This window comes from Hylobates moloch, unplaced genomic scaffold (genome assembly GCF_009828535.3).
Source record: "Hylobates moloch isolate HMO894 unplaced genomic scaffold, HMol_V3 SCAFFOLD_16, whole genome shotgun sequence".
NCBI classification, from domain to species: Eukaryota; Metazoa; Chordata; class Mammalia; order Primates; family Hylobatidae; genus Hylobates; species Hylobates moloch.
The window spans coordinates 59,594,273-59,665,222 of record NW_026652291.1 but is presented as its reverse complement, the minus strand read 5'-3'; the positions used below and the strand labels follow the sequence as shown (position 1 = coordinate 59,665,222).

Genomic DNA, 70,950 nt, shown 5'->3' with positions numbered 1-70,950 from the left:
GCCTTAATCATTCCAATTTTATAAGTCTCGATATCTGCCAACACAAGCCCCTTCCCTGACTTTCTTCTTCAGCAATGTCTTCTCGGCTACTCCAGGACCTTTGCTAATTTATATCTCTCCCCCAAAATGGCATCACAATGTCATCACAAGTTTATAACTTGCTTTAAAAACACTTTTAAAACCTAATAATAATAAATACTTAAATAATGCTTAAAATAATGCTTTAAAACTTAATAATACATTTTGAATGTTTTGTCATTTATATGTTACTGTAAAATATAATTTTTAATGGCTACATAATGTGTTATTTCTTAAAGGTACCATAATTTGTTTCTTTCATCCCCCATTTCTGGATATTAAAGTTGTTGCCGAATTTTCATTATTGTAAAACATTCTGTGGTGAATATTCTTGTGGCAAAATCTTTTTAACATATCCATGACTGCTTCCTCAGGATGGAAGTACAATTTCTGAATCTAAGAATTTGCTTAATTTTAAGGTTTTTGATACACATCACTAAATTATCTTTTAGAAAGTTAATATGAACTATATGACAGTGTAGGTCTCAGGACACCCACCCTTGCTAACAATGTACATTATTATTTTCAAAAACCTTGTCCATTTTGATAGGCAACTAATTGAAAGCCAAGCTAAACTTGGATTACGTGTCTAGCTGGCAGTCATCATGTTCTATGTTCATATTTTTCTAGTGAGCAACCATGGGGTTTCATCCACTGAACACTCTCTTAAGTGTTATATCCCTTTGTTCTGTTAGAAGACTTGAGCCAGGCCCACCAGGCCCATGGGTAACTGGACTGCAGCAGTGACTGAGTTTCTTCTGCTGGGGTTTTCCCTGAGCAGGGAGGCGGAGCTGCTGCTCCTGGTGCTCCTGCTGCCCACGTTCCTGCTGACTCTTCTGGGGAACCTGCTCATCATCTCCACCGTGCTGTCCTGCTCCCGCCTCCACACCCCCATGTACTTCTTCTTGTGCAACCTCTCTATCCTGGACATCCTCTTCACCTCAGTCATCTTTCCAAAAGTGTTGGCCAACTTAGGATCTAGGGATAAAACCATCTCCTTTGCCGGATATATCACCCAGTGCTATTTCTACTTTTTCTTGGGCACAGTTGAGTTCCTCCTGCTGACAGTCATGTCCTATGACCGCTATGCCGCCATCTGCTGCCCCCTGCGTTACACCACCATCATGAGACCTCCTGTTTGCATTGGGACCGTTGTGTTCTCTTGGGTGAGAGGCTTCTTATCTGTGCTCTTTCCAACCATCCTCATCTCCCAGCTGCCTTTCTGTGGCTCCAATATCATTAACCACTTCTTCTGTGACAGTGGACCCTTGCTGGCCCTGTCCTGTGCAGACACCACTGCCATCGAGCTGATGGATTTTATGCTTTCTTCCATGGTCATCCTCTGCTGCATAGTCCTCGTGGCCTATTCCTATACATACATCATCTTGACAATAGTGCGCATTCCTTCTGCAAGTGGAAGGAAGAAGGCCTTTAATACCTGCGCTTCCCACCTGACCATAGTCATCATTTCTAGTGGCATCACTGTGTTTATCTATGTGACTCCCTCCCAGAAAGAATATCTGGAGATCAACAAGATCCCTTCGGTTCTGAGCAGTGTGGTGACTCCATTCCTCAACCCCTTTATATATACTCTGAGGAATGACACAGTGCAGGGAGTCCTCAGGGATGTGTGGGTCAGGGTTTGAGGAGTTTTAGAAAAGAGGATGAGGGCAGTGCTGAGAAGCAGATTGTCCTCCAACAAAGACCACCAAGGAAGGGCTTGCTCTTCTCCACCATGTATCTATTCTGTAAAGCTCCAGTGTTAGAAAGAGAGGAGCTGCCTTAGTGAAAGAGTGAGCTAGCTAAGGAATTCTGAATGGTCTATAGTGGAAAGACTGACTGTGGAGACCGAGACTTGAACTCTGGCCTTGGTTTTAACTTTAATCTGTGACCGCAGCTGTGTCACCAGCCATTCTGACTCTCAGTACTCTCAGCTGAAGTGCAACAGGGCTGGACTCTATGATCTCTAAGCCCCATCCACACTGAATATTGTAAGAATTGAAGGGCCATGCAGCCTATTTCCTCCTAAAGTCCTAACATGTTTGGCCCCATTTCTTTATGGATCCCGAACACAACTGTTCTATCAGCTTGACACGAAGTCCTTCCTGAACTTCTCTGCGTGGACCCTCTTTCTTTCCATACTCTGCAGGATCTTTTCAGAAATAGCCTTCATTATTCTGTAATCCACTATCATATCCTGTAATCCATTTTTTTTTCGGAGTGGGCATTTGCAATGATTGTGATGGGTGTATGTCATCTGTGTTATTTAATAATATTGCTTTCTGTAATAGAACATGTTCATAATATCCAATATGCTCATGTCCTTATGTAAGACATGGCCCTGTTCCCCTAGCCACTAATGATTGATCCGTGGATGGATAATCTGACTGAAGGCATAACCCATCACCTGCAGGGACACTTGCACACCTAAGAGACTGGCCAGTGACCTATGACCTGTGTAGCTTGGCTGGACCAGACGAGCTGTGCAAACAGATACCACTTTTTTGAGAAATTGAAGCAAAAAACATAGAGATTATTCCACACAAGGGCGATGCTTCCCCTGGAAGCAGAAGTAGGCTTGGTGGCTGGAGTGGCCACTTTGGGTACCAGGTGCAAGCTGATGAATAATTAGAGGAAACCAGTCTGCCCCTCAGAGAGAATGGAGTTGATATATAGAGAAAAACATAGAAGAGACAGATGACAGCCCACTCACAACACAAAGGCACAACACAAAGAGCCCTCTTCTCTCATGACTTTCTAGGCCGAGAGCTGGTAGAGTTTTGATTCCTATTTCTGGATTTGATGTGTTTTGCCTGTACCTGTAAATCAAATCCCTTTTTATTGAGCTATCTTGAGAAGCTCTTAGATTCTTGTGACCAAAAAGCAGCTTGACTACAAAGTTCATTACCTCTCCACAAGGCGTAGCTTCTCCCGTTTTCTGGCTCCATACACCTGGAAAGAATCTGTTTTGTTTTTGTTTTTGTTTTGAGACAGAGTCTCACTCTGTCACCCAGGTTGGAGTGCAGTGGTGCAATCTCAGCTCACTGCAATCTCCACCTCCTGGGTTCAAGTGATTCTCCCGCCTCAGCCTCCTGAGTAGCTGGGACCACAGGCGCGTGCCACCATGCCTGCTAATTTTTGTATTTTTAGTAGAGATTGGGTTTCACTGTGTTAACCAGGATGGTCTTGATCTCCTGACCTCGTGATCTGCCCACATTGGCCTCCCAAGGTGCTGGGATTACAGGCAGGAGCCACCGTGCCCAGCCAAGAATCTGTTTTTAACTGCACTCCTAGTCTGAATTCTTGGTGCCCAAACACTGTCTGGGATGCTTACCTGGCCCCACTCTGGGCCTATGGTTCAGCTCAGTGCAAACCAGCTTTTCAATGTCTTCAGAATCTCTGAGGTTTAATTTCTTGTCTTGCTTGGCCACCAGTGCTGCAGCATCCACTTTGCTAAATTAATCCCTATGCTCTGCATGGAACTGGTCAGAAGGACACATGCATTCCTAAGGAACTGCTGCAGAGTTCTGTGGACATAAATGAAGACCACTCAAATGAGCACAGATGCCACTTATTCAGAACTAGCTGTATCAGGGGAGTCAGCCACCATCACTTGCATTTGGCAGTCAAAGGCAGGCAGGGGAGTGGAAAGCTTCATAGTAGAAAAAAAGGGAAAGGCCCGGGTATCCCCTGACTGGAGGATTTTGGCATGGAGAAGCTGGAGGTGAGCTAACTAGTGTTGTGGGAAGTCAGGGACCCCAAACAGAGGGACCAGCTGAAGCCACAGCAGAAGAACGTGGATTGTGAAGATTGGACACTTATCACTTCCCCAATCAACACCCTTGTGATTTCCTATGCCTGTCTTTAATCTCTTAATCCTGTCAGCTGAGGAAGATGTATGTCACCTCAGGACCATGTGATAATTGCGTTAACTGCACAAATTGTAGAGCATGTGTGTTTGAACAAATATGAAATCTGGGAACCTTGAAAAAAGAACAGGATAACAGCAATATTCAGGGAATAAGAGAGATAACCTTAAATTCTGACCGCCGGTGAGCCAGGCGGAACAGAGCCATATTTCTCTTCTTTCAAAAGCAAATGGGAGAAATATAACTGAATTCTTTTTCCAGCAAGGAACATCCCTGGGAAAGAGAATACGCACCTGGGGGTATAGGCCTATAGACGGCCCCCCGGGCGTGTCCGTCTTTTATGGTCTATAGACTATAGGGGTGAAATAGACCCCAGTCTCCCATAGCGCTCCCAGGCTTATTAGGAAGTGGAAATTCCCACCTAATAAGTTTTGGTCAGACCAGTTGCTCTCAAAACCCTGTCTCCTGATAAGATGTTATCAGTGACAATGGTGCCTGAAACTTCATTAGCAATTTTAATTTCACCCCAGTCCTGTGGTCCTGTGATCTCACCCTGCCTCCATTTGCCTTGCGATATTCTATTACCTTGTAAAGTACGTGACCTCTGTGACCCACACCTATTCATACACTCCCTCCCCTTTTGAAAGTCCCTAATAAAAACTTGCTGGTTTTTGCAGCTTGTGGGGCATCACAGAACCTACTGACATGTGATGTGTCCCCCGGACACCCAGCTTTAAAATGTCTCTCTTTTGTACTCTGTCCCTTTATTTCTCAAACCAGCTGATGCTTAGGGAAAACAGAAAAGAACCTACGTGACTATTGGGGCAGGTTCCCCGATAAACTAGAAGCAGGACATCTTAGGGGATTGGTTTGGGAAGCATATTTGGCCTTCTGTGATTGGTCTTGAGTTTGAAAGAAGAGTGGAAGAGGAGGGAGGCTTCAGAAAACAGGAAAGTGGGCAATCACGAACAAGTCTTGGCCATTCTGGGCCAAGTGCTTCAGAGGTTTGGTTGTGGTTTGGCTTCCCTTGAGGGTCCCTTCGGAGTTTCTGAGTCAGAGTTCTGTTGTTATATATGATCTGGCTGTTGTCCACTTTTATATTCAGTCTCTCAGTTCTTACAAGCTTTAAATTTCATATAACATTTTTAAGTCTAAGCAGAAGGACAATCCTCCCAAAGTGGAAAACCAGATCCCATGAGAACAGATGATGAAAGGTGAGCTCAGGTAAACCGAGCGTTGTTGGGTATTTGCAGGCCAGGACTGGGAGCTGTAGAAACTGAGGATGTCTTGCATGTGCCAAAGACTCTGCTTCTTTGAGTGGACCCCAAGCCCCAAGATTTAAACTGTTTGGCTAGTAGGGCTTGTGAGGACACCTTGTGCCTCTAGAGGAAGTCCACTGTTACTGTACATCTGGCAAAGCAGTTAGGCTATGAGGCTCAGTCTTCTATGGAGATTTCTATGAGTCTCTAGGATCAGATTAGTGGAGAGGAAGAAGCTAGACCTCTGTGATTCCCTGTGTAAGACTCTGAGATGGCCTCAGAACCCATGCTCTCTCTACCAGAAATGTTTCACTTAAAACATTTGGGAACTCATAGACTCTCTCAGAAGTCTTTCAAACCACTGACCAAAAGCTTCTAAGTTTGGATTTAAAACCAGCAACATACATCCAAGTTTCCACTGGTGAACCCTTAGCCTAGCAGTTCCATTCTCAGCCCACAGCAAACACTTCCTTCTTATAGACCTTTTCAGGCTTTGTGGGGTTGATGTGTTTGTTTGTCTGTCTTTGTTAGGGGTGGCAAATATTTGAGTCTCACAGCACCAAATATGTTAGCAGTGGAAGGCATCTGAGCTAACAGAGGTGAATCCATATGGGTCTGCAGCAACCTCAATTCTTGTCTCCTCAGAAGAAAGAATTTGACTGAGGGGCATAAGATGGAAAAAGAGACCATGGGAAGTTTCAGAGCAGGGGTGGAAATTTATTTAAAAAGGCCTTAGAACAGCAAAGAAAGGAAAGTATGCTTGGAAGAGACCCAAGCAGGCACCAAGGTAAAGTGCAGTGTTTAACCGTGATCCTAGGACTTTATAGGCTGGCCCCTTTCCTGTGATTCTTCCCTTAGGGTGTGCTGCCTGCACATGCAGTGCCCCCCTTACCCTTGGGAAGTGAGCACACACAGTGTGTTTAGGAAGTTGTACCCATGCCCAACTGAGGCTTTCTTCCCTTTTCCGGTGGAGTGCCCCTGGAAGGTCATACTCCGCCATTTTGTCTCTTAATGTGCATGCCCAAAAAGTTGCTTCTTCCTGGCATCTGCATTCAATTAACACTTTAATGCAACAGGTGTGGACCCTCAGGATAATGGCCTCTCCCTGGCTGCCAACTTATCACTTTTAGAGAGGCAATGTGACAAATGCCGAACCATCACCTGACATTCCTAGTGGGTGGGGGATAGCCCTCTCCTGCCCTGCTCATGCTTGACTGCCTGTAACATCTTCCCCAAGAAATAGCAAATCCCTTTCAGTGCAGAAGATTGGTTGATATTAACTTGGGGATCTCCTACCCTTTCTCCCAGAAACCTACATTAGTGTTTCACATACCAGATATGCTCAGTAAGTATTTACCAAATAAAGTGAAAATATGTGCAGTTTAGCAAAAGTCCTTCTTGAAAATGTAAATTTTAGCTTGGATTTGGGTTGGGATATTCCCACTAAATAAAGCACTCCAGCCCCTTAGAAAGGAGGAAGAAGCCTGCAGGCACTAGGAGGACCCCCTGAGGGGCAGTGAACATCAGGAAATGGTAACGGGTTCAGATAGAGGGAAAGGGGTATGAGGGCAAAGTTCATCTGCTTGCACACTTTGCCTTAGCTGTCTGTACTTGCTCCCACTTCTACATTCATTCTAGTTCCAAGACCAAGTGGGAGGTAGCTTCTGCTGTAAACTCCTTAGAAAACAGAGCCTTAAAGATGGCCAGTGGTCCAGTCCCAGAAAGTCTGGGGATTGGGGGAGCATGTCAAAGTGTCACAGACCTCTCTAGTCTATGACGTGATTTTTATTCTTTAATGTATCTGTGGCCTCCACAGCCTGCATCTGCCTGTGGCCTCCATTTACTCTCCCAGTAGCTCCAGAGAGTTTCTCCAGGATGTAGCTGGGGGTGGCCTTGGCTTCTGAAGGTGTACAAGGCGGTCTGACACGCTGTAGCTGTTGGGAAACAGAATTAAAAACAAAATCTATTCCCAGCCCAGAAAACTGCCCCACAAAGGTAGAAAATAAATAAAACAGTTTTATTATTGAATAAGCATTAAACCAGAATATAATGCTCATCACAGGCAATTTTCTAAAAAGATTGCAAAGACAGAAAGAAATTTCACCCTTGTATAAAGACATTAACAAAATTAATTGCATACATTTTCTCAAGATAAACAACAACTAGTCCTCAAGTAAAAGGACTTGACAACCCCACTTGTCACACACAGTTTGTCCTCAGTTCATTTGGTAATTGGGGTGAATCATCTATCTGTTCTATCTAATTTGCTTTGTCAGAAGGAAAAATAAACTTTACATATCTTTATAACAGGAGGTAGTTTAGGAGCAAGAGGTTCCTCCCTCCCACCAGGACTGCGACACACAGGTGCTATCTTCCTTGATGATTTCAAAGAGATATTTCCCAGGTCCTTAAGAAAGACATTCCTGGGTTGTAATGCTGTTCAGAGGATTAGTTAACATTTAAAAAGTTTTATTTATAGTTCAAAGAGACAGAGAAAGAACTCATATATTTTTTGGGGTAAATGTGTAAGGAAAGGGAAGAGGGAGAAGTTTCTTCCCTTATTTTCAGCAGAGAGAAATAAGCCACTTATTTTGAATTTGCCCTTGCCATTACACAGCCCTGAGGCTTGGAGGAGGAGCGGGAGACATTCTGCCAATGCTCTTTGTGTTCGCCTGCTTTGCCAGTTTAGGTGTATGTTTGTTCAGGATCCCTACAAAACAAGGTGAGCAGACCTGATTCCCGTCTGAAGGGCCTCATTCCCGAAACTGACATCATAGGTGTAAACCAAAGTTACAATCAATTTTGGAAAACATTTTTGTTTTTAATATTTTTAATTATGAAAATCCGCATTCACTGTAAAATTTCAGCCAGTATAGAAGTGTATAAAGTAAAACATGAAAAGTCCTGCCAGCCAATTCCATTCTGTAGCAGTCAACATTGTTAGTTAAACATATATATATATATATATATTTGACAGAGTTTGTCTGTCACCAGGTTTGAGTGCAGTGGGCAATCTCGGTCTGAGAATCCGCCTCCGATTCCAGCCTTCTCCTGCCGTCTCACTCGGTCACCCAGGCTGGAGTGCAGTGGCATGATCTCGGCTCACTGCAATCTCTGCCTCCTTGGTTCAAACAATTCTCCTGTCTCAGCCTCCTGAGTAGCTGGGATTATAGGTGTGAGCCACCGTGCCCAGGCTAGTTAAACATATTTTATGCTTAGAGTATATATATATATATATTCATTCATATTCACACATATAACTTTTGTTTTACAAAAAAGAAGGCAACTTGATTTTTAAAATCTTTCCATGTCAATACTGTCAACAGAAAGAGTCAAACTGTAGAATAATTGAAGAGATTTATTCTGAGCCAAATATGAGTGACCACGGCCTGTGATGCAGACCCAGGAGATCCTGATGAAATATGCCCAAAGTGGTCGGGCTACGGCTTGTTTTTATACATTTTAAGGAGACATAAGACATCAACCAGTACATGTAAGATGTGCCTTGGTTTGATCTGGAGAGGCGGGACAACTCAAAGCAGGGAGGCGGTTGAGGGTGGAGGCATTGAGGAGGGTGGGGACGAAGAAGGGCTTCCGTGTCAAAGGTGAATTCAAAGATTTTCTGATTAGCAATTGGGCCGAGAGTTTATCTAAAGCCCTGGAATTAGTAAAAGGGGGTGTCTGGGTTCAGATGGGTTGTGGAGACTGAGGTTCTTATTATGCAGATGAAGTCTTCAGGTAGCAGGCTTCAGAGAGAACAGAACCTGTTTCTTATCAGACTTAAAGAGACAGCTTTGCAGGGCCATTTCAAAATATGTCAAAGCAATATATTTTGGAGCAAAATACTTTGGTTTCTTCCAGGGCCTGCTATCTTGGTCTGCATATTGTTATCTTATTGCTACCAAGAATCTGTGCTGTCTGTCTTAAGGTATAAGACTCTTTTAATGTTAATGCTGGTCAGCTGTGCCTGAATTCCAAAGGAAGGAAGGTTTAAGGAGGCATGTCTGACCACCCATTCTCATCATGGCCTGAACTAGTGTTTCAAGTTTACTTTAGAATGCCCTTGGTCGAGAGGAGGGGCCCATTTAGTTGGTTCGGGGTGCTTAGAATTTTATTTTTGGCTTACAGTACCCATAAAATTACATAATTCATTTTTAGATGTCACATTTATAACCAATGAACACACATTTCTTCTATTTTGTTACTGGTGCTAAATTTTTTTGGCATAAATTCCTATTAGGACTCATGGCTAATAGTGTATGACCATTTTAAATTTCAGTAATTATTTTGATAAATTCTGCCAAGTTGCCTCCACAAATGTGGTAACAATTTCCTCTCCCACCAACATTGTATAAAAATATCCGTCTTCTTCACTATTGCCATTACTAGCTATTGTCAATCTTTAAAATTTTTGTTAACCTGCATGTAAAAAATAGTATCTTATTGTTATGTATTTCTTCTATTGCTAGTGAGGTTGAGTATCTTCTCATATGTTCATTGGTCTTTTTTTTTTTTTTTTGAGACAGAGTTTTGCTCTTGTCACCCAGGCTGGAGTACAATGGCAGGATCTCGGCTCACTGCAACCTCTGCCTCCCCGGTTCAAGCAATTCTCCTGCCTTAGCCACCCGAGTAGCTGGGATTACAGGTGTGCACCACCATGCTCGGCTAATTTTTGTATTTTTAGTAGAGATGGGGTTTCTCCATGTTGGCCAGGCTGCTCTTGAACTCCTGACCTCAGGTGATCCACCCACCTTGGCCTCTCAAAGCGCTGGGATTACAGGCATGAGCCAACACACCTGGCCTCTTTTTTTTTTTTTTTTTGAGATGGAGTTTTGCTCTTGTCATCCAGGCTGGAATGCAATGGCACGATCTCGGCTCACTGCAACCTCTGCATCCCGGGTTCAAGCGATTCTTCTACCTCAGTTTCCCAAGTAGCTGGGATTACAGGCACCTGCTAACACTCTGGCTAATTTTTGTATTTTTAGTAGAGACCAGGTTTCACCATGTTGGCCAGGCTGGTCTCGAACTCCTGACCTCAGGTGATCCACCCACCTTGGCATCCCAAAGTGCTAGGATTACACACGTGAGCCACTGGGTCCGGCTTCATTGGTCATTTGTACACTTGATCTGAGCCAAAAGGCCGAGAAGCAATCATTCATTGGTCATTTGCATATCTTCTGTAAATTACTTATTCATATTTCTTGCCATGTACACAAAAATAAAACATTTATTTTTCTGCTGGGTTGCTTTTCCTTTTCTGATCACTTATTATAAACTATTCTCATTGCTTATCAAAAAGCTTTATTTTCCCGGGCGTGGTGGCTCATGCCTGTAATCCCAGCACTTTGGGAGGCCGAGGAGGGTGGATTGCCCGAGGTCAGGAGTTTGAGACCAGCGCCAATATGGCAAAACCCCGTCTCTACTAAAAATAGAAAAAAATTAGCCTTGCAGGGTGATGTGCGCCTGTAATCCCAGCTACTCAAGAGGCTGAGGCAAGATAATTGCTTGAACCTAGGAGGTGGAGGTTGCAGTGAGCAGAGATCGTGCCACTGCACTCCAGCCTGGGTGACAGAGTGAGAGCCTGTCTCAAAAAAAAAAAAAAAAAAAAACTCCATTTTGCATACCCTTCAATCCTGCAATCTTACCTCAAGGAAGGAAATAATTGGTCAAATATGCAAATATGTACATACAAGGGACTTAGCGCACATTGTTTATAACACATAAATATTTGGAAGCAATTTAAAATCCAAGAATAGATAAGCAGATAAATGAATTATAGTAAATCCACACAATGCAAGAAGATGCAACAATTAAAAATGATGATATATTTCTATGGATTCTATATTTATTGGTGTAGAAAGAGATTTATAACAATAAAGTTAAAAATTTTTATAAAGCACTTAGTATGCTCTCATTCTGGTAACTATACATTTATATATATAATAACATATATATCATCTGAAAGAATATATATTCCAATGTATTTAACATGGTTATTTGTGGGTAGTATAATTATAGATTTTTTAAAAAGTGATTTTAATTTTGTCTTATTTTCGTACAATTAAAAATTTTTGTTTACATTTAAAAAAAGGAAAAATGTGGGCCAGGCGCGGTGGCTCACGCTTGTAATCCCAGCACTTTGGGAGGCCGAGGTGGGCGGATCACGAGGTCAGGAGATCGAGACCACGGTGAAACCCCGTCTCTACTAAAAATACAAAAAAATTAGCCGGGCGTAGTGGCGGGCGCCTGTAGTCCCAGCTACTCGGAGAGGCTGAGGCAGGAGAATGGCGTGAACCCGGGAGGCGGGGCTTGCAGTGAGCCGAGACTGCGCCACTGCACTCCAGCCTGGGCGACAGAGCAAGACTCCGTCTCAAAAAAAAAAAAAAAAAAAAAAAAAAAAGGAAAAATGTTCTTAGAATTGAACCCAACACTCAAATCAGGTTACAGTGAAACCATTGAGTCCCCCAATCAATGCAGGGAATGAGACCTAGCTTTCCATTAGCTTTTGGGGCAGCTTCATTCCTTTACTGCCACAAACAGAGCTTCTAGCCCACTAAAACCTTCACATTGGTTTAATCTTTTCACATTAACTGCCATTGCTTTACTAGTTTGGTTCATTTTTTCTTTTTTTTTTTGGAGACAGGGTCTCACTGTGTTGCCCAGGCTGTGGTGCAGTGGCTATTCACAGGCACAGGCACAATCACAGAGCATTGCAGCCTTGAGCTCCTGGGCTCAAGGAATCCTCCTGCTTCAGCCTGCCAAGTAGCCGGGACTGAAAGTGCACTCCACCATGCTGGGCAAGGTTCTTTTTCTTTCTTTCTTTCTTTCTTTTTTTTTTGAGACGGAGTCTCGCTCTTTCACCCAGGCTGGAGTGCAGTGGCGCGATCTCGGCTCACTGCAGGCTCCGCCCTCCGGGGTTCACGCCGTTCTCCTGCCTCAGCCTCCCGCGTAGCTGGGACTACAGGCGCCCGCCACCTCGCCCGGCTAATTTTTTGTATTTTTAGTAGAGACGGGGTTTCACCGTGTTAGCCAGGATGGTCTCGATCTCCTGACCTCGTGATCCGCCCACGTCGGCCTCCCAAAGTGCTGGGATTACAGGCGTGAGCCACCGCGCCCGGCCCAAGGTTCTTTTCCTTTCTTTTTTTGTAGAGACAGGGTCTTACTCTGCTGCTCAGACTGGAGTGCAGTGGCATTCCATAGCTTCATAGCTCACCGCAGCCTTAAACTTCTGGGCTCAAGCAATCCTTCTGCCTCAGCCTCCCGAGTAGCTAGGACTACAGTCACATGCCACCATGCCCGGCTAATTAATTTTTTTTTTTTTTTTTTTTTTAGCTATGGAGTCTTGCCATATTGCCCAGGCTGGTCTTGAACTCCTGGGCTCAAGTGATCCTCCTGCCTCAGTCCCCTAAAGTGCTGGGATTATAGGCGTGAGCCACCACACTTGGTCAAGGTTCATTTTTTTCATGTGAAAGACTTGACATTCATCTCTGCCATCAGTTTGATCATATCAGAAAACAACCTGTGCAGTCGCTTTCTGATTGCTGAAGCCTCTTCATTCTTCCTCAGCAGGACCCTTTGAGAAACAATTGAAACTTCATGTTTGAGAATGCCCTGTCCCTTTTAAGCATTCTAGATAATTTTCCTTGGAATATTCTGAAATCTGACTTCCTGAAATCTGTAAAAATTACATCTGACAATCTTTTTCCAACATTCTAGTAAATGCAATTGTGAGTAGAGCAAGAATTTACTAGGTGCTCTGCTTCTGGCAGAAAGAGACTCACGTCGGTGTCCTGATTCTTGGAGACCTCTGGCACTACTGTAACTTGCTTTTGATGTTTTGCAGTCTGAACTAAGAAAGCAGCATCTGTGTCCTCCAATTATCTTAGTATCTATTCCTGTTTGTTTCTCCTTTTATCCCCATCCAAACATTTCCACCTTCAGTTCTGTGGTTTCCTTTTTGACATACACGCTATTTTTTTTTTTTTTTTTTGAGACGGAGTCTCGTTCTGTCGCCCAGGCTGGAGTGCAGTGGCGCGATCTCGGCTCACTGCAAGCTCCGCCTCCCAGGTTCACGCCATTCTCCTGCCTCAGCCTCTCCGAGTAGCTGCGACTACAGGCGCCCGCCACCACGCCCGGCTAATTTTTTAAATATTTTTAGTAGAGACGGGGTTTCACCGTGGTCTCGATCTCCTGACCTCGTGATCCGCCCGCCTCGGCCTCCCAAAGTGCTGGGATTACAAGCATGAGCCACCGCGCCCGGCCCATACACGCTACTGTTGAGTCCCTTCAATTAGATTCACTTCCTCTGAACAGCGTTATCTTTCCACGATCTCCTCCAGTCATGGGATCCACATGACTGACTTATTTATCTTCTCGTCATAAAATTCAAGTTCCTCTCCCACTCTGGTCTTCTGTAATACAGCCAGCACTCCCCAGACTTTAGGATTTTAATAATATTAATTACAAATACAGGAAAAAATTCTAAAATTGATATGTTTGGAAACAAAAATGACATTCCCTCTCACCCCCAAACAATCGTAGAATATCAGCATCTTTTTATAAACTAACAATAGTTTAATCCTGAAAAGGTTAGAAAGAATATAATTTCAGAATTTAAAAATACTAAGAAAAAAAGGCACTATTTTGTTATGAACCAGAAATACTTTATCATGGACCAGCTCCAGTCTGTAGATCTATGTAGGAAGCCACCGCTATAATATATGGTTTTGCAGTTACATTTGGACACTTTCCTTGAAAATTTTAGAAAGTACATGATGACCAGTTTTTGTGTCCTCATAATTTATCAGAGGCCCATAAATCTATCATAAGTTGTGAGCCCTCTCAAAAATTCTTTTCCCAGACACAACACATGTTGTCAGCTGGTCAAACTGACAAGATGAAAATATCACCTGTAACGCCATATCCTTCAGAATCCTTTTCAGCCACTAGCATGTCCCGGGTTTCTTCTGGTTATGTATGATTTGATCTCATATTGCTATAGTTTGGATATTTGACTCTTCAAATCTCATGTTGAAATTTGATCCCCAATGTTAGAGATGGGGCCTAATGGGAGGTGTCTGGTCATGGGGCAGATTCCTCATGAATGGCTTGGTGCTGTCTGTGTGGTTATGAGTGAGTTCTTGCTGTAGTAGTGCCTGGGAGAGATTGTTTAAACAAGCCTGGCACCTCACTTGTCTCTCTCTTGCCTGTGCTGTCTTGTCATGTGATCTCTGCACACTCCAGCTCCTCTCACCCTTCCAGCATGAGTGGAAGCTTCCTGAGGCCCTCACCAGAAGCAGATGCTGATGCCATGCTTCTTGTACAGCCTGCAGAACTGACAGGTTTTCTTTTCTTTATAAATTACCCAGCCTCAGGTATTCCTTTACGGTAAAACAAACAGACTAAGACACATATATACCAACTAAAATATGTGGTTGCTGAATTATCACAAACTCTCCATTAGGCCTCAGAATATTCCAGGAAGAAGAAGCATCAACCACCAGTAAGGTGAGGTCTGCAGATCTCCTAGGCCTTTAGCAGAGTCACCAACCAAGAGAATGGGGTCCTCGTGGGTTGGGGAACAGACTCTGTGCACCTGCTGACATCTGTTAATTCTCCTTAGTATTCTGTCCAGGAATGAGGATTGTCTTTCCTCCTTAACCCTAGTGAAGAGTGATACTTAGCGGGATGACGACAAAGATCTTTCTAGCGTAACACTGCTGAACTTATACTATGAAAAACAGTCAATATTATTATTATTATTGTTATTATTATTATTTTGAGACAGAGTCTTGCTCTGTCGCCCAGGCTGGAGTGCAGTGGTGCGATCTTGGCTCACTGCAGCCTCGGCCTCCCGGGTTCAAGTGATTCTCCTGCCTCAGCCTCCCGAGTAGCTGGGATTACAGGTGCCTGCCACCACACCCAGCTAATTTTTGTGTTTTTAGTAGTGATGGGGTTTCACCATGTTGGCTAGGCTGGTCTTGAACTCCTGACTTAGCGACCTGCCCACCTCGGCCTCCAAAAGTGTTGGGATTACAGGCGTGAGCCACCGTGCCCAGCAAAAAACAGTCAATATTATAATAGCAAGAGAGGAGATGGTTTATCTTGAGATATTTCACCAGCATAGGGTTGACCCCCAGAATCTCGTGTCTTTCTTGCTTCTGCAAGATAGACCAGGACCCTGAGGAAGGACAGAAAAGGAAGGGAGACTGAGAGAAAGGACCCTCCAGACCTCATCTGAGGACTCTGTATGAATTGAAAAGTCACAAAATGAGAAAAAATGTTGTGCACCATTCATTGGACATTGTGTTTATCAGTTAAGAGTAGGAGTCTTAGGCTGGGCGCGGTGGCTCACGTCTGTAATCCTAGCACTTTGGGAGGCCAAGGTGGGTGGATCGCCTGAGGTCAGGAGTTCGAGACCAGCCTGACCAATATGGTGAAACCCCGTCTCTACTAAAAATACAAAAATTAGCCGGGCATGGTGGTGTGTGCCTGTGGTCCCAGCTACTCAGAAGGCTGAGGCAGGAGAATTGCTTGAACCTGGGAGGCAGAGGTTGCAGTGAGCCGAGACTGCACCATTGCACTCCAGCCTGGGCAACAGAGTGAAAAAAAAAAAAAAAGATTAGGAGTCTTTTCTCTCTGGCCATGAACTGTACCTCAGGGTCATGGATCAGAATGGAAAGAGGTACTCATCAAGATTTCACCACCCTTTTGGAAATGAAACCAGACTACATTTTTAGCACACATACTTTGGTGTCTATACCGAGGAGGAAGTTAAATTTAGCACATTTGCTGCTAGTCACTGAACACTGCAGTACCTCCTGGGTCTTAAGTTGAGTCACAGTCCTTAGTGTCTATCTGTGGAATCTCTCCTTTTAAACTGCTAAGCATTTGAGGAGCCTGGATTTATGGTTTGAACTGTCACCATAAATCCTTAGTGCCCACCCAGAAACTGTGCTGACTGGGTAGAATGTTCGTAGTAATTTCTTAGTCCCACCTAGTGGAATGTTAGGAATGTTCCTGTCAGATGGGGTGTGTGTCTGCGTGCTGGCTTGTGTCCATGCGTGCAGACCGTGTAGTATAAACAGGGGACTCTGGGTGACCTTTCTCAGACTCTTCTTGCATCTGCTCCTGAATAATGTGTTTGCCTCGTGTTGAGCTGGAAAAAGCAGATCAGCAGGTTGTGCTGCCTCCAAAAAAAAGGTGATTCTGGAGCAAGCAGAATGAACTCTCAGGAGCACAGGCCCTACTCTACCCAGCCTTCTGGGTCAAATGTCAGAGACAGAGTCCCTTATACCAGTTCCTGCAGATACAGGGCACCAGAATCTCCTAGGAATGTGTTTAAATGCAGATTTCATGGTCGGACTCCATTCAGGTTAACCAAATCAAACTCTGGGGAATACAGTTCAGGAATCTATATTAAAAAAAAATACCCCCAGGTTGTTTTGTTATGTGACTCGGTTGGTAACCACTGCCTCACTTGGCCCATTCTTCAAGAGGGTGGTAGGGTCATGCAGTGTTGATATTAAGTCTTTTAGATTTTACCTCCTAAGCATCTTTTGCATTTTTCCCCTCTCTGTGTCCATTAGCCCCTAGCCAAGTCCAAACTACCAGCAACTCTGGCCTGGACCAGTGCAGCAGCCTCAAAGTTCTCATCCCCCTCTTATCTGAACTCCACAGAGCAGCCAGAATGGCTGTTTCAATCTCAGGCTGATTTTCTCACACTCCCTGCCCCATCCTGACCCTCATTCATTTCCTTCCATTGCTTTTTAGAATGAACACAACATTCTTCATGGGGCCAGAGGATCTGCTGAGCTGGTCCCTACTGATCTCACCAGACTTCTCTCCCAGCCACTTGCCTGTGCAGTCGCCTCTCTCTCCAGACATTCCTTCCCCTTTGCCTGGTCCTGCCTTCAGGCACAGCTGCCATCACTTCTGCAGGAGGTTTTCTCAATTCTCACGGGTAGCACTTTAGCGATTTTACATTGATTTACATAACATTTTGACTAGGTGCGTCTCTCTAAGTGAACTGGAATTTCTCACAAAGGCAGACACTATCTGTTTCTTCACTATTGTAGCCCTAGTGGTTGGCATGTAGTAAGCTCTAAATACCTGCCTTCTCCTCCCTGTAACAATCCTCAGAGAAGACACAGGGTCCTGAGATGGGTCAGAACTTTGTAATTATATTCAGGAGGAGTTCTGTCTATTCATTCATCATGACATTGCAGTATCATGTACTTTTTTTTAAATTTATTTTTAATACATTTTCAATCAGCCTATGCACATGGAATATGCGCCATTTAGAACCGTGGAATTCTGGGCCCAGCTGGACTTACCCAGCACAGAGCAAGCACTGTTAGCAATGTTTTGAACACTTTTTTGAATACTTGGTATATCTCACTTCCCATGGCTTAATGAAAACAAACATTTATTGAACATGAACTATGTGCTAGATGTGCCCTTTGTCTTTATATTGCTTATGGTCTGGGGAGGAGAGACATTAAACAAGTAACCACAAGTTTATAAGTTTTACAAAAGGGGCAGATGATATGCCACAGAGATGCAGAACAGAGGGGTCCGAGTCTAGTTTAGGGAATCAGGGGAAGGCGTCTCTGCATAAGGAATATTTGAGCTGAGATCCAGAGGATGAGAGGAAGTTAGAGCAGGATGCAGGGAGCAGTACATGTGTGGGCTTCCCTTGAACTTAGGAAGAAAGGGTGTTTAATGGGCAGCAGGAAGTACTAAGCTCCACCTCTCTACTGTGAACTGGGGCTTGCCCCATCCACACTGTGGATCTCGACTCCTCATTTGTCATGAGTGGTTGGCTGAGAGGGCCTGTGCTGACCTGGACTCTGGGCTGGGTCTAGCGGGCAAATGCCACACTAAAAGGAGAAGTAGTCATGGGTAGGCAGGGAACCCTCAGGACCCCCTTCTCTCAGGCATCACACAGGCTGTTGCGAATTCAGCACCACCAGCGCGCTTGTCAGAGCAATTTTAAACATCATCCCCACCGGTAATTTTTACTCATTTCTTTATTAATATAGAAAAGGAGCCCAGGGCAGCTGGACCAGTAGTACAAAGCACCAGGAGTTAATACCATTCTGGTGAAAGGGTTGGTTTTACAAAAGTGAAGGAGCAGGCAGGAGCCGCCAGGTTCTGAGGCCAGGCCCAGCCTACTGCCCAGAACCCCTGAAACGGCTCCCTGGGAGAGAGCTGACAGATGGGTCAGGAGTGGATTGAGCTGGAAACCATGGGGACAGATGGCAGAGATAGAGGGTCATGCAGTGGGAACCACCCAGTGGCTGATAAGGACAGGCAACTGGCGGCTGGAGGCTCCCCATTGGGCCATGGGCAGGGGCTTGCAGATGGCCTCAGCTCTGGGGGCAGGTAGAGAAACTGCAGAGACTGATGGGCATGGAGAACCCAGACATGGCACGGGGGCTGAAGGGCCTTTCCACCCTCTCTTCACCAGGAGCCACCTTTGCTCTATACTACATGTGGGGCTTCAGGGCCCAAGGCACAGGGGAGGCTCAGAGGCCTCCAGTTGGGAGGAAGATGGGGCAAAGAAGGAAGCACTTGAGTGTCCCTAGCTTAGGCAGCCAGGGATGAGACACAGGCAGGACAACAGCACCCCCACATAGTGGGGCTAGAATGTGGGGCAGGGACGGGCTTATCCTCGGCCAGTGACTAGGACCAGCCCCATGGCAATGGTGCCTGTCTCCAGCCTTAGCAAATCAAGTGTGCAACAAGCACAGGGTGTCGGCAGACCTGGGCTCTAGCCTTACAAGCTCTGCCAGAACTTGAATCACACAGAGCTGTATCGCCATGGTCCAGCCATGTCCTGTCTTGGCCTGTTTCCTCCTCTGTCAATGAGGGCTTTGAATAAGACCTTCTTGGTCATGAAAAGGACTCTGCAGGTGAAGGGAACTCCAGGATCTGCTCTTGGCAGTTAACCAGACCCTGGATGGAACTGGTATGGGATGGGGTGAAGTGGGGGATGGAGGAGGAAGGTGTTCTTGCATGGAACCTATCCCCACAAACACTGCAGAGCGAGGAAAGGCCACTGGAAACCCTTCTTTGCCCAGAGGAAGAAAGGCCGCAGAGAGAGTGAATGTGGCTTGGTGCAATCCCTTCACATCCTCCACCACCTGGGTAACACTTGGCAAGGAGTGGATGGGTGGCATTGTGCAACCCTTTATGTTCTTCCCCGGGGGTGGCACTCAAGGCCTCTTGTGGCCTTCAGCCTTCAGTGTGGGGTCAAGAGTGTTCTTTTCACTGTCGTCCTGTTCTGGGAAGAGCACAAGACTCTGCCTGGCTGGCACATGTTAGTTGGTGAGGAAAGGACAGAGTGGGTGACTAAGCAGACAGGGAGGCAAGAGTGACTCTCCGGCTTTCTCCTCTTCCTCTTCAGAGAGCGGCTCAATCAACTGAGTCACAGATCTCCTCCACCACAGCATTGAAGATGTGTGGCTGGTCAGCATAGACGTGGTGAGAGGCACCCTTAATCTCCTGTGGAGAGAGGACCCGCAGGGGCGGGATGGCCCTTTACTCCTGGTGCTATTTCTTTTCCCCTTAGACTTGCTTGCCTGCCACCCATGAGCTCTTATCGGAAATAATGCTCCATCTTTCTCGCTTGGATCTTGGTATTTTCCTTTGACAGCCAATGCTTTCCCATTCTACTTATTTGATGAACATTCACTATGTCTTTCCTTCCATGTTAGCCCCACCACTGATCTGCTCATTTAATCCAAAGGTCCAGTAAATCTGGGCCCATGGTTAGCACCCAGCCCATTAAGCACACTCATTGGCACATGGCAGAGAGGGGTAAGAAAAAAGGGGAGGAGGTGTGGTGGGGAGGCTTCATGGCAGCCTCTACTATTCACTCTACTGCCCATGGCCCTGGTTTTGGGGTAGGAACTACATGGGGGCTGGAGCCAGCAGGTACCTGGCTGCTAGACAACAACCAGCCTTTTAGCTGAACTGGGCTAAAAGTAGGAAGCCCCTAATGAAGATTTACAAAACCAGCACTTTGGGAGGCCAAGGCAGGCAGATCACCTGAGGTTGGGAGTTCGAGACCAGCCTGACCAACATGGAGAAACCTCGTCTCTACTAAAAATACAAAATTAGCTGGGCGTGGTGGTGCATGCCTATAATCCCAGCTACTCGGGAGGCTGAGGCAGGAGAATTGCTTGAACCCGGGAGGCGGAGGTTGCAGTGAGCCAAGATTGCACCATTGCACTCCAGCCTGGGCAACAAAAGCGAGACTCCATCTCAAAAAAAAAAAAAAAGATATTACAAAGAGAGTTTCCAAACTTCTCAAATCTACTGCTCTATCTCAGTCTGTCCATTCCTCTTTCTCCTTGATCACCCTTCTCTACCCCAAGGCTGAGAGCTGATTGACTCTCAGTCATCATTTCCACTCCTTGGGTGGTGCAACATACCATGTCTCGGACATAGGAATCTGGCCGCTGCATCTTCACCTTTTTTCCTGTACTGGTATCTATCCAGGTGTCAGACCCATAGATCATGGTGATGGGCACATCTTTTCGAATCAAGTGAATTCGCTCCAGCATAGGGCGCCGGGCCCAGCCAAAGGACTCCATCATGGCTTTGAATGCCGTCTCACCACTGTCAAAAGCAAAACAGCAATAAACTTCACAGCAGAATATGTCAACTTGTTGATCTCTTCAGAGACTGAGGCAGAATCTTAGTCATGTTTGTATTCCTGTCAAAGCCCCACACTGGGCTCATTAAATATTGGTAAGATTAGGGGATGACCAAAATTCCAGAGGCCTCCCATCACAGAAGAGTTTGGAGGAACACTTGTGAAAAACCCCACGGCAGTACGAACTGTCCAAGAATCTGAGAATGAAATGGGTTATTATTGACTCAACAAATATTCTCTGTCATGCCTTGGACTGGGAAAGGGGACATATGAACAAGAAAGGCAGGGTGCTGTCCCTCCTGGAGCTCACACACTTTCAGCTCATGTGTTAGGGAGGTAGGCATTAAGTAACTAATCATACGATTAATTGTTATTTAAAATTTCTTGGGCTGGGCACGGTGGCTCACACCTGTGATCCCAGCACTCTGGGAGGCCGAGGCGGGTGGATCATTTGAGGTCAGGGGTTTAAGACCAGCCTGGCCAACATGGTGAGACCCTGTCTCTACTAAAAGTACAAAAATTAGCGGGGTGTGATGGCGTGCTTCTGTAATCCCAGCTACTCAGGAGGCTGAGGCAGGAGAATTGCTTGAGCCTGGGAGACAGAGGTTGCAGTGAGCCAAGATCATGCCACTACACTCTAGCCTGGGCAACAGAGTGAGACTCTGTCTCAAAAAAACAAACAAACAGCCAGGCACGGAGGCTCATGCCTATAATCCCAGCACTTTGGGAGGCCGAGGTGGGCAGATCATCTGAGGTCGGGAGTTCGAGACCAGCCTGGCCAACATGGTGAAACCCATCTCTACTAAAAATACAAAATTAGCCAGGCATGGTGGCGCATGCCAGCAATCCCAGCTACTTGGGATGCTGAGGCAGGAGAATCGCCTGAACCCAGGAGGCAGAGGTTGCAGTGAGCCAAGATCGTGCCATTGCACTCCAGCCTGGGCAATGAGCAAAACTCCATCTCAAAAAACAAACAAACAAACAAACAAAAAACAACAACTTAAAATTTCCCAAGAAGGATGAAAAGGTGGTTGAGTGCTATGAAAACACACACTAGGGATTTAGCCTGTTGGGGGTCTAGAGACATGGTCAGAAGTTCATCTGAGGTGAACGCTTAAAAGTGAGTACTATAGTAGTAAAAAGGGCTTCCTGAGAAGACTCTGGAATTAAAAATCAGTCTTCCAAGGGCTGGGGGAGCAGCAGTTTCTGTTAAGCAAGAAACAACAAATGCCAATGTAATCTATTTCACTTCCCGGTCATTTGCTCAGGTAGAATGAATTGAGGCCATATCATGAGGTGTCCACAAGGCTGGGGCAGAGCCAGCTTTCTGGGCTGGTCTGCAGCTTCTGCTAGAGATAGGGCAGGCTGGGGACACTGCTGCCTCCTAGGCTTGGCCTGTTTAGTACCATCAGATCTCCATTCTCTTTTACATGTACAGATGAATGGGAACCTGAGTTCTGCCAGGCCATCAGAAATAGATAATTTTTCCTTAAGATACTGCAGCATGGCAGAAAAAGCATGGAATTTGGAGTCAAATGAATTCAAATCCTCAGCTGTGTTTTCTCAGCAAGTCATGTAACCAGAATATACTTTAATTTCCTCATCTATAAATGTAGAGTATTATACCTACTTCACTAGGACATCATTAGGAAAATAAAAATATATACAAAGCCCCTAAGTTTAGGTGAGGTGAAGTAGATACCGTCAAACATGTTGGTCAAATTTCATGTTTTCCAAGGAAATGATAAGAGTTACCATGAGCTTGTCAGGGTTACAAAGTCAAAAAACACAGGGAGTTAGAAAATTGAGTGATGGTGTTTGGGGGTGAGGGAGCTGGTTGTCACTGATGTCACCTTTGCTTCCTCTGGGACGCGAATGAATTATAAACTTACATACTCTGTGGCTTAGGTTGGGAGGACATTGTACAGAACTAGGTCTGGGGTGGGGAATGTTCTGGGGAAAGGGCTAGGGCTGGGCCTGTGGGCCTTCAGGTGGGTATGAGATGGGCACTGAGCCCATGGGGGCTGAGAGAAGGGCCAAGGGCAGGAAGACAGGGGAACCTGATTTGACTGCTGAGCTGGGAGTTTCTATACTATTGTTTGATCAGGGTTCTTCAATTAGCTAAGCTCATGTGGAGTGCTGGACAGACAGCTCATACACTGCCCAGCAGCTGTCGGGGTTGGAGGTTAATGTTCAGACAGTATTGCTGGAATGCAAATCTCTGCCTTTCTCATGGCTTTGGGCTCCCAACAAGTGACCTGGACAGCCCTAGAAAGGAGTAGGGCAGTAAGCTTGCCTTTGCTGAGATACCTCCCAGCAGCTGGAGGTGTCACCAACATGGCCTCGTGGTATTAGCCAGTCACAGGGCACTTCCACATAAGAGGATCACCTCCCTGACTGCCTTGCCATCCACGTTGCCCAAACTGCAGGTAGGTAGGCTTGTGGGGCCTGCTGTGTAAATAAGCAGCCCCAGATAGGAACTTTTCAAAGTTCTCGAGACACCCCCAAATCTCCCAAAGATGCAAATACATTTCTGTCTCAATGATAAGGCATTTCAAATGCACATAATTAAATTTTAAAACGCATGCTCTTTCATTGAGAAATTCTATTTGTAGTAATGTGTTCAACAGATACAGTCACATGTGTGTACAAAGGAATATGTACATGGAGGCCCTCTGAAGAAATGGCACATGTGCTATTTTAGACTGGAAATAATAAGGAAATGTAGGGACTACAGGCCCAGGACAGGAGAAGACTTCCTTTCCTTTTGAAAAATATCATGTTTTTGCTAATTATTTTTGACCTAAAAAAAGAAAAAAAAATACCATGTTTGTATCACTTTTTCGGTTAAAAAAATCTTTTAAAATATTAATATTTTCCAGACTCTTGCTCATCAGGCCAATTGCATACCTGTAGGGAACAGGGAGGGCCTTCCTCTAGAGATGGGCAGCATGTTTAATTAATCTATTATCTTCTATATTCCTTTGTGTCTATCCCTGGGGAACTCTCTGGAAATGATCAGGCTTGTTAGTGCCTGTGTTTCCCTAACTGAGTCAGAGCTTTGTTAAAGAAGAAATAAAGCCCAGAACTCTAGCAGCTAAGAGTTTTATCTCCTAACAACTGTCTGCCCCAAGCTGGCCTGGGGAGCGGCCCTCACCTGGGATTCTGTGCGTTGCAGTGGTAGATATACTCTGATATGGTATCATCTTCAAAGAAGTCTGCAAACTTGCGTTTGAAGTCTGGCCGGAATCGCTGCACCAGGCCAGGCCCTGGGAGAGGATAGAAAAACACAGAGAGGCCAGTTTGGGAGGTGGGGCAGGGAAGACTCCTGCCTGTGTATGTTTTAAGAACTTTAACCAAATCTTATTTCTCCTAAGGGTTTGTTTGCTTTATTCATTTAACACTACAGCGGCAGTAAGAGTGCAGGAATCTAATGGGAAGGTCCAGGTGACTTCAAATCACAAAGTCAGCTCATTACCAAAGAATTTAGAGACAGTCTAACAACACTGAGGAGCCAGGTTATTTTCAGCTCAATGAAGCCCCGAGATCTTTCCCTGCAAGAATCACAAGTCTTCCCCATTGGAATCCATGGCTGAGATGCTCTTCTCTTACAGCCTGAGCTATGTTCTCTTTCTCCCAGACACCCTTATGGCCTTTTAATCTTCTGATGGTAGCGGATGGAACTAGACCACCTCCCGAGAGCGCTCTCATTTTCAGGCCTGTATTAGCATATGTGGAGAGGTGAACTAAACACAATCGTGTCTCAGACTCAGGGCACTGTTTTACAACAATCTGTTTGTTTCACCTCATTATGGTATACATACATGCAACAACAGACTGTAAAAATGAGGCCTACTGATCAACTTCTGATCCCTGATCTCTCTCTTTCTCTCTGGTCTTCTCTCTGTTTATGAGAAGCAAGAGGGAGGTAAGAAGGGGTTGGGTTGGGGGTCCCATGAGGATCTGCATGGGCCTGGCCCTCCCTCCTGCACAGTCCTTCATGGCTGCTGGCCAACTTCCCCAACCATGATAGCTCTGATGCTCCTGCATGAGCCTGGTCACAGGTGAGAAGAGGGGAGAGTAGCTTGAGCAGACCTTCTTTTTGGCAAAGGACAATAGACTCTGTTGGAGACCACGGTGCTGGGAGCTTCTGCCCACTTACTCTCCTTTGGCACCCATGTCTTGGTACCCTTCCTCTCTCTCAGAACTCCTAAACTCCTATCTCCTAATCAAATGCTTTTTTTTCTTTATCTGGAATCATTCTGTTTTTCTTGAAGGACCTAGAGAGATAACTCTTAGCCATCAGCAATTAACTCATAATGATTGGCTATTGAATATTACTATGTAAGCACAACCATCAGTACAAGACAGGCATCACCAATCTTTTCCATAAAGGAATCTGCTTTTCACTTCATCAGAGTGAAAAGCTCCTCAGCGGAGAAGGGTGCTGGCAGTGTGAGGTCAGAAGGCTGGAGATATTGATACTATTCATTATGGCTAGCTCCCCATGGTCCTCTACCTCCTTTTCTCCCTTTTACCCACAGAATTTGCTGACAGCTACCAAGTGCTAGGCGACACGGAGCAGGTGAAGATGTGGTGCTTGCCTGGACAAATGCATGGTTCAGAGGGGCTTGCCGGCCACTGTGGGTTATGTTGGAGGCTTTGGTTCTGACCTCTCCCTGCTGCAGGTGTTGGGTGAACAACAGGGATGGGATCCAGTGGTTACCGGGCATGAATCACCAGCAGGTTTTCATAAAATTTCACACACATTGGGTGTGGTGGCTCATGCCTGTAATCCCAGCACTTTGGGAGGCTGATGTGGATGGATCACTAGAGGCCAGGAGTTCAAGACCAGCCTAGCCAACATGGTGAAACCCCGTCTCTACTAAAAATACAAAAATTAGCCAGGTGTGGTGGGGTACACCTGTAGTCCCAGATACTCAGGAGGCTCAGGCAGGGGAATGGCTTGAACCTGGGAGGCGGAGGTTGCAGTGAGCTGAGAACACACCACTGCACATCAGCCTGGGAGACAGAGTGAGACTCTGGTAGCTATTCTGCTCCACCTGTTCCTGGCAAAGGAAAAGCTTTTCCCATGCTGATGAAGGGAAAAAATACAAAAAACAAAAAACAGGCCAGGCGCGGTGGCTCACGCCTGTAATCCCGGCACTTTGGGAGGCCGAGGTGGGCGGATCACGAGGTCAGATCGAGACCAGCCTGGTTAACACAATGAAACCCCATCTCTACTAAAAATACAACAAATTAGCCGAGCATGGTGGTGGGTGCCTGTAGTCCCAGCTACTCCAGAGGCTGAGGCAGGAGAATGGCATGAACCCGGGAGGCGGAGCTTGCAGTGAGCCGAGATCGCACCACTGCACTCCAGCCTGGGTGACAAGAGCGAGACTCTGTCTCAAAAAAAACAAAACAAAGCAAAACAAAACAAAACCAAAAACCTTCTCAAACCTTGAACAAAGTGATCTGGTTCAGATTAACAGCTTTAAATAACAAAGCTAGGCCCATTTCTACTTTTTAGGAATAAGTGGGAAAGACACTATGGGCTTTCTAGGACGTTATAGCCTTCCTTTAAGGAGATACTACAGGCTACTCACCCCAGGGCCCAGCTACTCGAAGAACAGCCAATGGATTGGAACGTCCTAGGAGAGATGCCACGGCTTTGACCCAGGTTGGGGGTGCACGGATCTCACTGGGGTTAGTTGGTCGGAGGGGAAAGCCCCATGGGTCCACCAGGATGAGGTGTTTAACTCTATGTTAAAGGTGGAAAGAGGAGAAGACACATTATATTCTCTGGTAGTTGCCATAGCCCCTTAAATCGCCTGGGAATGAGAGAACTTTGGAAATGAATACTGGAAAGTTCCCAGTAAGGCCAGGAATTAGGTCACGGGGGTTGGAGGCATCTCCTTATTACCTATCAGGGTACTTGATTGAGTAAGAAGTGGCCAGGAATCCTCCCAAACTGTGCCCCAGGAGGATCATGCTGGGGATCCCCATGGTCTCCCGCCATGTCTCTATCGATGTCACAAACTCATCCTCAGCCCCCTCTGGGTCCCTTGGGAATGCTGGCCTTGAGCTTCGCCCGAAGCCAAGCAGATCGAAGGTGTGCAGTGTGCGGCGGGCACTCAGTGAGTCCATGTTGAGGATCCAGAGGCCCACACCGCCCCCAAAACCATGCACCATCACCAGGGGTGTGCGGTCCTTTTGCTCGGGGCTCACAGTCACCGTCCAGATCTTATTCTGGTTTGGGAGGGATACATATCTGGCCAGGAACTTATTCTGGAGACCTGGGGAGGAAAGAATCCCACGGTAAGTCGACAAGTGTTTCCTGATGGCATCATCATTTTGCCTGGACTACCATTCTTCACATTCTCTCCATTCCCCAACTTCCCTCAGCTCCTTCCTCTCACAACCCTCTGACCACTGAAAACAACTCTCTCCTTAACTAAACTTTAGGCAAGCCCTTCTGAGCCCTCTTCTTGACTAGGCTTTGACCTTGGCCCCTGGCCTGTCTTCCAAATGTCTAGCTCAGTCTTAGCAAGAATCCTGCTAAGTCAGGATGAGTAAGTCATACTACGTCAGTTAGTAAGAATTCCTTCATACCTGATCAAGTTCCTCATCCCTCACCTTTGACCTTCCTTCAGCAATGATCCTGTTAAACTGGTTTGAAAAGAACTCCCTTTATCTTTGATATCTCCTCAGTAATTTTCTATCCACTGACCCCCCTCACCCTGCTGCTTGGTTATAAATCCCCACTAGTCCTTACTGTATTCAAGAGTTGAGCCTGATCTCTCTCCCCTATTGCAAGAGTCTTGAATGATCTTTACCAATTTAATCTGTCAGAATCCCTTTTTCTTTAACACTACACACTCTAAAGAATTCAACTCCGATCACATTTACAGACCATGCAGTCTGTACATAATAAGCGGGACCGTCTTATCCCTTGAAACAGTGTGCCCAGCTCCCTTTAGGCCCAGGTGGCAGTGACACCACCAACCCCACAGAGCTCTTGCATCCATTGCTCTTGAACCTGTGTGCGCTTGGGGCTTGATGGGTGGACAGAACTGTGGTCCAGCCAGTTGGAGGGAGTGATGAATGCGGACAGCGCCTCGGGTGAGAGACTGAGGTGCGGCAGTGCTTGTTCTGCTGGTGTGACGGCAGTGTCCCGGGAAGAGCTGCCTGGGTGAAGCAGCCTGGATCCTGGACAGAGGCCTGAGAGCTCTGGCTGCTGTTTGTCTGTACTTACTCGGGCCCAGAAGAGAAAGGGTAGCTATGGCTGGGGCAGTAGGGGTGTGGTGAAGATCATATGGGAAATACGGGAAGAAGTGGCTTAAGGGGGTTGTTTGAGCGAGTGGCTGCTGCTGCTAGTGGGATGCCCTGCTGCAATATAACAGTGCCGATGACAGCTGGTCTGCAAATCACAAACTACTGTGGTAACTAGATAGATGAGGGGCCAAAACCAGGTAGAACGCAGGAATAGTAATATCAGAGAGAATGTAAGATTGCTGGCCGAGGGTCTGCAGGTGGTAAATCTAAGAAGTACTTGTGTGGTGAGAAGAGAGAAGGAGACAGGGAAGAGAGAAATGGGGGAGAAGGAAGGAGGAAGGGGAGAATGTACGTGTTTGTGTGTTAGCCGGCACTGGCATAGGGTTTGAGGTGAAGTTGCAGGAAGTGGCAGCAACTATCCACATGGCTAGGGAGATGGTGAGGAAGCACTATCATCGGATATGGTGCCATCTGTAAACCTCTTCCCTCACACAACTGACATCCTTTCCTCCCACCCTGTACACACTGTTAATTAGGAATCAGTGGGCTCAATGTAGCAAGCTCTGGGAGATCCTGAATCCTTCTTGGGCCCCATGAGGGAGGTGGGACAAGCTGTCCATTCTACTTACACTGGAGGATCCTGGCTTCCACATTCTTCAGCTGAGACATGGAAGTGGGGCGCCACGTGGGCAGCCAGCTACTCAGCCAGCCTTGAGGCCTGGGAGGAGGAAACAGAGATACTCATTGGCAACATTGGAAAGAAACATTGATGCTCTTAGCCTTGCTGAGAGCCACAAAAGTGTTCTCAGGAAGCAGGGTGTTTCCTAGCCTCGGGAGACCTGCCCCCCATGGCAGGCAGCAGTTCCCTAGAGGCCTGATAGACTGTTTCTTTTTGGTAAATGGGTATTAACAACATGCCCCTTGTTTCAATAGATATTCAGAACATCCTGTATATAATACTTTAGAGTTTACAAAGCCCTGTCACATTTATTATCTCACTTCAGCTTTCTAATTTCTCTTTGTTACTGATTATCATAATTTATGTTCAAGGAGATTAAAGGGAGAGGCATCTTTTAACTGATGTTTCAGTTATCCTTTGCTGTCCCCAGTACTAGCTGTTCCTTAACAGTAGGACAAATTCCCATGCCATCTGCCCTACTGGCAGGGCACTGATTGGTGTTTATGTGTGCCCTCTTCCAAGCCCCTGGAAGTGTGGAATACTGTGTTGTGCCCAACTGATCTCTCAGGTAATCAATCAGTCCAACCCATGGAGATGGGGCAGGCAGGGAGGAGGAGGTGAGAGACCTGGATTCAAGTTCTGTTATGGTTCACTGACAGGACACAGGTTACCTCTGGTCTTGTTTTCTAGATTGTAAAATGAGTAGAAAGCTCACCTATGTCCTCACCTCCCATGACATGCAGTAAAACAGATAACTCATCCTGTTTTCTCCTTCACACCCAGGGACCTTAAGTCGTTGCAAAGTAGAGGTTAAAAGCACCAGCTTTGGAATTACACACACACACACACACACACACACACCTGCTGGACCTGAATCATAGTGTTATCATTGATGTGCGGAATGGTTTTGGCCCATTAAATAACCTGTCTTTGAGCATCTGTATATACGTAAGGACACTTGTAAGATGCCCAGTACAAATGAGATGCTCAATGACTGACAGTTTGTATTATTCCTTGTTAACCCCATATGATATTTCTCTTTTCTTGAACTCTGCCTGAGTTACAGGACTGATATCTACAGCTATAGGAAGGGCCTGTGAAACTGGTGTATTCAAGGTAGGGCACTATAAGGGGGAGTGAGGGGAACTATTACCAAATCCCCTTGGCACACACTGGGCATCCTGATACATCATTTGAAGCACAAAATTTTAGATTAGGATGTTTCCTTAGGAATCATCTAGTCTAGCCTCCGTATTTTACAGATGAGCAAACTGATGTCCAAAGAGGTCATACAAGTTAGAAAAAAAGAACCAGAACTAGAACCCCTTATCTCAAATCCAGGTTTCTCTCCTTGAACCTTCCAGCCTCAGCTTTTCAAGGTCATATACAAATATTCACAGAACATAACCACATTTTTATATTTATGTCTGTTTTCTCAAGGGAGGTGTGATCTAAACTCTGAAGGCCAGAGTTCCAATTTTAGCACTGTCACTTACCAGCAATGTGACTATGGGCACATTATTTAGCTTTTCTGTGTCAGAGCTTCCTCATCTTTAAAAGGGTGGTAATAATATCTACCTCATAGGGTTGCTATAAAGATTAAATGTGTTAATGCATTTAAAGCACATAGAATAATGCCTAGCACAAACTCCCAATAAACTATCTTTCCTCCCAGCTAAATCATAAGTTGTCTACATTCCCAGTGTTTTGCAAGTAGCAACTCTCAGTGGATGTTTGAAGTTTGAAAGAAAAACTCGGGTTGCAGCTGGGAGTGATACATCAATGGTTTTAGCCAGATGAGAGTTGTCAATATCAATCGATCTAATCCTAGGGAGACTCAGAACCCTTTTAATATTCTACTGGAATTCCTTGTAGGCTTGAAGCACGGGGACCAAAACCACAGGATTTTGCCAGCCTTAAGAGACAAATTTTCTCTCTAAATCACAGACTGTGACAAGTCAGATCATAACACCTGGATCCCACATTGTCCTGTTACTGTATAAAGCAGAGTTCAGGAGAAACGCTACCCAAGGAACAGCATCATGGACTGCTCAGCAGAGAGTCCTTGGTGGGAGAATTACTTTGCTTTCCTTCTTCACCAAAAATGTTACAAGTAAAGCACTGGAAATGGTGCCTGGCACACTGTATGTGCTCAAAACTATGAGGGAGGTAAGAGCTGGGGTGGGAAATTGAGGCAAGGAGCAGAAAGGACATTCAGCCATGAACTTAACCTGGCTAGGACGGTCTCTGTCAACTTGCTGGGGGTGAAGCACAAGGGGTTCTGTGCCGGGAGAGAATCCTGTTCTAGACCTTTGTGATCTTGGGCAAGTCTCCTAATATCTATGGACACCAGCTTCTTCATTTTTAAAAAGGAGCTGAACTACCTGCATGTCCTCCAGCTCTAATATTCTGTCTCCCTAAGTCCTTTAAAGCATTGCAAATTTCCTCTTGGAAAAGTCATCTTAGAAAATAAAACGTTCCCCTGGACATTTCTTTCAAGCCCATCAAGCTATTAATTATGGTCATAAAGTTAATTAGTTTCCCGGACTTCCAGTTCTACAGGTCTGAAAAACAGGATTACTGGGTCCAGGAAAGGCCCAGTTCTGGTGAAACGAAGGCTCGGCTGGGAGCTGAGTCATTCTTCTCGTAGCAACTTTTTCTTACTCCTATCAGGTTGCGAACTGCTAGTCACACCACCTACAGGTGGTATCCCAAACCTGATGCCCTTGAAAGAGTGGTAGCAAATCCCAATAGCTCTAAATCTGAAACCATTGCATTAAAGATGTTGTTATGATTATTAAAAGCATTATCAACTAGGATCACATGCGGCTACGTGTCTCGGTGGGCGACAGCTAAAGAAACTTGCGAGCCCGTTGTTCCACACCCGTTTCAGCGCGGTGGAGACCTCTCCAGTCTCTCCACACCTTCTCTTTGCCGGGCGGAGGGAGGAGGCTCTCTCCATCCCCACGACCGCCGTTCTGGGGCAAGTCGAGACGAGCACGCCTGGCTGCTACCTCCGCACCCGCGTCCCACAAGCTTGCTTTCGGGGATCTCACACATCAACATGGAATCTCTCCAGAGGCCAGAGGAGAATGAGGGGCACTCGCGAGGACTAAGGTAGAAAGCCAGGATCCCCGGGCTGCGGGCGAGCGCTTCTCCCATGGCTTCCCAGGCTCAGCCGCTGCCTCTTCTGGGCAAATGCAAAGCAAGCAACGCACCCACCCCCCGCCCTCCCCGCAGGCCGACCTGGAAAAGGAAGGGCGGGAAGGTGTCTACAACTGTTCCTCAGCCACAGACAGTCCCAGGATCATGGCCCAGAGAGAGAGAGAAAGAGAGAAAGGGACGGGATTAACTCACTGCTGCTCCAGATCATCGGCCATAGTAAACAAGCCTTGCCAGGTCCTGGCGAGCCCGCCCAGCGCCTGACGCCAGCACCAGCTGACCCGGGAGGCCGCGGGGAACAAGGGGGCGTGGCCGCGCAGAGGGCAGGGCTCGCGGCGGGCCGGCGGTCGGCGGGTGGGACTCTCAAGCTCTACAACTTGGTTTGAGCTAGTGGGGCCCTTGCTATGTTTTCAATCACTGGCATGTGTGCCGGCAGAGATGTCTCTGACGGTCTCAGAATAGGACAGTAATCCTGGTCACACATTTGGGGGAGTCCTTGCAGGAGCTCCAACAGCCCTCCGTTCTCTCGTAACTAAAAAGTGATACAACTACGCCTGCACGCTCGCACCCACTCTTTGGGCTTCCCATTATAACTGTGTCCTCTTGAAATTGACCCTTGTTAATGTTCCTTCTAAGAAGAGGCTTAAATGTTTGTGGAGACAACACCATTGGTTGAATGCTCCTACAAAGGGCCTGGATGCCAGATTTCGAAACGAAAATACAGGACACCTAGTTAAATGTAAATTCCAGATTTAAATAAAGCAAATAATTTTTTAGAGTAAGTATGGGCCATGCAGTATTTGGGACATACGTAGGCATCCTGTATTTTCTCTGGCAAACCTAAACCTATGTGACATCTGCCAAAATGGGCATATCTCTGCTCTGGAGTTGACTCTGACCCCAACCTATTTTCCAGGGAAAATATAGCTCAACTCCAGGTCACCCTCAGTTTGGAGGATAAGAGTTGAAGGACTCACCAATAAGGCTAGGTCTGCTTTCGGTATGTGTGGGGACAGGGAGATAAGGCTGGCTTGGCCGAGAGGTCCTGAGCGCACTTCAGTTTGCTCAGCAGAGGAGCTACATCTTGAGGCTGGCTGCTGAATTTGCTTGTACTGGTAAACAGGGCCTGACCTCCCTGGAACTGTCAGATTTCAGATCATCCCCTTAGTTAAAACCAGACTAGGGGTGGGGCGCAGTGGCTCACACCTGTAATCCCTGCACCTTGGGAGGCCAAGGTGGGTGGATCACTTGCGGTCAGTAGATCGAGACCAGCCTGGCCAACATGGTGAAACCCCATCTCTACTAAAAATACAAAAAATTAGCCGGGTGTGGTAGCAGGCACCTGTAATCCTAGCTACTGGGGAGGCTGTGGCAGGAGAATTGCTTGAACCCAGGAGGCGGAGGTTGCAGTGAGCCAAAATTGTGCCACTGCACTCCAGCCTGGGAGACAGAGTGAGACTCCATCTCGAAAAACAAAAACAAACAAGCAAACAAACAATAAAAACAGACTGGGGAGTGGTGGAGGATGGGTGAGAGAATGCTGGTGCACAGGGGTTTATCAAAGCATTTTTCTTTAGCCTTCCTGCAGGACCCAGATGATTCTAAGATTTCTTCTTTGTTGCAACACAGTGTTAAGCTGATCATTATAAAGACTTAACGTTTAGGAGAACCAGCATTTATAGAGTTTAGGGGCTTAGGAATTTGCCAGATGTGGTACAAAGTAGTTCAACTAGCAGAGGACTTGTCTCTTTCATGCAACCTTTTTTTTTTTTTGAGACTGATTCTCACTGTTACCTAAGCTGGAATACAGTGCCATGATCATGGCTCACTGCAGCCTTGAACTCCTGGGCTCAAGGGGTCCTCTTGCCTCAGCCTTCTAAGTAGCTAGGACTACACGTGCCCAGCTAATTTTTTTTTTAGTTTTTGTAAAGATGGGGTCTTGTTATTTTGCCCAGGCTGGTCTCAAACTCTTTGGCTCAAGCTATCTTTCTGCCTTGGGCTCTCAAAGTGCTGGGATTACAGGGGTGAGCCAACAAACTTGGCTTCGTTCAATCTTTCAACAAAGCACAGTGGTTCTAAACTTCAGTATGCATAAGAATCATCTGGTGGATTTATTACAAATTCAGATTTCTGGGCTGGGCATGGTGGCTCACGCCTGTAATCCCATCACTTTGGGAGGCCGAGGCAGATGGATCACGAGGTCAAGAGTTTGAGACCAGCCTGGCCAACATGGTGAAACCCTATCTCTATTAAGAATACAAAAATTAGCCAGGTGTGGTGGCGCATCCCTGTAATCCCAGCTACGGGAGGAGGAGGTTGCAGTGAGCCGAGATCATGCCATTGCACTCCAGCCTGGGGGACAGAGCAAGACTCCATCTTGGAAAAACAAAAAGTTCAGATTTCTAGTGCCTACCCTCTGAGATTCGGATTCAGCTGGTTTGGCTTGATGCTAGAAAGCTGCATTTTTAGGAAGCACCACAGATACTGGTGCTCCATGAGACTCACTGGTTAGTTAGAAGTATGGATTCTGGAGTCACGAAGCCTGGTTAAGTTCAGTATTTGCTTTGCCACTTATCCACTGTAAATCCTTGGCCAAGTTATTTAGCATCTCTTAATTTCTTCCTGTGGCTTGTATCTTCTGAGAACTAACCAAGATAATTCAAATAAACATGTGGTACACTTGTTTGTGCTACGAATATTACTTATTTTTGTTGTTGCTATTATTCAATGCCAAGAATTATGCTGAGCACTAAAAATACAATTATCCAGCCTGGGCATCATAGCAAGACTCTGTCCCTACAAAAATGAAAAAAATTAGCTGGGCACGGCAATGCACACCAATAGTAACAGCTACTCGGAAGGGTGAGGCAGGAAGATCACTTGAGTCTAGGAGTAAGAGGTTACAGTGAGCTATAATCCCACCACTGCACTCCAACCTGGGTGAGAGTCAGACTCTGTCTCTAAAAAAAGAAAAAATAAATAAAAGCAATTATCAAAAGGAAATAAATAACCTGCTCTAGTGGTAAACACAGACTTTCTATCTGTTGTTACCCTAGGCTGTTCTTGGCTTTGCAGAGCTGATAACTTTGTATTCAGAGCTCAGCTCAAACTTCCCCTCATCTGAGGCATTTCTTGACCACAGGATCTAAAGAGAGCCCCCCATCACTCTGTCACATTACCCTATTTTTATTTTCTTCTTAACACATAACATTATCTGAAATTATCTTGCATTGTTTTTACTCATTTATTATCAGTTTCCCTCCACTAGAGACTAAATTTCCTGGGGGACCCTCTCTGTCTTGTTATCTGCTGTGCTCCCAGCACCTAGAACAAGGTGTGGTAGAGTAGGCACTCAATATTTGTTGGGTGAATGAAGAAAAGTCTAGTGAAGAGGCAGAAGCATAAACAATTACCTATGAAACAATATGCTATGTGTCAAAGGCTTTGGGAGCTGCATTCTAAATTGTACCAAATAGGAAATTCCATACTGTATCACTCCCAGACAGGACAATAAAATCTCCCACTTTTCTGAAAACCTGTAAGTTGTGAGATTTTTTGAGGCGAGGAGGACTGCACATGAACTGGTATTAGATCTCTCTAGACCATTTCTCAGGAGGCAGTGCAGAGAAGTGTTTGTATTTTGTTTTCATGTGTGAAATTAGCTTTAAAGTAGAGGTTTCTTGGAAGTAGGAAACTTGAATGGATGGAAAATGCCTTTACTAACGAAAGTTACTACAGTTTTTAAGGGATCCCCAGTGCTGACATATCTCAGGATTAGGATGGATCTGCTAGAATTATAAAGAGGACTCTCAGAGCCTACTCTAGGCAGGCCTCTGGGGAGAAAATGTAAGTTATTTTTTTTCTCCTTATCATCAGGACAAAGCACACCATGAGCAAGTATGAGACTCCAACAAGTGTGGATGGAAATTAATTTGACACATCTGAAACCATCTTTGCAAAATTATGACTGAGACAGTGAAAGAGATCTAACTTAACCGACTCCATCTCGCTTCTAACCAGGTTGTCCTTGTTCATTCTTGGGCATAGGCTGAACTAACTTTGAGAGAAACTCAGTTTATATAGTTTGTGGTTTGTGACAGATAACAGCCCTTTCCCGGGGCTGACTTCCTTGTTGCCTGGAGACTAGATTGCCTTTGTAAGACTAATATTAGCATAAGATTGGAAATTATGGTTTGGGAGTCATGCAGCTGGAGGCTACAAGATTCTGACCCTCCCTAGACTGCTCCTAAGATCAGTGTTTGGGATATTTGGCGGCCCCTGCACTTGATGGATCAGCTGGTACTACTCAGATTGATGAACTGGCTCATCTGATCTTGTAGCGCCCCCCACCCAGGAACTCAGTGCAAGAAGACAGCTTTGACTCCTTATTATTTCATCCCTGACCATCAGGACTCCTGGCTCACTGGCTTCCCCAACCAACTTGTCCTTAAAGACTCTGATCCCCGAATGCTTGGGGAGACTGATTTGAGTAATAATAAAACTCCGTTCTCCTGCACAGCTGGCTCTGTATGAATTACTCTTTCTCCATTCTAATTGCCCAGTCTTGATGAACCAGCTCTGTCTAGGCAGCGGGCAAGGTGAACTCCTTGGGAGGTTACAAACCCTCTTTCTATGACTGTAAGTCATCATTAAGTATTCCAAAAGTAGGTGGAGCTGACAAACTGATAGCTCAGGCCTGGCAGCTATAGATTATTCTTGTTTCAAATGGGTATCACTGCCATTTGAATAAACTGTGAACAAGGTATATCTCTTTGATTGAACATAGAAATGAGTGGAATAGCTCATAAATTGCTCTGTCCATGACAGCCACTAGCCACAAGTGGCTACTTAGATTTAAATAAAACCCAAATAAAATTTCCTTAGTCACATTGTAACCAAGTATCCCCATTTTTCTAAGAGATAATTTAATGACTTTTTAAAAAATCTCTCTTCTTTTCCCCCTTCTCCTCACTTCCTCCTTAGCTCTTTAGAAATGCAATTGTAGCCTTTTACCTCCTCTTTACTGGACACTCCCTATGGGGCAGGTTCATCTAACTATGTGCTTAGAAGCTCCAGAGAGGAACTCTCACCCACTGGGAGGTTGCCTTGAGAGACAACAGTCCATCTACAACCCAAAGTATGCCTGCTACAAAGCTTTCTCTTACCTGAAGAGTTTTGGCCACTTTTACAACCCAGTCCTGCCCACAAAAGGCACCAGCAGTCACCGTCCAGTAGATAAGGCACTGAAGGTAGTATGCAGACCCCCCAACCTCCCCTGTGTGCCATTCATGCCAGGATTCCATGTCCCATTTCAAAAGCACCCTCTTTCTGCTCCAAAAGTGAAGTGGTACCCTTAAGGCAGAAAACCTACACTTCCTCCCCTAAGGTAGCTTTGGAATAAAATATCATTTTCTTTATACCAGATCTCACTCTTCTTAAGTGGACTCTGCAAGCAGCGAGAGAGTGAATCTGCATTTGGGTTACAACACTAACTGTAGTTTAAGTGCTCAATAGCCACATACGTCTAGCAGTTACTATACTGGGCGGTGCAGAGACATTATCACAGAAGATTCTATTGCACAGTGTTGCTCAGGCACTGATGATTTCAGCCCCATGTTGTGGTGAGTGATCTGCTCTTGGAAAGGACAATATAGCGGACTCACTTTTGGGTGCCAGCAAGGGGGCAAAACTGAGGACTTTTTGAGACTCCCAAACAGCTAGGAGGGAGGGAAACCAGAAAAAGGAGCTGAAAAGTTGTTCCACTTCATCAGAAACTGAAAGGATGAAGGGATATGGGTTCACTGAAGATATTTACTGCTTTACTAGGACTTGATCAGAAACTTGATACTTTAAAAATTTGACATTGTGCTGTTTGCAACTTGATTCTCCTTAAATTTTTATTTCTGAAAATAATAACCTGTTTTATCTGTTCTATTAGGAAACAAGGAGAGGGGGTTTTGGTCACAATGGGGCCAAAGTTTAGAAGGTAGAGATGATATATGCAATAGTAGTAAACAGAAGCAAAGGCGGGAATCTTAAGGCAAAAGTGACAATGCAAGGGAAAGGAATTGGAAAAGACATTCTTTTCCATGCGGAGACTTCCTTTAGAAGAGTTATTTTCTACTCAAACTTTGGAGGATTTGTGTTTCTTTTGGTAAATAATGTGATTTCTTTTTGTAGAGAGATGTATGATGTAAAATCATGGACCTTGCCCTTAAGAGAACCCTCTTGCTCCTCCACTCTTCCATTGTTTTATGATATTGAGTATTTTAGTAATGAAACCCCTAAAGTATACTCTGACTTCAGTTTCAGCTTATAAATTAGATCTGCCCTTTAAGAGCCATTTGAGTTGCAGTCCCTCCAGTGCTATCTTTTGCATACCCAAATTATTGGGGGCCCTGTAGTTTGGCCAACTTTTAATCATTCGGAGAAATAGGAGAAGCAGACATGGTTAATTACTAGGATTAACGATAGTTAATAAGAGCAAACATTTACTGAACATTTACTGTCTGCCAAACACTATGCTAACAGCTTAATGCTTAACATTATCTCATTTAATCCTCACATAATTTCAATGAGCCAGGTATTGTTATTTCCGTTTTATAGAAAAGGAAAATGAGACTGTCAGACTGAATAACTTGTTGCAGATTAGACAACTAGTAAACAGCAGAATCAAGGTTCAAACCTAGGAATGTCTGATTCTAGAGCTTGCACTCTTATCCACTACTCTGGACAAGAATTTTTAACTATATTAATATTCTGATATAAACTAATTGAAATCTACACTAGTGTTAGCAATTTCCTATTGACAGATCAGTTAAAAATGTTTCAATGATTATAGAATCATAAACCGAATAGAGAAGTCGGCCTTTTCTTGCTGTTTTAAGTAGTTCAGAAAAGCCCTAGTGTAGTATACTGGTGTGACTAGCGGGTCTCAGAAACAAATGCGTTCAATGAGTGCATTTGATGTTTTTCATCTCTTCTTCTTCTCTCCTGTGAGAGTTCCTGGGGAGATCTTAATGATGATAGTTGACATGGATCAAAGGCAGACAAAACATAAGGGGGAAAATACTGGAAGGAGCCTGGCTGATGGAACAGAAACTCCCTGAAGAATCCACACCTGAATGATTAAAAAGCATCAGCCTAGCCTGTAAAGTTTGAAGTTGAATATTCGTGAGGAAGCTACCCTCCTACTTGTTGATGAGGCAGAGAGAAAGGTTCAACTTGTCAGAGAAATTGATGCCTCCTGCCATATTATATTGAAATAGGAACCAGCTTGTTATCCACTCTCTTTTTTTTTTCCTTCTCAGCAACATAGGTTTAGGCTGAACTTATGTTCATATAGCTGCACAAATCTCCACGGGGATGAATATAAATCTATCTATTCAAATAGACTGTAAAGGTTTCTTAGGTTATTTCTCTTCTTTCTAGAACCTAAGTAAGGCTTTGATTACCACTGATAATACATTTGTTAGTTAATGTGTATAGAGTTTCCAGTCTAAAGGCAAATAAAAAGTGAAAAGGGGCCGGCGCGGTGGCTCACTCCTGTAATCCCAGCACTTTGGGAGGCTGAAGCAGGCAGATCACCTGAGGTCAGGAGTTCAAGACCAGCCTGGCCAACATGGCGAAACCCCGTTTCTACTAAAAACACAAAAATTAGCCGGGCGTGGTGGCAGGTGCCTGTAATCCTAGCTACTCGGGAGGCTGAGGAAGGAGAATGGCTTGAACCCAGGAGGTGGAGGTTGCAGTGAGCCGAGGTTGCAGTGAGCCGAGATCGCACGATTCATTGCACTCCAGCCTCGGTGACAAGAGCAAAACTTCATCTCAAAAAAAAAAAAAAAAAGTGAAAAGGTAGGAACGCTGTTGTTCACCTGCTGTTTTAGGAATTTTGCTCACGTACAGTTCAAATTATTAAGAAGCTGAAAATAAAGTACCTGGTCATGTGTGGAAAAACTTACAGCTAAAAGGTGAGATGAACTAGGTCTAGAAGGTCGGATTCACGTGAAATTACAAGGGCAACGAAAGCCAGAACTTAGTTTTTTAAAAAAAGTTAAAACGGGCCGGGCGCAGTGGCTCATGCCTGTAATCCCAGCACTCTGGGAGGCCGAGGCGGAAGGATCACGAGGTCAGAAGTTCGGGACCAGCCTGGCTAACATGGTGAAACTCCGTCTCTACTGAAAATACAAAAATTAGCCGGGCGTGGTGGCGCGCGCGCCTGTAGTCCCAGCTACTAGGGAGGCGGAGGTTGCAGTGGGCCGAGATCGCGCCACTGCACTCCAGCCTGGGCGACAGAGCAAGGCTCCGTGTCAAAAAAAAAAAAAAAAGTTAAAACCCTCAAAATAATCCCACTTGTTAAAATACAAAACCTGAAACCATTTCAGTTTCTTCTGCAAAATGAGTTGGAGACAGTAGGGTTGAACCAGGCATGCTCTTTCGGGCCTTTCGACGCTGACATCCTGGGATATTACACCAGGTTCAAGATACCAGCTTGCGGAAAGAGAGCTGCTAAACTTGACCATATGCTTTTTGCACGATATTCGACCGCTATCCCTCCCTTCACCAGCTCTTTTAAGGCTGCAAATATATCTGATTCACGTGAGAGTCCTTACAAATTAGTACAACGTCGGGCCCCAAGGAGGCGCCCAATAAATGCTGGCATTGCAGGGCCAGATCCCGAGTTCCAGTTCAGAACCCTGCAGAGGTCAGGCTTCCTCCCTGCCTCCCGCCCCTCACCACACCCACTCACTCCCCCAAGTAATTAAGTCTAAACTGGGGCCTGCGCAGTGATTGGCCGCGCCGGGTCTCACTGCGGATGAACTTGACTTGTTCCAATGATCTGTGACAGACAGCGCCCTTAACAGAATTAGGGTCAGGTTGGTATCAAACCCCAGGAACGCCAGGCATTGCCTCAAAGTAGATGCAAACCGTTAAATCTTCCAGGACTCAGAAGGACCAGAGAGAGCTGGAACCCTCTGGTTAGCTACGCGGTCCCCAGTAAAGCCTATTCTCCTCTTCCTCCCAGTGTGTCTTGTTGCCAGAGCAACTGTGGGCGTCACCAAGCTGACGGGCGGAAACAGAACAAAAAGAGTACACGTCCCCAGCTCATTGATAGGGCCATTGCGCAGACGCATTAACTTTTCTGAGGTGTAGTTGGGGCTGTTGATGCAGTCCGCGTCTGCGCATTAGTTGTTACGCGCCCTGGCCTGCCTCAGCGCCTGCGCAAATTGGCACACCGGGGAGGGCGGAGTTAGGTGACGAGGGTGCGCATGCGCAAACAGCACATCCGGTGTGGTCGACGGGTCTTCTAAGAGTTTGGGGCGCGCGGACCGGAGTACCTTGCGTGCAGTTATGTCGGCGTCGGTAGTTTCTGTCATTTCGCGGTTCTTAGAAGAGTACTTGAGCTCCACTCCGCAGCGTCTGAAGTTGCTGGACGCGTACCTGCTGTATATACTGCTGACCGGGGCGCTGCAGTTCGGTTACTGTCTCCTCGTGGGGACCTTCCCCTTCAACTCTTTTCTCTCGGGCTTCATCTCTTGTGTGGGGAGTTTCATCCTAGCGGGTAATGGTTCTATAAGTGATCATAATAATAATGTGTTACTTTGGTGTGCCGCTTTTGTTTTCATAGTGCTCTATATCAGACCACCGCCCCTTGAAGTTATGACAAGAGCCTGCATTGCCCTTTTTTTGGGAATGGGGAAATTGAGGCTCAGAAAGCTTAGATTATATGCCTAATACCAAACGGCTCCGTAGGAGTTGGACTTAAATGTCTAAAGAAACCACCTTCGTGCTGCTACTCCACCTGGTGATCCACTTCACTTAATATTGGTCCGGGGAAAACCCTGTTACAACTTTAACTTAGGTTTAACACAACTCTAAAATTAGTAGACTTTTCAGATGAAAAACCCAACCTTGAATCATCTCTGTCATCTTGGCCCAATCACTACCAATCTCCGGTGAAATGTTTCAATGAAAGTGCAAAGAATATAAATACTGGTGCTTTTCTTGTTGAATCGTCCTTTACTTGATTTTGCCTTTTAGCTGCTACCACTTTTTTTCTTGTTGAGGAAACTGTTATTTCACTGTCCTGAACCCAATTTTTGTTCACATAATTCTATTTTAGCCTTATTTTTCCTTTTGATTCCAGGATTTGGTAACCTTGTAGACTGCTATATTTAGCGAGAACTGTCTCCATCAGTTTTTGTGAAAATCTGACTTTTCTTGCCCAACGGGGATTCAGTGAATACTGAAAACAGGCGTGGCCTCTATCACTGGTGTCACCTGCTACTTTGACTTTGAAAACATGCCAGCATTCATGGTTTCTTTTAAGTGTGATCATCCTTCAGGTCATCAGTTGTATTTTCAGTCCAATATGAGGCATTATGGTAAAAGCTTTGGGGATACATCAGGCACATGTTTTTTATCCTTAAAGAGTTTATGGTCTAGTTGGGGTACAGACAAAATACAGTATTGGAATTGTCTGGAGGCCTGGCGCAGTGGCTGATGCCTGTAATCCCAGCACTTTGGGAGGCCGAGGTAGGCAGATCACTTGAGGTCAGGAGTTCAAGACCAGCCTGGCCAACATGGTGAAACCCCATCTCTACTGAAAATACATAAATTAGCCGGGCATGGTGGCGCACGCCTGTAATCCCAGCTACTCCGGAGGCCGAGGCAGAATCGCTTGAACCCGGGAGGTGGAGGTTGTAGTGAGCCGAGATCGTGCCATTGCACTTCAACTTGGGTGACAGAGTGAGACTCAGCCTCAAAAAAAAAAAAAAAAAAAGTCTGGAGACAGTGGTGCTGTGCTTAAAGTTACAGACACATAGAATGCTTTTTATACATTTGCATTGCTAGTTCTGGCACACCAGAGATACTTCTTAAAATTTAAAACAGGCCTGAGGATCTAATGACTTGTGTACTGAAGTTGCAGATTAGCCTTTTGATTGGATATTTAGTTACCATCTTTGACTTTTGTCCTAGATGACCAAGACCTGGTTGTCTGTGGTGGCATCCTTGCCTTCAGGATGTGTTAACCATCATCCGACCAGATACACTACCCTCTTTGCTCTAAGTATTCTCCACCACCCACCCACCACCCTGTGCCACAGTACTAAATGTTTTTATTAGCCAGCCTGGAGAAGGAACCTTGATGAGAACTTCTGATTAATTTTGTTTGATGCTTTTGTTTCCAGGTCTGGAAGAATAGGAGCAAGGCAGGGTCTGAAAGCTGATTTTAAAAAAGATGCCTTCTCCATGTAGAAGTCACCCTGCCTTTATAAGCCTCTAGGGTTTAGAATGATTTTTCATGGATGCATTGAAGAATGTGGTTTGCTGAAGAGTGGGCATGGACTAGAGTTATAGATTATCAGTGTAATAAAGCCAGAAGGTTTTTTGAGCAGATGACTTTCGCTTATGCCAAGACCTGTTTTTGAGCCCGTTGTGGCTGAAATTGAATTGGCAGACTGGACTGCCTTTCTCCTCTCCAATGGGAACTAGGTGGCTTGTCATTGAAGAAAAACCTGGTAAAAGGGCATATTAATAATGGGGCCAATAAGGGGGATTAGGATTTCCAGATCTATTAGATAACAGGTAATAGAGCTAGAGAAATGAAAGCAACTTCAGGAAAAGAAGGGATTCATGATAATTCTTAGTTGCCACAGAAGGGTATGATTTACGCTTCTTTTGACAGCATTGACTTTCCTAAATCCTGGCTCTTCTGCCATTTGTTAGCCTAGATCATCAACTGGAGACTGGTTTTAATGGGAAATATGGACGCTTATCGTTTGTTTTGATTGTTGGCAAAGGTAGCCTTGTTCCTTTTTATGGTGCTGGGGTTTCTAACTTTCCTTTGGAGTTTCCTATTGCAAGAGAATGGAGGAGTCCAGTGAGCTGGGAGAGAGGGAAATGTAGGAGATACTGTTGAAGGATTAGGTAGTGCTGGGTGCTAGATGTTTGAATGCCAGGCCAAGGAATTTGGACTTTTTTTTTTTTTTTTGAAATGGAGTTTTGCTCTTTTTTCCCAGGCTAGAGTGCAATGGCGCGATCTCGGTTCACTGCAACCTCTGTCTCCCAGGTTTAAGCAATTCTCCTGCCTCAGCCTCCCGAGTAGCTGGGATTACAGGCATGCGCCACCACACCGGCTAATTTTGTGTTTTTAGTAGAGAAGGAGTTTCTCCATGTTGGTCAGGCTGGTCTCAAACTCCCGATCTCAGGTGATCTGCCTGCCTCTGCCTCCCAAAGTGCTGGTATTACAGGCGTGAGTCACTGCGCCCGGCCAGGAATTTGGACTTTATCCTGTAGGTAATAGTAAAGCTTCTGAGGATGCCTTTTTTTTTTTTTGAGATGGAGTCTTGCTCTGTCGCCCAGGCTGGAGTGCGCCATCTTGGCTCACTGCAAGCTCTGCCTCCTGGGTTCACACCATTCTTCTGCCTCAGCCTCCTGAGTAGCTGGGACTGCAGGCGCCCGCCACCACGGCCAGCTAAGTTTTTGTATTTTTAGTAGAGACAGGGTTTCATTGTGTTAGCCAGGATGGTCTTGATCTCCTGACCTCATGATTCGCCCGCCTTGGCCTCCCAAAGTGCTGGGATTACAGGCGTGAGCCACCGCACCCGGCCCTGAGGATGCTTTTTTAAAGAAAGGAAAGGAAAAAATTTAAAATTGGTGTTAGCATGTAGGATGAATTGGAGGGAAATGTTCTTTAATCTTCCCTTTTTTTTTTTGGCAGTCTATTGTCTTCTGTTCCCTCTGTATGTGTTAGTTTAGCATATGCTCTTTGGAAATTGACCAGTACATTTTAAACCAATTCAGAACGCTACCAAACCTTTAAAAAACCTGTTGTTATTGGGCCTAATGGTATGAAAATGGTCTGTTTTCTTCTATTCCCTCATAGCTGAGAGACTTAACCATGGTTTCAAGAAGGAACCAGAGGTAGAAAGTTGTCATTGAGAGATCTTTCTTTGTGTGTGTTTTGGATCATCAGAGTATAATATATTGGCTTTAAAAGGACCCCAGAGGTAGAATATTTTTCTTATTTGAGACAGATTTCAAACATCCTCAGTAGCTGACTGTTTATCTTATAGTTAGGTATCTCTAGAAGAGGACATCTGTCCCTTTTTTAGAGTTATATTCCAGTGTTGGCAACCCTTTAGTTTCCTTTTTTGCCCAACTGAAAGCTGTGCTCATTTAAAGTGCTATTTAGGAGGGATAAGTAGAAAACATTAAGACTGTTCTCAAAATAAGTCTTTGGTCTTGAAACAAGTTTTAACTCATTTCCTAACTTTCATCTGTTCTGTTCTCTAATCTCTATGAGGTAATTTTGTCTTAAAAAATAGTTTTGTTTTTCCTAGTTTACAAATTCAAAACCAGTTTGAATCTGTAAGGCAAGGAGGCCTAGTCCAGAGTTTTCTGTCTCATGGGAGTTATTGGGCTGTTGTGGACTGGGGTCCAGCATTTCTTTTGGAATTATCCATCAGATCTGTGGATCCTAATATTATCTCCCTTAACTGTTATCCAAGAGATTAGAAGTTTGCCACTCATGTGCCTGATAGTCTTGTTTCTAAATATCTTTCATATCATTGCTACATTTTCATCCTCTATTTTAGCCTCTCAATATCTCTTATGTAGACTACTGTAATCCTCCTTACTGGCCTTCCGGCCTCTGGTTTCCAGTCCATCTTCTACTGTGTTTGCAGGCTTGATTTGACTTGCAAATCTGATTGTGTCACTCCCATGTACAATTTGTGTTTCCCAAAGTAAAATTAAAAATGTTTTTTTTTACATACAGGCTCTTTCATGATCTGGCTTCCTCGCTCTCTGCAGCTTCATCTCTTGCCTCTGCCTCCTCTATACTCTGCTTCAACAGTATTGAGCTACTTGTCATTCTCTGAGCACTCTCATGTGTCAGACTATTTGCCTTTGCTTGACTGCCTTCAAAATTCCTTCACGTTTTAGACTTCTCAGCTCAAGTGCAATTTCCTTTTTTTTGTTATTGTTTTTAAAGAGAACAAGGTCTTGCTGTGTTGCCCAGGCTGGCCTCAAACTCCTTGGCTCAAGCAGTCCTGCCTCAGCCTCCTGAGTAGCTAGGACTGTAGGCCCACACCACTATGCTTGGCTTATTGCCCTTTGGAACCCTTCCCTGACTGTCCTGCAGGTTGCGGTCTTTCCTCTCTATTCCTTTTTCACCTTGTATGTGTGTGTGTGAGAGTGATATAGCAGTGTGCTGTATTTGGGTGTCTGCCTTCTCTCTGGAAGGTGAGCCCTTGAGGGCAGGGGCTGTCTTCTCATCTCTCCATCCTCAGTGCTAAACACTGTATACGTTAAATGGTGAGCAGGCCTATAGTCCTGTCAGGAATACTGAGCAATGATATGCTAGGTTCTCTGCCAAGGTGCTGGGAATTCAACTGTGAAGCACACAGACGTGGCTTCTACTCTCAACAGAGTTTGTAATTAGTGGGAAATGCAGACAAGTAAATATGGATATGGTGCTGATGGAGAATTATTGGTGAGAATGGGAACACAATGTGCACCCAACCTGCCTAGTGGTCCTGCAATAATATTTCTCTTATATATTCGCCCTTCCCAAAGTAGGCTTCATAAATCACTCTATTTTTCCTCTTTTCCTTTATTCTTAGTAGATGATCTTGCTTTTATTTTTTCACTAAAAAAATAGAAGTAGATAAGAATTCCTTCATCTTTTCACCACTGAATCATAACAGATCACCTACTTTTATACCCATACTCTCTGACTTCTCATGATGGATGATGTGTCTCTTTCCTGTGAAAGCTCCGCTTGTGCAGAGGATCCAGTCTTCCCTTGCTCACTCAGGGACTCTGCTTCTGCAATTATTCCTGTGTTCTGTGTCATTAATTTCTGTTTCTCTCCTGGATCATTCCCGTCATACAAACATGTTCTAATATTGTCTATTTTAAAAAAATCTGTTTGACCACAGATAATCTTCTAGCTACCATCCCATTTCCTTTCCATCATTACAGAATTTCTTGAAAGAATAATTAATGTTCCTACTTCCTCCCTTAACTATTCATTCCTTAACCCACTGTTGGTATTGGTCTGTCCTCACTACTTCACTGAATTACTTCACTGAAACTACTCTTGCCATGTTGCAATGTTTAGCATTTAATGTAGGTATCGGCTTCTGTGTAAAAGGAAAGTTTCTTCTTGAATACAACACTCTCCTGCTTGTTCTGTCTCACCTCACTGCTTTTTCCTTTCTGCTGTTTTGTGCTGGGTGCTTCTCTGACTGTGAGCATGGTTGTAGATGCCTTCACTTTGTTTTTTTTTTTTAAATAGGTAAATAACACCTGTATACCTACAACTACTCCTTTATATTTTTAGTTTTGAACTGTCCCCTGAATTCCAAATTAGTAAATCCAGTTGCCAACTTGATGTCTTCACTTGATGTCTGATATGTACCTTGAATTTAACATGTCCAAGATCAAACCTGCTCATCTAGCCATCTGCCTTTTCACCAGTTAGTACGTGATGTCAATGTTGGTTGTGTTTTTTTTTTTTTTTTTTTTTTGAGACATAGTCTCTCTCTGTCACCCAGGCTGGAGTGCAGTGGCACAGTCTCGGCTCACTGCAACCTTCATCTCCCGGGTTTAAGCGATTCTCCTGCCTAAGCCTCCTGAGTAGCTGGGATTACAGGCACGCTCCACCATGCCTGGCTAATTTTTGTATTTTTAGTAGAGACGAGGTTTCGCCATGTTGGCCAGGCTGGTCACGAACTCCTGACCTCAGGTGATTCACCCGCCTCGGCCTCCCAAAGTGCTGGGATTACAGGCGTGAGCCACCATGCCCGGCCGGTTTTGTTTTTAAATGAAGAAATTTAAGTTTCCTGGATCCCTTGATTTCTTTTATCTCCTGCATCTGTTTCATCAGCAAGCTCTGTCTTCTCCAAAATATAGCCTGTATGTCTTTATTTCTGTCCATTTTTACTACCATTCCCCTGAGCTCTTTGGGTCCTAAGTAATTCTTATGCTTCTTTTTATTTTTATTTTTTATTTTTTTGAGACAGAGTCTCGCTCTGTCACCCAGGCTGGAGTGCAGTGGCGTGTACTCGGCTCACTGCAAGCTCCGCCTCCCGGGTTCACGCCATTCTCCTGCCTCAGCCTCCCGAGTAGCTGGGACTACAGGCGCCCGCCACAACAACTGGCTATTTTTTTTTTTTTGTATTTTTTAGTGGAGATGGGTTTCACCATGTTAGCCAGGATGGTCTCAATCTCCTGACCTTGTGATCCGCCCGCCTCAGCTTCCCAAAGTGCTGGGATTACAGGTGTGAGCCACCATGCCAGGCCTTCTGCTTCTTTTTAACCTTGCAAACCATTATACTGTTCCACCGCTCTTATAACTGAATCCATACTCTTTTCTGAGGCTTACCATGCCCCTCAGAATTTGGCCCTTGTCCCCTTCCCCTTGATCACTATAGTCTTGTTGGTCTGCCCTTGATTTTTTTTTTTTTTTTTTTGAGATGGAGTTTCACTCTTGTTGCCCAGGCTGGAGTGCAATGGCATGATCTCGGCTCACTGCAACTTCTGCCTCCTGGGTTCAAGCGATTCTTCTGCCTCAGCTTCCCGAGTAGCTGGGATTACAGGCATGCACCACCAAGCCCGGCTAACTTTTAGTATTTTTAGTAGGGACAGGGTTTCTCCATGTTGGTCAGGCTGGTCTCGAACTCTCGACCTCCCAAAGTGCTAGGATTACAGGTGTGAGCCACCATGCCTGGCGTCTGTCCTTGTGTTTATAACATGTCAAGATCGTTCTGACTGTCTAGAATGCTCTGCCCCCAAATTTTTACATGGTTGGTTCCTTATCTTTCAAATATTGGTCTTAAATAGCAAGCTCTTAAAGAGACCTTCTGTTATGATTGAATTTAAGAAAAGCTTCCCAGTCACTCTTTATTATCCTGTTTTGTTTTCTTCATAGTACATATCTCTCTCTAGCAGTCCTTCTTTGTTAACTTACTGATTATATGTTTCTCTCCATAGGAGTGTAAGTTCCTTGAGAGCCAGACTGTTTTGTTCTGTGCCATATTCCTAGCATCTGAAATGATGCTTGTCATGTAGTAGATGTTTAGTAAATATTTTATGGAATAAATGGACATTTTAAGGGGATAGAGTAAATCAGAATTGCTAAAATGGAACAGACTGCTTGAAGAGTTAGTAAATTTCCATCTTTGGAAGTGCCCAGGGAGAGACTGAAGGATCATTTGTAGTGGAGTATTTTGAACAGGGCTTCTTTTTTTTGCCTTTTTTGTTTCCAATGCATCTGAGAGATGTGATATGCTTATCAGTAACACAGGCTCTGGAAAGTTGATAATTCTCCATCTGGAGGTGGCTTACCAGATTCTGTAAGTGGTGAGTATACTTTGGAAAGCTTCCCACGTGATTAGTACAGCCTCCCCAAGCATGGCCACCCCCTACCACCTCTTGGGCATTGTATGCATCAAATGGGGTGTTGGTGTTTATGACCTCTGAGGTCCTTTCCAACTTTGTGGGACTCTGATTCATATGTTTTCATTGAAATAATCTGGTTACCATGATCATGATAATGATAACATCAATTTATTACCTTATCCACCTTCATGGATAATTTTCTTTTTTTCCCTCATATTTCCTCAAAACTCAATGCCATGTTCTCTACCCCAGTGACCACTATTAATAGTTTTCTATTTCTTCAGATTTTTTTCTAGATTCTAACTGAAATGACGAGATAATTATGCATATCATTATATATAAATAAAATATTTTACTTCTTTTTTTTTTTTGGAGACAAGGTCTCGCTTTGTCTCCCAGGCTGGAGTGCAGTGGCATGACTGTCGCTCACTGCAGCTTGCAACCTTACCTCCTGGGCTCAAGCAATCTTCCCATCTCAGCCTCCGAGTAGCTGGGGCCATAGGTGTATGCTACCACAAGTGGCTAATTAAAACATTTTTTTTTTGTAGAGATGGGGGTCTCCCTGTCTTTCCCAGGCTGGTCTCAAGCTCTTGGGCTCAAGTGATCCTCCCACCTTGGTTTCACAACATGTTGGGGTTACAGTTGTGAGCCACCATGCCCTGGCCAAATGAAATAAGGAATGGGCTGGGTGTGGGGGTTCATGTCTATAATCCCTGCCCTTAGGCAAGCAGAGGCGGGAGGATTGCTGGGCAACGTAGGGAGACCTTGTCTTTACCAAAAACAAACAAACAAAAAAAATTAGCTAGGCATGGTGGTGCATGACTTGACTCAGCTACTCAGGGGGCTGAGGTGGGAGGATTGTTTGAGCCCAGGAGGTTGAGGCTGCAGAGAGCCATGATTGCACCACTGCACTCCAGCCTGGGCGATGGAGTGAGACGCTGTCGCAAAAAAAAAAAAAAAAAAAAAAAAGGATTGGCTTTTTTTCACTTAATAAGTCTTAGATATGTTTGCTGTCAGTGTACAGAAAATTTACCTTATTCTTTTGAATAATTGCATGGGATTTCATTGCATGTCAGTTGTATAGTTTAATCCCCTTGATGTTTAGACTGTTTTAATTTTTTTTCAACTTTACAAACATACTTTCAGAATGTCTTTGTTCTGTAAGATAAATTCCTTTGTTAAAAGGTAAAATCATTTTAAATATTAATGCATATTGCTAGTTGCTCTCCCAAATGGACGAACAAATCTGTACTTTCTACAGCAGGGGTTTACTTGGTTACCCTTGCTTCAGTCATTGTCTTTAATATTTTTAAGGGTCTGGATACCTGAAAGGATCAATGGTGCTTCCATGGTGTTTACATGTTTAAGCATAATGAAAACTGTTGCCTTGGTGACAGGCTCTAGAGAACTAGTCTGATAGTTTTCTGGCCTTTGGATTAGATTTGTTTGTTGCTTTTTCTTAGTTAATGATGGGATGATGCTAGCCTGAAGCGAGTTTAGGTTTTCTTAAGCAGTGTAATAATTTATCACAGGCATAAAGATACTTTGGAAGAGTGTAGTCTTGGAACTACCTTGTTTTTTTTGTCAATGGTGACTGTAAGAATCTTCAAGGGCACAGAGTGTGGCAGTGGAGAGTTCTCATGAATTATCTCTTAGGTCTTCTGCCTTTTTTGAGACAAATAAGCAGCTGCTAGAACTTCGAGATCAAAGATAGTTTATCAACAACTGTGAGGTTCTCATGAATGAGCGTGCTATCTTTATAAACTCTGCTACCCATTAAATGAATATTCTATTAGAAAATAATTCACATTTTTATAACTTTTTATCATTCAGCCCAGACCCTTTGTTGTTGCCTCAAGGGCATCCCCATCTAGGTATAATTAGAAACCTTTAAATCAGCAGATAAGAGAGCTTTATGGGTTTTTTGGTTATATGTTTTTTTCTCTGAGAAAGCCTCTGGGTTTCAGTGTAACTCTGAGAAGTCATATTTTTTTTCCTTTAACAGAGTGCAAAATTTAATTGTACAACTTGATGAATTTTTAAATTTACCCATCTAACCACTATCCAGATCAAGATGCAGGACATTATCAGCACCATAGAAACCTCCTTCCATCTTCCCAGTTATCCTCTCCCTGTGAAAGATAAAAACCACTATCTTACCATAGATTGGTTTTACCAAGTTTTAAGCTTTTTGTACATGGAATCATATAGCATATACTTTTTTGTTTTGTTTTGAGACGGAGTCTCCCTTGCGCAGGCTGGAGTGCAGTGGTGCAATCTCGGCTCACTGCAACCTCCACTTCCTGAGTTTAAGCAAATTCTCCTGCCTCAGCCTCCTGAGTAGCTGGGATTACAGGTGCGTGCCACCATGCCCAGCTAATTTCTGTAGTTTTTATTAGAGATGGGGTTTCACCATGTTGGCCAGGCTGGTCTTGAACTCCTGACCTCAGGTGATCCACCTACCTTGGCCTCCCAAAGCACTGGGATTACAGGAGTGAGCCACTGTGCCTGGCCCTTGTTTTATTTTTTTATTTTTTTATTTTTTAGATGGAGTTTTGCTCTTGTTGCCCAGGCTGGAGTGCAATGGCACAATTTTGGCTCACCAAAACCTCCACCTCTCGAGTTCAAGCAATTCTCCTGCCTCCTTGCCTCAGCTTCCCAAGCAGCTGGGATCACAGACATGCGCCACCATGCCTGGCTAATTTTGTATTTTTAGTAGAGAAGGGGTTTCTCCATGTTGGTCAGGCTGGTCTTGAACTCCTGACCTCAGGTGATCCGCCCGCCTTGGCCCCCCAAAGTGCTGGGATTACAGGCGTGAGCCACTGCGCCCGGCCTTTTTTTTTTTTTAAATCAAGATAAAACATGACAAAATTTTACCATTTTAATCATTTTTAAGTGTATAGTTCTGTGGCATTAAGTACATGTACATTGCTGTAAAATCATCATCACTATCCATATCCAGAACTTTTTTGTCTTCCGCAACTGAAATTCAGTTCCCATTAAACAGTAACTCCTCATCCTCCTCTCTGTCAGTCCCTGGCATCTACCATTCCACTTTCTGTTTCTAGGAGTTTGACTACTCTTGATGTCATATAAGTGAAACCACATGGTATTTGTCCCTTTGTGATGGCTTATGTCACTTAAAATAATGCCCTCAAGATTCAGCCATGTTGTAGCTGGTATCAGAATTTCCTTTTAAGGCTGAGTATTCCATTGTATGTATATATCACACTTTGCTTATCCATTCTTCTGCTGACACTTGAGTTGCTCTCACCTTTTGGCTATTGTGACTAATGCTGCTATGAACATGGGTATGCAAATATTGCTTGAGAGCCTGGTTCCACCCCGGAGCCTCCCAACCTCCCAGATGGAGTTTCCCTCTTGTCACCTAGGCTGGAGTGCGACGGAGTGATGTCGGCCCACCTCCTGGGTTCAAGCAATTCTCCTGCCTCAGCTTCCTGAGCAGCTGGGATTACAGGCGCCTGCCACCACGCCCAGCTAATTTTTGTATTTTTAGTAGAGACGGGGTTTCATGTTGGCCAGGCTGGTCTCGAATTCCTGATGTCAGGTGATCTGCCTGGTTCAGCCTCCCAAAGTGCTGGGACTGCAGGTGTGAACCACTGTGCCTGGCCGAGATCCTGCTTTCACTTCTTTTGGCTATGTACCCAGAAGTGGAATTGCTGGATTATATGATATGGCAATTCTGTTTTTAATTTTTTTGAGGAAACGCCATACTGTTTTTCACAGTGGCTACCCCATTTAATTTTCCCACTCATTAGTGCACAGGAGTTTCAGTTTCTCTGCATTCTTGCCAACTCTTGTTTTTTTAATACTAGACATCCTAATAGCTGTGAGGTGATATCTCATTGTAATTTTTATTTGTATTGCCCTAGTGATTAGTGATGTTGAGCATCTTTTCATGTGCTTGTTGGCCATTCCTATATCTTCTTTGGGGAAATGTCTATTCAAGTCCTTTGCCCATTTTAAAATCTGGTTATTATTTTGTTGTTAATTGCATTGTAGGGGGACTTTAATATACTCTGATATTAACCCTTTATCAGATATGTGATTTGCAAATATTTTTCCCCATTCCGTAGGTTGCCTTTTCACTATTGTGCCCTTTATTGTACCTTTATCTTTCACAGAAGTTTTAAATTTTGACATAGTCCAATTTATTTTTATTTTTGTTGACTGTACTTTTGGTGTCATATCCAATAAATCATTGCTAAATCCAATGCCATAAAACTTTTGCTCTGTTTTCTTCTAAGAGTTTTTTAGTTTTTGGTGTTACATTTAGGTCTTTGATCCATTTCGAGTTAATTTTTGTAGTATATGGTATAAGGTAAGGGTCCAGCTTCATTCTTTTGTCTGTGGATATCCAGTTTTCCCAGCATCATTGGTTGAGAAGACTGTTGTTTCCCCATTGAGTGACTTTGTCGCTTTGGTCGAAAATCATTTGATTTTGTATACGAGGGTTTTTGTGCATTTCTTAAAAAGCAAAGTAATTAAATTGATTCATTTTTTAACTGTAGTAAATGTATTTTTAAAATAAACTTATAATGGAAAGCCTGAATCATTATCCATAAATAGAAGGTCACACTAAAAATACCATGGAGCTGGGCAGATGTGTTCACCCGTGCCTGTGGTCCCAGCTGCTCAGGAGGCTGAGGTGGGAGGATTGCTTGGGTTCCAGTCCAGCCTGGGCAGCATAACCAGACCCTGTCTCCTGCCGAGTTCTCAGTGGCTCCGTGTGGCTGCATCCCAGAATATTCCTCATCTAATTGAGGGAGTACATTTGTTCCCCCAACATACGCACTTAGGCTCTGCCCTGTGGTCTGTGTGTGGAAGCTGGGCTTTTCTGTCTTTGGCTTCCTCTGGGTACCTGCTGGGTTCCAGCTGGTTTGGCCAGCCAGTGTGTATTTTTTAAGTTTTGGCTGGGCGCGGTGGCTCACGCCTGTAATCCCAGCACTTGGGGAAGCCAAGGCGGGTGGATCACAAGGTCAGGAGTTCGAGACCAGCCTGGTCAGCATGGTGAAACCCCGTCTCTACTAAAAATACAAAAAATTAGCTGGGCATGGTGGCGCATGCCTGTAGTCCCAGCTACTTGGGAGGCTGAGGCAGGAGAATTGCTTGAACCTGGCAGGTGGAGATTGCAGTGAGCTGAGATCGTGCCGCTGCATTCCAGCCTGGGCGACAGAGCAAGACTCTGTCCCCGACTCCTCAAAAAATAAATAAAGTTTTGATTGTGTTGCCCAACTTACTTGTGCAATTCATCCATTTTTGTGTATAGCAGACGTTCTTTTTCATTGCCGTATAATATTCTGTTGTTTGCGTATGCCATAATTTATCCATTTTACTGTTGATAGACATTAGACTGTTTCCAGTTTGGGGCTATCTGGGTATCATTTCTGCGTATGCCCTTTGATGTATGTATGCATTCATTTCTGTTAGAGTAGAATTGTTGGGTCCTCGGGTATGTCTGTGTTCATTAGCAGTCATATTTATTTTATACTTCCATATAATCATTTTTTGTGTGTGTTTTGCTTCTTGTGCAGTTTGCCTGAGAATACAGATCAACCCACAGAACAAAGCGGACTTCCAAGGCATCTCCCCAGAGCGAGCCTTTGCTGATTTTCTCTTTGCCAGCACCATCCTGCACCTTGTTGTCATGAACTTTGTTGGCTGAATCATTCCCATTTACTTAATTGAGGAGTAGGAGACCAAAAGAATGTAAGTGTGATCATAGTCCTTGTCCTGTAATGTTGATTTTAGGAGGAGAAATTGGGTGGGACTGGTTTTGATCATGGGTGGCCAGGCTCCCATACTGCTATTGACATTTGCAGAATTTTCCATTGGTCTGCAAAGTATGCATTAATATCATCATAATTCATCAGTGCTACCACTCTTGGTCATTGCCTTGTCTTACTGTTCTTCAAATCATTAAGATAACAGAAAATTAGTGTTTGTAGCTAGTACAATAATTTCTGTACCAATAACTCCATGAAAATAACTCGGAGATTTTGGAAGAGACATAAATGGTAGGTTTTGCCTTTAGATTTGTTAATTTTTTTCTGATTTTGATCTCAGATGACTTTAAATGCTGGACCATTGTTTTCATAGCACTTAAATTTGATAGCATCCAGTGTATGTTGAATGAATGACTGTGTGCATTTGCTAATATGTGCCTTAAAGTAGAAATAAATGGGGAAATTGGGTTAACTTGGGAGAAGACTTTAAAATATAAGATGGGATGCTGCTTGGTTCATTTGCCATTTTCCCTTTTTTAGCAGTAGAGTTCTTTCTCCCTTCTCCCAAACAAACTCTTACAAAAAGAATCTTGGTATATAAAGCAGAAGTAGAATTGGAGTTTTTTTGGATGGACAGAAATTGAAAAGCCCTCTCTGCGTAGCCTTCATCATGTATGGTATGCCCTCCCCTGCATCCCTCCCTCCCAAGCAGAGTTCTAAAGCTTTAATAAATATATGGCTGTTTTCCATACCGTATGTCAACACTGTTACTTTATATATGAGACAACAGAGGCCTAGAACAATCCATTGGCCTTCCCTGGCCACATAGTTAAGTGTTTGCAGTAAACTGCCCTAGTCTAGTGGTGTTCTTGGCCCCGTACTCCTTCTGGTATCCCACATAGCTTACTGATGAATGCATGCAATCTTTGCCTTTGCATTGCAAAATGTAATGTTCTGGATGGTAGAGAAAAGAGAACCTTAGGAGATCTCATCCTATTTGGGGGAAGGATATCCTAGGACCAACCTCTATCTGTCACCACTTGGAAAGCTGTCATTTTTATACTAATCAGTAGAAATCTAGTACAAGAATTAGAGCATCTATGTGCAAAGTGGATGCAATAATGTGACAGTGACTATACTTCATTTTCTGACATGAATTAGTCATTTACTTATAATATGCTACATAAATCCTTCCTTTGATACTGCCTCAAAAACAGTTCTGTTAGTTCAGGTAAGGTATCATTTTGGTAGTGGTAAATTGACAGAGAGGTTTATTTCAGTGAAAAACTTTTTTTTTTGAGACGGAGTCTCGCTCTGTTGCCCAGGCTGGTGTGCAGTGGTGCGATCTTGGCTCACTGCAGACTCTGCCTCCCGAGTTCAGGCCATTCTCCTGCCTCAGCCTCCCGAGTGGCTGGGACTACAGGTGCCTGCCACCATGCCTGGCTAATTTTTTGTATTTTTAGTAGAGACGGAGTTTCACCGTGTTAGCCAGGATGATCTCGATCTCCTGACTTCGTGATCCGCCCGCCTTTGCGTCCCAACAGTGAAAAACTTAAGAACCACTTTGTTCTGTTATTTTAATACAATTCAACTCCTTAGAGACCTGATTAAGACTTGAGTTGTCCTCTTCCTCCCTTCCTCCCTCTTCTTCTATGTGCCAGCCAATGTCTTGTTGTTGGGACTATGAACAATATTGTTGGCTGGGCGTGATGGTTCATGCCTATAATCCCAGCACTTTGGGAAGCCGAGGTGGGCGGATTGCTTGAGCTCAAGAATTTGAGACCAGCATGGGCAACATAGCAAGACCTTATCTCAATTAAAAAAAAAACAAAAACCCAAAACTGTGGCTTCTGCCTTCAAGACATGTACAGTCTAGCAGGGGAGAATACGTAAACATAACAGTTAAAATACAGCCCAGTTAGGGCCTCGCTAAAGGTTTGAACAAAGTGCTGCGAAAATCCAGAGAAGAGAGCAGCTGTACCATCTGGGAGCAGGGACAGCAGATGAGTTATTTGACCAATGGATAACAGCTATTGCCAGTTACAGTGAACTGTTACCAGTGGATAACCTTGAATACAGGTAGAAAACTGACCCACCAACGTTGACCTTCTCAACGCTTGCAAGTATGAGTAACCCTTGGGCTTCCTGATAGAGCCTTCTGGAAAGGTCATGTCTTCTGATTGCTTACTCTAGATTTGTGAAGTTCTTTTTTTCTAAATGAGTCATAGTGTGTACTTAGAAAGAGGACAGAGCAAACATTTCAAGGATGTTTTCTAGGCTCAGGGAGATACCAAATCATGGAAAATTATTTCTTAGGGCTGTCATGATTGGAGGAGGACTCTACTGCAGAGAGCTTAGTATTTCAAAATTATGACAAAAGCAGAGACAAAAAGGCAGTCTCAGCAGAAACTGTGTACTGCAGACCATATTAACAACCTAGGACCACCTGCTCAGCTGGGAATTATGGGCCCAAAGCATAGCAAAATCCTCAATCCCAGATTGCAGTGTTAAATCATTCTATGGAGAGAATGTTCATAGAAAAATCCTTCTCTCTGGGGGATTGCCCAGATTCTTTTTCATAGAGATCCTTCATTTGACATATACTATACTGTCCTGCTCTCAGTTTTTAAAAATATACATTTATTTGCTCCTTTTATGTGCTTCTAATTCAGCTATATGTGCAGTGTGCCACAGCACTTTAAAAATAGTTCCAAGTAAATTCTCAATATTTATACCAGCTCAGAAGGTAGAACAAAACACATTGAATGTCTTTATATTTTCCAACTAAGTTGAGAGTTTGATATTAAAAAATCTGTAATATAGCTGATCTTACATGAATTTGGGGGTGACAAACTCTGAACTACTCTGAAAGAGGCAGATCAGAAGAAAATGGCATTGGGTTAAAAAAATAAATAATTCAAGGGGAAGTAAGGAAGTTAACAGATAATGAGTGCTCAGTGTGTGCTATGCTCTAAGTACTTCTTGTTCTATATCATTTTATTTTCGGAATAATTTCACGAGGATAGGCTTGCCGTTCTCATTTACAGATGAGGAACTGAAGTTGAGAGAGCCTGGCTAGGATGGCTGAGCACGGTGGCTCACGCCTGTAATCCCAGCACTTTGGGAGGCCGAGGCGGGTGGATCTCCTGAGGTCAGGAGTTCGAGACCAGCCTGGCCAACATGGTGAAACCTCGTCTCTACTAAAAAGACAAAAATTAGCTGGGCATGGTGGCCGGTACCTGTAATCCCAGCTACTCGGGAGGCTGAGGCGGGAGAATCGCTTGAACCCATGAGGCGGAGGTTGCAGTGAGCCCAAATTGTGCCATTGCACTCCAGCCTGGCCAGAGTAAGATTCTGTTTTCTTTAAAAAAAAAAAAAAAAGAGCCCCTTGCTAGAAATCTTATAACTAATGTATCTGTCCAGGTGATCAAGAAAGACTCAATATTTTTTATTTTTTAGACTATACAAATGAAAATACAAAAGCAAAAATGCTCCCAGTGAGCTTCTGACCCCCAGAAATCCATGTACACCTGAAATGATGATCAGTTTTTGGTGTGTAGGTGGCGGCATATTTTTGAATGAATGCATGAAAGAAAGAAGCTCAGTGGATTTCAGTATTTAAAAATTTATATACTTTAGTTTTTTCCATGTTTGTTTTTCTGTGTTTGTGAAATTCTTTTTTTTGTTTGTTTTTTTTTTGAGACAGAGTCTTACTCTCTTGCCCAGGCTAGAGTGCAGTGGTGCAGTCTTGGCTCACTGCAACCCTGCCTCCCGGGTTCAAGCAATTCTCCTGCCTCAGCCTCCCCGACTAGCTGGGACTACAGGCACTTGCCATCACCCCCGGCGAGTTTTTGTATTTTTAGTACAGATGGGGTTTCACTATGTTGTCCAGGCTGGTCTCGAACTCCTGACCTCGTGATCCACCCGCCTTGGCCTCCCAAAGTGCTGGGATTACAGGCATGAGCCATTGCACCTGGCCTGTGAAATTCTTTTTTTTTTTTTTTTTAAATCTCAGTCCGTCTCAGGTGTTCTGAAGGGTAATGAGGAAAAGAAGGACAGAACTGTATTGGATCACAGTTTTAGAATTAAAGTTCCTGATGAATTGGGCCCTGGATCAGAAGGAAGGGTGAACTGGGCCCAAAGGGACAAAACGTTGCTTGAAAATGTGCTCAACTCCCAGGGAGATAGTTGCCAAATGCCTGTGCCTTGTTAGCATTGTTTTGTTTTTATAGTGGAGACCATTCTCCCACAAGTCTTAAAAAATTCAGTGTTTGATCCTAGCTGGAACAAGGGGGCTACACGGTTGGGCAGAACATTTTAAACTCTGACTGGCAGCACTGTTTACAAACATGCAATTGTGTTGGCTTTTCGAATTCAGTTAAAGTATAGTAATCTAGAAAATTACCTCTGGAAGGGGATCGTGATGTTATTCTGTGGGCTTTGCTGCCACCTGGTGGATTGTATGTTTCCTGTGTTGAGAGACTTCTACAACACATAAGAGGAGTTGAGTTTGGGGGAAGAAGCTACTGATACCTGTGTTATAAAACCTAGTTTCTTTCCAGTCATTGGGGGGCAGCAGAGGTCCAGGTGGGTTTAGATGCTGGATTGGGGGTTGCTTTACATTCTGGCCAGAAGTGGGCAATGTCGAGTTAGGAACAAAAGGGCATAGGACTCTAAAGTGGCCCTAGATTTTGTTGTGTGGGGGAAGACCAAGACTGTGCACATAGACCCTCAGGTTTCCCGTTTGTTTTCTTTTTTTCATCTCCTCAGTTTGAGAGCTTCCTTTTTTGGTTTGTTCTACGTCTTTTATTCTCAGTGGTGACCTCCCACTGGCAATACTCTTTAGTTTTTTGTTGGTGGGGGGGCCCATTTAGTTTTTATTTCATTTTCTCTTTGATATTTCCACCTTATATTGAATTAGGTCTGGCCACCAAATAAGCTCTCTCAAAGGGAACTGTCCTAAATTTGTAGGAAATCTTCTGAGGTAGTCACATCATAACTTTTTTCAACTCATTTTTCTCTGTTTAGAAGGTGAGATTACTTATATATTTTTTTATGTGCTGGGGTCTTGCTACGTTGCCCAAGCTGGGAACTCCCTGGGGTCAAGTGATTGTCCTGCCTGAGGCTCCTGTGTAGCTGGACCTACAGGTGTGTCACAGTGCCTGGCTCTGAGATTAGTTCTTTACTTTTCATTCTTAAAACTTTGAATCTACTTGTTTTATTTGCTAAAAAGTGCTAACTGATGACTCTACTTGTTTATTGAACTCTGTTTTATATGTGGTCTATTTAAGGGTACCAAAGAAAAAAAGAATATCAAAATAGATTTGTATTTATGAATTTCATTGCTGCCCTAACTTACTGCCTTATTTTCTCCGTCCTCCCAGCTTGGATGACTCCTATTCCAAGTCATTCCCACCCCTCAGGTTGCATAGGAGCCTCTTCTCTGGGCCCTTAGTCTACTGCATTCCTCCAGTGCTGCACTTGTCACATTGTTATGAAACTATTCATTCACTTTCTTCTCTCTCCCACTGGACTCAATTGTGAACAGTAACAGTGTGTGTTTGTTGAATGAGTGTATGAATGAATAAACTTTTTTTTTTTGAGGTGGAGTCTCACTTTGTTGCCCAGGCTGTAGTGTAGTGGCATGATCTTGGCTCACTGCAACCTCCGCCTCCCGGGTTCAAGCAATTCTCCCGCCTCAGCCTCCCGAGTAGCTGGGACTACAAGTGTATGCTACCATGCCTGGCTAATTTTTGTATTTTTAGGAGAGACGTGGTTTCACCATGTTGGCCAGTATGGTCTCGATCTCTTGACTTTGTGATCCACCTGCCTTAGCCTCCCAAAGTGCTGGAATTACAGGCATGAGCCACTGTGTCCTGCCAAATAAACAATTTTCAACTGCAAGAAAAAGTTATGTTATTAAGTTACTTGGAGCTAAAACATGGAAAGTGCTACGAAAGAAAAAAAAGCCAAGGCAAAGATTCATAGGAGAGGCTGTGGGATGGGGAAGAGCATGAGACAAGAAGTCAGAGGAGGGGCTGGTGCGGTGGCTTAGGCCTGTAATCCCAGCACTTGGGGAGGCCAAGGTGGGAGGATCGCTTGAGCCCAGGAGTTTGAGGCCAGCATGGGCCATATAGCAAGACCTTGTCTCTACCAAAACTCAAAAGAATTAGAGGGGCGTGGTGGCGTGTGCCTGTGGTCCCAGCTACTCAGAAGGCTGAGGTGGAAGGATTGCTTGAGCGTGGGAGGTCGAGGCTGCAGTGAATTGTGATCATGCCACTTGCACTCCAGCCTGAGTGACAGTGAGACCCTGTCTCAAAAAAAAAAAAAAAAAAATCAGAAGACTTGTAGGCTTTGCTCTGTTAACTAGTTGAATGGACAAATAAACTTACCTCTGAGCCTCAGTTTCTCTGTCTGCATTGTGAGAGGATTGGCCTGGATGTTCATCAGAGTCTCTTGCCACTGTTAATGCCTCTCGGCATAATTCTTGCTGGTTCTTTTGTGTTTGAGGAGGATTGTACTGTTTTTGTGGATCCTCAGTTGGGCTTTGCTTTCTGTTTTCTCCTTAATTGTTGCTTTTTATTCATATTTTCAGATTCCCATTATCCATTTATAGAAGGTAGAAAGTTAAATGTGATTATAACAAGATGCACATATTTGTATGAAGCCTTTTACAAAAATAAACATTTGTAAAATGTCTTACAGTTCCCACATTAACAGGCTTGTAGGATTCACATACATTCCATACATACTTTTACATACATCAGCTCCTGTGGTCTTTCCTTCCTACCCAGTGATGTGGAGATGGATGAATAGTAGTATTCCTATTTTACACTTGAGGTAATTACACCTTGGTGAAACTTCAGTTGATGTATCCAGGCCCTGCAACTAGTAAGTGACTGAGGGGGAACTGGATAACAGACATTTGGACTCTAAACCTTTATATTCCTTCCTTTATGTTTAGGACTTTCAGATGATGGCTTTATATATATGTCATGTTAGAGGGTTTTCATTAAAAATACTAAACTTGCTTTTCTTTTTAAGAAATTTTTATTTATTTTAAATATTCATCAGAGCCGTCAGACTGGATGCTTTTCTTTTTTAAATGGGAAAAATTTGGGAGAGATTGATAGGAAAGGATGAAGGCCGGCTATCTCAAATGTTTCTGCATAGTTGGCCATACTTAATATGGTCCAGGAGAAATGGAGGAGAATGCAGGTCAGGAGACCTGACTTTGGCTAGTGAGGGTGATCCTGGACCAGCACTGTCCAATAGAGCTTTCTGCAGTGGGGAAACATTCAGGGTCTGCACCGCCCGTTATGGTAACCACTAGCCACATGTGGTTATTGAACATTTGAAATGTGGCTAACAGACTGAAGAACTGAATTTTTAATTTAACTTTGACTAAGTTTAAATAGTCACCTGTGTCTAGTGGCTGTGGTGTTGGACAGCACAGCTCTGGACAAATTTGTCAACACTATCAGTTTACAGTTTTCTCATCTCCATAATGAAAGGATTAAAGAAGCTGATCTCTAAAGCTCCTTTCATTTTTTAGAATATACAGTCTGTGCCTTCTAAAAGTGGTGATTCAAATTGAGCTGTAAACCTAGAATTTCTGCAGAATGGCCTTTGATTCACATTGTTTCTAATTTCAGTTTTAATTGGGTGACTAGAATCCAGGATGAGGTGAATTTGAAGGAAAATCAGTATTTGAACATATCTGCCCAGTGCCAGTGTCTGAATAGAGATATTGCTGGAGAAGAATACAGATTCCAGATAGAAATGACCCTGGCTGGCATTATCTTTTCTGTCGCTACAGAGTCATTTTTAACAGTTCTTTGTGTTATGCCTGGCTTTCTTTTAAGATGATTAGAACAAACTGATTAAATGGCACTGTCTTCTGCCCAGGTGAAATAGACTGAAGTCACGCTAACTTTTCTCAGTAGGTGTCTTCCATTTTGCATGTCTTGATATCAGGGGAGGAGATTTTATTAGTCAGTTTCCTGAAACCTTTATGCCCTGGTTAACAGTTGAAACCGTTCTTCTTAGCTGTTGAATAGTCAATTGTGTGAGCTAACATTTCAAAGAATCCTAGAACCTCTGCTTTTAGAATAGTGTCTGGTAAATAGATCTGCTTTAAAAGAGGGGAAGCAGATCTTTGTCAATAGGATTTTCTGAAAACCACTGTCAAAGAGACTTACTCTCATGAGTCAATTTTTGCTTTTCACGTGGACTGGCCTTACCATCTTAGATTTCAATGTTTTAATATAATAAAATCTTGAAACTTTGATTTTGTACTAAACTAGGATTTCTTTTATATTTCTAAAACTGTCAAGGCTTTGTTCACTGAAAATGGCATTATGCTCTAGTCCTCTCTCACCTTGGCCATTAGAACTGTAATGTAGCCAGGCATAGTGGCCTGTGATCCCAGCACTTTGGGAGGCTGGGGCAGGCGGATCACCTGAGGTCAGAAGTTCGAGACCAGCCTGACCAACATGGTGAAACCCCATCTCTACTAAAAATGCAAAAATTAGCTGGGCATGGTGGCGCACGCCTGTAATCCCACCTACTCAGCAGGCTGAAGCAGGAGAATCGCCTGAACCCGGGAGACGGAGGTTGCGGTGAGCCGAGATCACGCCATTGCACTCCAGCCTGGACAACAAGTGCAAAACTCTGTCTTGAAAAAAAAAAAAAGCTGTAATGTTATGTTAGTTTATAGTCTATTGCCAGAGAGTTTGTTTTAAGAAATTTGATGGAATGAATAGGTGAGTCTGAATAGGTCTGTTTGGTTTTGTTTGGCACTATGAACACCTTTTGCTTCCTGTTACTGCTGTTTCTTTTATACATTTCTTATAATACCACTGATTCAGGAATGTTCTGCAATTATGTAGCATTTCTGTAAATACCATTGTTAGTGAAATGAAAGCATTCTGGCTGAAAGTCCAAAATCTCTCCTTTAAGCTCTGTTGCCAGAATCTCCAGGTTACTTACTTGACCCAATATACCAAATAAGGTAGTGCCCTTTTTCCTCCTGGGGCAGCCCGGTTCTTCTGAAAGGTAGTATTTCCCAGCCTTTTTTGAGTCATGGTACACATAGGAGATTGCAGTATTTTTATGGCACACTGGGAAAATCAGTTGCTTATAGCTGGAGACATTGGAGCCCCTAGGGCTGGAGGTCACTTTCCAACCAGACCTGTGCTGGAGTCCGGTAGGTGGGAGGCTGTGCTTTGCGGGACTAAAGGAAGCCTGTATCTTGTGGTGAGGGTTCCACCTCACAGCTTACAGATCTCAGTTCCATTTGGCTCTAGCAGCAATGCAGCCAATTCTGTTGAGGTTACTCTTTCTTCACCTTTTTCTTGCCAAAAATAAACTTATCTTTAAATGAAAACTAAATTATTTTTTGTATTTTGGTCCTTTGTTATAGCTGAGATTGGGAATTTTTCTTTCTTTCTTGAATCCTTACTTCCCTACCCTGCCTCCCCGCTAATGGAAATCTGTGCTTTATAAGCGTTTTAGATTCCAGAAAGCTCTTTAGGTTAAACTACAACCCTCTCACCTCAAAGAATTTGTGGGCCAGAGAAGTCAGAGTGACTTACGTGAAGTCATGTGGCTAATTAATGGTAGAGCTGGAGTTAGAACACACGTCTCCCAGTTCCTAGTAGGTTTTGCCTTGGTGTGCTTGAAATTCAGTTTTGAACATTAATTTTTCTGGATACTACTCCCATAAAATGTTCTGTGAAAAATACTTGCTTCTTTCTTGTTTTTCTCGCCTGGTTTAAATATTGTCCTGAGTGTAGGAACCCCATAACTGTCTCGTGGGTTAGAATTTAGATAGAAGGATTTGGGGCCCTGTCTCTAGTGTCATAAGACATTTAACCTTGCTGCTTTTTTCTTCTAGGTTCACTCTTTGAATTTCCTGGATAAGAGTTCTGGAGATGGCAGCTTGTTGGACACATGGATTTTCTTCAGATTTGCACTTACTGCTAGTTCTGCTTTTTATGCAGGAGAAAAGCCCAGAGTTCACTCTGTGTCAGAACAACTTTCTAACAAACATTTATTAATCCAACCTCTGCCTTTCATTAAATGTAACCTTTTGCCTTCCAAATTAAAGAACTCCACGCCACTCCTCCATATGCCTCTGGCTCTGTTTTTATTCTTTACTGGTATCAGAATCCTTTTTTTCCTCTTCAGTCCTCTGTGCTGAACTCTTTATGAGTTGGTAACTTACAGCTGTGAACCTGCCTCCTTGTTTTCATTAAGTGTATTTGAAGTTAATGGCAAAAGGCAGTGCTGACAACCCTGGGAAATGGCAGTCCTTTGTCTTCTTCCTGGAGCAGGTAATCCTTTACTAATCCTTCGATTGTTACAGGTGCTTCCACTCTTATGACAGTGCATTCCTGGAACTGCATCATTAAGCACCTTGCTAGAAATTGAACTAAGTATGTGCTTCCACATTTACATCTGTTTCAACATGTTTTAGTGGTAAAAGTGAAATATGTTTCTCTTAGGCAATGTAGACAGAGTGAAAAATGGGGGTTATGTATGTGTTGACTTATAAGATACAATATTCTCCAAAGCACCTTCACAAATATTCTCTCATTTTATTCTTGCAATTATCTTAGGGGTTCCTGTCCTCAGTTAAGTGAGGAAATTGAAACTCAGATTTGTGACTTGCTTAAGATCAGAGTTCATGACAAAGCTTGGGTGGAAGCTGAAGTCTGGGCATATCGATGTGTGTCATACTCGCAGCCCTGTTTTCATCTTGGGTGCTGTCGGGTTGCTATATATGGGGCGGAAGCTATGTTGAGAATGCCACTACTTAAATTTAGCCAACTACTGAGAATGATGAGTTGCGAGCTTCTCTAACTTGGCTGCACGTTAGCATGGCTTGGGTAATGTAAAAAGAAAATCCCAACGTCCAGGCCACACCCCATACCCCACACCCCACACCAATTAAGTAAAAATCTCTTGGGGTGGCATCTGTAGGTTGTAAAGCTACCCAGGTGATTCCAGAGCACAGCAAATTGGAGAAACACTGCTCTGGATTCTTGCTACTCAAAATGTAGTCATTGACTACCAGTATTGGCATCGCCTGGGAGCACAGGCCTCACCCCAAACCTACAGAAGCAAAATCTCCATTTTAACAAGGTCCTCAGGTGATTTATGTGCACAGTAAGATTTGAGAAGCCCTAATCTAGAGCAGTGGTTCTCAAATTTTGGCGTGTCTCAAGATTACCTAGGAACTTGGTGAAAAGCTTGGGCCTGTATGTTCCTTACTAGCTCTCTGCCTAACTGATAACACACTGAGTCAGGAGTCCGCAAGCTTTTCCTTAAACAAATGGGCATGGCTATGTTCCACTGTCACTTTATTTATGAAAATTGGCTGTGGCTATGTGGGTCATGGTTTGCCATTCTTAAGTGATACTAGTTCACCGAGATTATGATTGAGCAGTTTAATCTGCACTTTTTTTTCTTTTTGTGAGACAGAGTTTTGCTCTTGTTACCCAGGCTGGAGTGCAACGGTGTGATCTTGGCTCACTGCAACCTCCGCCTCCTGGGTTCAAGCGATTGTCCCACCCCAGCCTCCCGAGTAGCTGGGATTATAGGCGCACACCAACATGCCCGGCTAATTTTTGTATTTTTAGTAGAGAAAGGGTTTCTCCGTGTTGGTCAGGCTGGTCTCAAACTCCTGACCTCAGGTGATCCGCCCACCTCAGCCTCCCAAAGTGCTGGGATTATAGGCGTGAGCCACCGTGTCTGGCCTAATCTGTTTTAAAACTTATATACAGATGTCACAGACCTTATCAGGAGGCTTCTGGATAATTTTTAGTCTAGAGAAATTGGAATTTTGAATAAGAAAAGCATCTGGACTTTGAGACACGGGTTGAAAACTGGGAATAAGTAATTTTATGAAGGAAGACATTGTAATTGCAGAGTCTTTAATACATAGGTTTTGTTTAATTTTTCATAATGATCTTGAGATACATGGGACAGGTATTAAATTCCCATTTACTAGATCAGCTATTGTCTCAGAGGTTGTGATTTACCCAAGCCAGTTACCATCAACAGGAAACATTCTTCTTTGGTGTGTCTTTTTAATATTTGCTTTGGGGCTAAAACCTACAGACTGCTTTCGGAGTCTTGGGATTAGATTTAGTTAAAGGCTTATTATAGGTAACTCTTGTTTTTATGCTTCTGTTGATTTGCTTTATGGTTCTCAATCTGACATGTACTGAAGAATTAGCTGTGGACCTGTGAGTAGCCGCTGCACTCCAGCCTGGGCAACAATGTGAGACCCTGTTCTTAAAAGAGGCCAGGCGTGGTGGTTCATGCCTGTAATCCCAGCACCTTGGGAGGCCGAGGTGGGCGGATCACCTGAGGTCAGGAGACCAGCCTGACCAATATGAAGAAACCCCGTCTCTACTAAAAATACAAAAATAGGCCAGGCGTGGTGGCATGAGCCTGTAATCTCAGCTACTCAGGAGTCTGAGACAGGAGAATCGCTTGAACCCAGTAGGCGGAGGTTGCAGTGAGCCGAGGTTGTGCCATTGCACTCCAGCCTGGGCAACAGAAGCGAAACTTCGTCTCACACACACACACACACAAAAGACAACGCTGAAAAAGCGCCAGGCGAGCGGTGGCTTACACCTGTAATCCCAGAAATTTGGGAGGCCAAGGTGGGCGTGGCAGTGCACCTCTGTAGTCCCGGCTACTCGGGAGGCTGAGTTTGGAGAGTCACTTGAGCCCTGGAGGTAGAGACTGCATGATCGCACCACTGCACTTCAGCCTAGGCAACAGAACGAGACCCTGTCTTGAACTTAAAGACACACCCCGAAGCCCCATTGTGTTTCTGATTCTTAGGTGTTTTTTCAGCTTAAGTATGTTGAAGGAGTTGATTTTGAGTACTACTGCATGGAGAGTGAGGTAGACCCTAGCATTTCCTGCTCCCCCTTGCTCAACACCCCTGTGGGGTGGTTTATTTTTATTTTCTGTGCTCTTTTATGGGGCCGGAAGCCATTCACCACAAACACTGTGGAAAGTCTATTCCCTGCCATTCTTTGCAGTGGTGGGAAGCCCAGCCCTGAGCACCTCCTGCCCACACATTTCCTGGCCCCTATCACATGGAAACCATCTCTCTTGTTTTCTTCTCTGAGCAGCCTATACCTTCGGCCTCTTGTGATCACATCCTTTCATCTTGGGCTTCAAAACACTTTTGTTGTGATGGCTAGAAAATACTTGGGGAGGTCACAGAGGCGTGCTCCCTGCTGTTGGAGGTTATAGAGGACAGGGAGCTTGTTTACAAACTTAGCGGGAGACTCTGCTGCTCTCCTATCTTGTTGGGTTGCAGCTCAGCTCTGGGCGTATAATAAAAGTTTGAGTGTGAAATGACTTAATAACTACAGTTGATTTAAAAGTTTTTAACAAATATAAAAAATGGATTTCTCCTGTTGGAGAAAACACTTTCTAGAGCAAGGATCTTAGAGGAGAGAGTAGGAAAAAAGTGGGAGGAAGCTTATGAAGGACTAAACAAAATATTTTATTTGCTTACATTGATTTTATAGGTATGTCCAAGTTCTGTCAATGGGATTTTAAAAAAGTATTTTCAAACCACCAGAGAGGCAGCCTGGTGTTGCGGAAAACACTTTGATCTGAAAGTGTTGATTCAAGGACTTGTTCTGCCACTTATTGTCTGTTGACCTTTTGTCTCTAAAATTTAGCAAATAATTACACACTTAGGCTCTGTGCTAGGTAGTGCCTGGCATTAGAAAAGATAAGACACAGCCCTTCCTGTCCAGGAGTGAGTGAGCGTGGACCACATGTCTGGCAAACTGTTAAGCGCCCTCCTGTTACTTAATGTTTCCCTATCATTGCATGAAGGAGGTGGGCAGCATTCTTATTTTCCTGATGAGGAAATGGAGACTCAGTTAGCAAGTGTTAGGTTTGAATCTTATTTCTGTCTAGCTGAAAGCGGTTAGGCTTTGAATGAGATAAATCATAAAATAAGCATGGGGATAATAATACTTCATACTGTGGTTATCCCAACAAAACGTAGGTGAAAATATCTGAATGTAATTGCTCTACAAATGTATCATTCCTTTCAGTGCTCACCAGAAGCTCTGAGGATTCCATGACATACTGCTTTTCTCCCTCAGCTGCACATCCATTTCACTGACTTTCAGCTAAAGCACTGTGGTGGCCAATGGCAGGCCTGGCTCTTCCTGGGAGAAGGGGAGAGACCTCCCTAGGAGCCCCCTTTGAGACCTGCTATTCAGGCCTATTAAATCCCAGGGATAAACAACTTTGTTTTTCACTTTTAATTGAAATTTCCCCTCATGCGTGCGTATACACGCACGTGAAGAAGCTAGCAAGCTCCCATATGTCTTAACAGCTTCAGTGATTATCAGCATTTAACCCCAATCTAGTGTCAGGGTATAAATAAGAGACATCTGATGGCAGAGCTCATTCTTTCGTTATTACTCCTTCCTTTAAATTTTTGCTTACTATGAGTTAAGTGCTACAGAAGTGATCAGAACAGACAAGGCACCTCGCTTTCTGAGCCTTAAATTCCAGTAGGGAAGAGAGCCAAATTATTACATAAATGAAATAATTTTGTTGTGAGTGGAGTGAAGGAAACAATATAGTGTGACAGCAAATGCTTAGAGTGGTTAGGAAGGACCTCTCTGACCAGGTGACCTTTAGGCTGAGATCTGACAGCTAAGAGTCAGCGAAGGGACCAGCCATGGGGAGTGTGTCTGGATATTAGTTAACCCCATTGGCATATGCTTGTGTAGTGGATGAGTATTGCCTCGAGACCACAAACACCACTTTTTTTTTTTGATGGAGTCTTGCTCTGTCGCCCAGGCTGGAGTGCAATGGCGCAATCTCGACTCACTGCAATCTCCGCTTCCTGGGTTCAAGCAATTCTCCTGCCTCAGCCTCCCTAGTAGCTGGGATTACAGGCGCACATCACCACGCCCAGCTAATTTTTTGTATTTTTAGTAGAGATGGGGTTTCACCATGTTCGCCAGGCTAGTCTTGAACTCCTGACCTCAAGTGATCTGCCTGCCTTGGCTTCCCGAAGTGCTGGGATTACAGGCGTGAGCCACCGTGCCCAACGACATCAAATATTTATTGAGGGAGTGCCTCCTAAAGGTACAGAGCTCTGCCTTGCCATTCTGATCTCATCCTGATGGAGGATCAAATCCAGGCAGTTAGAGTCAGGAAGAGGGAAGGGCCACAGAGGCAGGAAACAAGACATTTAGTCTTAGAGGGCCTCGGAATGCCAGTCAATTCATGCTCCTTCCTCTGATGGCTGAATCTGGAACCACCTGGTATTTCTGAGTCCACAGAGCTTTGTGGAAAGCCTCGGATCCGAGTCTGGTGGGGATCAGGGCCTAGTTCACTGTGATCCTGTGCAAGCCGCTCCATGTGCCTTCTCATTTGTAAAAGGGGAGAGAATACTCTGCCTACCACTTGGGTTTATCATTTTGATCAAAAGAGTTGATGTTTGCTTTGGTGTTGTATAGATGTAGGATATTGTTAATAAGGAGTCCAGATAAGGATGTCGTTCCACCCATGTCCCTTGGTAAATCACTGGAATAACTTGGGTCGGCAAGGATAAGGTGGACACCTTAGAGGTTGGTAAAAACAGAATCTTGCAGCCTCCACTGGAAAGAAGTCCCTTTTAAGGTTTACCTACTTTCCTCCCATCAAGGCTAGAAGCATGAAATGGAGACCAGGTGCTCCCCATCACGTAAACCATATTCCTTCATCTACCTAGACTGTCTTAGGTCCTGCCAGCCTTGTC

The 70,950-nt window shown here is 44.2% G+C and overlaps 3 protein-coding genes across 5 annotated transcripts; 2 read left to right on the top strand and 1 right to left on the bottom strand.

Moving 5' to 3' along the window:
- The first annotated feature begins 800 nt into the window (after window positions 1-800).
- On the top strand, window positions 801-1,844 carry LOC116484565 (olfactory receptor 6J1). The gene is given in 1 exon segment (XM_032179391.1): window positions 801-1,844. A coding segment is annotated over 1 exon segment (1,044 nt).
- Window positions 1,845-18,219: 16,375 nt separating this feature from the next.
- Window positions 18,220-40,972, bottom strand: ABHD4 (abhydrolase domain containing 4, N-acyl phospholipase B). 3 transcript variants are annotated; one of them, XM_032179390.2, is made up of 7 exons: window positions 32,182-32,245; window positions 28,775-28,863; window positions 26,794-27,166; window positions 26,477-26,631; window positions 24,028-24,139; window positions 20,647-20,833; window positions 18,220-19,714 (listed from the first exon to the last, which is right to left on the bottom strand). In XM_032179390.2, exons 1-7 carry the CDS (start codon window positions 32,202-32,204, stop codon window positions 19,625-19,627), a joined length of 1,029 nt encoding a protein of 342 aa, XP_032035281.1. In that variant the 5' UTR covers window positions 32,205-32,245; the 3' UTR covers window positions 18,220-19,624. The 3 variants fall into 3 exon arrangements, with proteins under 3 accessions (XP_032035281.1, XP_058285717.1, XP_058285718.1); XM_058429734.1 differs by lacking the exon at window positions 32,182-32,245 and adding an exon at window positions 40,912-40,972 and having other exon boundaries at window positions 18,341-19,714; XM_058429735.1 differs by lacking the exon at window positions 32,182-32,245 and adding an exon at window positions 32,071-32,126 and having other exon boundaries at window positions 18,341-19,714.
- A 279-nt stretch (window positions 40,973-41,251) lies between these two features.
- Window positions 41,252-65,271, top strand: DAD1 (defender against cell death 1). The gene is made up of 3 exons (XM_032179389.2): window positions 41,252-41,545; window positions 54,951-55,125; window positions 65,041-65,271. Exons 1-2 carry the CDS (start codon window positions 41,335-41,337, stop codon window positions 55,079-55,081), a joined length of 342 nt encoding a protein of 113 aa, XP_032035280.1. The 5' UTR covers window positions 41,252-41,334; the 3' UTR covers window positions 55,082-55,125; window positions 65,041-65,271.
- Window positions 65,272-70,950: the final 5,679 nt, after the last annotated feature.

Coding starts and splice junctions, on each gene's coding strand:
- ABHD4 (XM_032179390.2), bottom strand. CDS start 32,204: ATGGCCGATGATCTGGAGCAGCA. Junction 28,864..32,181: donor GCCGATGATCTGGAGCAGCA/GTGAGTTAATCC, acceptor TCCTCCTCCCAG/GCCTCAAGGCTGGCTGAGTA. Junction 24,140..26,476: donor TCGAGTAGCTGGGCCCTGGG/GTGAGTAGCCTG, acceptor ATCCTCTCCCAG/GGCCTGGCCTGGTGCAGCGA.
- DAD1 (XM_032179389.2), top strand. CDS start 41,335: ATGTCGGCGTCGGTAGTTTCTGTCATTTCGCGGTTCTTAGAAGAGTAC. Junction 41,546..54,950: donor GGGGAGTTTCATCCTAGCGG/GTAATGGTTCTA, acceptor CTTCTTGTGCAG/TTTGCCTGAGAATACAGATC.